The sequence below is a fragment of the Bos javanicus genome, chromosome 15 (assembly GCF_032452875.1).
Source record: "Bos javanicus breed banteng chromosome 15, ARS-OSU_banteng_1.0, whole genome shotgun sequence".
Lineage (NCBI taxonomy): Eukaryota > Metazoa > Chordata > Mammalia > Artiodactyla > Bovidae > Bos > Bos javanicus.
In genome coordinates this window covers 47,139,350-47,211,438 of record NC_083882.1, presented here as the reverse complement: position 1 = coordinate 47,211,438, position 72,089 = coordinate 47,139,350, and the positions used below count along the sequence as shown (strand labels likewise).

At 39.3% G+C, this 72,089-nt stretch overlaps 4 protein-coding genes and 2 pseudogenes across 4 annotated transcripts; 3 read left to right on the top strand and 3 right to left on the bottom strand.

Moving 5' to 3' along the window:
* Nucleotides 1–7,060: 7,060 nt before the first annotated feature.
* Nucleotides 7,061–8,008, top strand: LOC133261232 (olfactory receptor 56A3-like). Its single transcript, XM_061439742.1, has one exon. The coding sequence runs from the start codon at nucleotides 7,061–7,063 to the stop codon at nucleotides 8,006–8,008; it is 948 nt and encodes a 315-aa protein (XP_061295726.1).
* Nucleotides 8,009–21,664: 13,656 nt separating this feature from the next.
* On the top strand, nucleotides 21,665–22,663 carry LOC133261231 (olfactory receptor 56A3-like; annotated as a pseudogene).
* A 15,408-nt stretch (nucleotides 22,664–38,071) lies between these two features.
* LOC133261230 (olfactory receptor 56A3-like) lies at nucleotides 38,072–39,012 on the top strand (annotated as a pseudogene).
* Nucleotides 39,013–45,224: 6,212 nt separating this feature from the next.
* On the bottom strand, nucleotides 45,225–47,152 carry LOC133260953 (olfactory receptor 56A4-like). The gene is made up of 2 exons (XM_061439578.1): nucleotides 46,904–47,152; nucleotides 45,225–45,920 (listed from the first exon to the last, which is right to left on the bottom strand). The coding sequence occupies exons 1-2, from the start codon at nucleotides 47,150–47,152 to the stop codon at nucleotides 45,225–45,227; spliced, it is 945 nt and encodes a 314-aa protein (XP_061295562.1).
* A 10,597-nt stretch (nucleotides 47,153–57,749) lies between these two features.
* Nucleotides 57,750–58,813, bottom strand: LOC133261229 (olfactory receptor 56A4). The gene has a single exon (XM_061439740.1). The coding sequence runs from the start codon at nucleotides 58,689–58,691 to the stop codon at nucleotides 57,750–57,752; it is 942 nt and encodes a 313-aa protein (XP_061295724.1). The 5' UTR covers nucleotides 58,692–58,813.
* An 8,018-nt stretch (nucleotides 58,814–66,831) lies between these two features.
* LOC133261228 (olfactory receptor 56A4-like) lies at nucleotides 66,832–67,845 on the bottom strand. Its single transcript, XM_061439739.1, has one exon. It carries the CDS (start codon nucleotides 67,771–67,773, stop codon nucleotides 66,832–66,834), a length of 942 nt encoding a protein of 313 aa, XP_061295723.1. The 5' UTR covers nucleotides 67,774–67,845.
* Between the last annotated feature and the right edge of the window lie 4,244 nt (nucleotides 67,846–72,089).

Sequence of the window (72,089 nt, the reverse complement as noted above, 5' to 3'; positions counted from 1 at the left end):
AAATCAACTATACTTGGAAAGAACAAAAATTTTAAAATAATATGTCTATATGTCATAAGTGAAAAAACATTCCTACCTACACATTCTTTCTAGGTCCATAAAGAGAGGTGTACAGGATGTAGATAGTAGCAGGATATTTGGTAAATTAATTGCTCATCATGTGAGTGTTGTTTATTTACATCAAAAAGGATAATGAGTACAATGGGAATTGAACCACAATGAAAAATAATGAAGTCAACTCACACAGAGCAACAGATGCTTTAAATTTTATATTGGAGCATAGTTGATTGGCAATGTTCTGTTAGTTTCATGTGTACAGCAAAGTGATTCAGTTATCTGAATTCAGTTATCATATACATGTATCTATTCTTTTTCAAATTCCTTCCTATTTAGATTATTACAGAACTGAGAAGGAAATGTTACTGTCATATTAACCCTCTGAAAAACACAAGGTATTTTCTCAGTAATATGCTCTTCAAATTTGTCTTGCAATTTTATAAATAACATGATAAACATCATCATAAGGTAACATCTATCCATTTAGAAGCATAATTTTGGATGTCCTTATCTATTAAGCATGTGCAGGACTCCCATGAGAACTTCTGAGTGAGTTTATAGGGTCAATGGAATACATCAAATATGAATATGCAAATACATATAAACAGACAGGGATGTAGGTAAGACCCATATGCAGGAGACAGACTAACTGCCAACAGAGCACATGCCAATGTGGGGCTAGATTCCCAGAGGTCTTTTCTCCAACAGAGAAAGCAAATAATTTCTTCTACCATCTCCCGACTTTCCTGTCTCAGAATGACCTTAAGTCCCAAAGGGAGCAGCTATGGAGGAGTTCCCAGAGGGCAGAATCTCTGAGGGCCCAAAAGGTATACCTAGCTCGGGTATTTGGGAACTATACAAGGCTCCGATATCAAATGGAGTCAGACCCCATGCTTACATCTTCAGTGAGTCTGCGTGAAGAAAGATATACCAGCATTAACCAGAAGATAGGAAAGACCTATCTCTTCATTGGAGGTCTGTGCTCCTTTCCATTCCCAGGATGGTACTGCTGAAGTAATCTGCAAACAGGTAGTAGACACTGCTTCCTGTGTCAGGAGAGTAGGGGCAGGTGAAAGCTCTGCTCTGGGACCTTGTTCTCTCTTTTGCCCTTCTCTTCTATGATTTTTTTTTTTTTTTTTTTGCTTGGTGATGATAGAGATGCAGAGGAGGTGAAGTTTGTCCATGGGACACTAATGGGTGGTGGGGAGCTTGAAAGTACATCATCTGGACCACACTTATGAAAATTGGGAGTATGGACACTGGGCACAAAGTATTCATGCAAAAGTACTGGAATAATGCGATAGGAATTAAATTTATTCTGTATAACTTAAGATGGTGAAAACAGAGATCACAATTGAGAGTCAGGGGGGTATCAGAAAGTAGCTCCTCAGATGTCAGTTCAATCTAAATAATATCTAAAACTACAGCTGCCAAAACAAGAAAACGATGCCCAAAGATCAAAGAGGTATCTGCCACTGGATATCAGCAATAATGTCTGTAACTACATTTCAGAGACACATCTTACAGGTCTGTCTGGGTTCTGTGGAGTTACATGAATGTTAACAACCTTAACACTTCATGAAACAGGGCTCCCATAGTGTTATCTGTGGCCTCTCCTACAGCTTGGGGAAAAGTTTGGGTGGCTTCATATCCACTTTAGACTTGGACATTCTACTTTACCTGCTTCTTTCTACCCCTGGCTGGAACCAGTAACCATTAGCTCCAGGTTCTCAGCTCTAGTGCTCTTATTGGCAAGTTCTAATGGCAAACTCTCAAAGAGAACAAGAGCAGAAATTAATGCTTCTTTATATTTAAGGCTGAGTGGGTTTTTCAATATTTCTTGAATAACATATGCATTGAAGAACGCATAGGAACAAATATTCCAGAGAAAATAAAGGTCAGAGAGTGGAAAAAAGAGACAAATTAATCTTACTTCTTTATTAGAAATTTCATCCTACTTCTAGAAATAATAATTCCAAATCTCTTGAGGAAAAAAAATAAATCATGCATCTTTCTTCAGGTTCCCCATGGACACTCATGTCTGAATCACCAGTTGTTGCAGTTAGCTGTACCCTCTTAAGGCTATTTCAACATTTTTATGCTTCTGTGCATGGATTTCTTGATTCTTTTAAGGGAACACTTTGAAATCTCTACCTAAAAAAAACTTCCTGAAGATAGTGAGATTTGGGGCTGTGACTTGTAAAACTTAAATGTAAAACTGTTTCAGAGGAAGAAAGGAGAAAGGATCAGTTGACAAAATCTGAAAGATGGAGGTGGTATTTAGAGGGATCATTTGGAACTGGGCAGCCTGGAGTTCTACATTGTGTGGTACAAGCAGAGTTAACAGGAGCTCAGTCATTGTGACAGTGGTATGCTTGTTAGATTTTTCTTTTTGCCTCAAACTTATAAGTGAGTGAGTGTATTCTAAGAGAAAGAGGCAGAGAAAGGCAGAGTTGATTGAATGTAGTGCCCAGAACATGTAGAAGGTCCTTTGGTTACAACTCAACCTGTACAGATATGAAAGTTGGACCATAAAGAAGGCTGAGGGCCAAAGAATTGATGCTTTTGAACTGTGTTGCTGGAGAAGACTCTTGAGAGTCCCTTAGACAACAAAGTGATCAGACCAGTCAATACTAAAGGAAATCAACTCTGAATATTCATTGAGAAAACTGATGCTGAAACTGAAGCTCCAATACTTTGGCCACCTGATGCAAAGAGCCAATTCATTGGAAAAGACTCTGATCCTGGGAAGGATTGAGGGCAGGAGGAGGAGGGGGCAACAGAGGATGAGATGGTTTGATGGCATCATTGACTCAATGAACATGAGTTTGAGCAAATTCTGAGAGATAGTGAAGGACAGGAAAGCCTAGCATGTTACAGTCCATGGCGTCACAAAGAGTCGGACACGACTGAGCTATTCAACAACAACAACACTGGAAGTTATGTTTATAAGGGCGTTCCTCTTAAGGACATCCTATACTTCCAGTATCTCTCTCTCCCTGTGGGCAACTCCATCAGGCAAAGCCTTGAAGTGCCAGACAAGATGAAGTAAGTAGAAGTGAAGAGTGTGTAGTTATGAATTTTTTTTTCAAAAAAGAGAATATGGCTATGGAAATTGTTTTAGAATCTTTATTGAATCCTTAGGCATTTTCCACTTAGAGGACAAACTCAGGAAACCAATAACAAGAGTCACAGTATTATACTAATTAAGAACGAAATGGGACTCCATGAGCAGTGGGAAGCAGGAGTTGCAATTGAAAGGAAAAAGAAGATGCCAGACAGCTGGGAAAGTGCCCTTAAGATTAGGGAGAGAGACTGAAAATATGAAAATAATATAGCCAATAAGATATGCATTTCTACCTCACTGTAGTGACACAGGACACAGCTGTATGCATATATTCGACAGCTTTGGATCTAACTTTTGTTTCATCTATATCTAAACCCTAGCAGTTAAGCTGCAGAAAAGACACATAATACTGCTGAAAACTTTGTCCTTTGAAAAGGTAAATTACTAAGATAGTCAACTTGACACACTTACTTCAGAGTATGGTTACTATTATATGACATATGTGTACACTTTATCCCCAAATTGTTAACATCACTCCTAATGTATTCTGTTAATAGCAAGAGAAAAAAAATTGGAAGATCATTTAATTTCTTCTATGTATCAGGGGGGAAGGCCATGCCTGGCAAACTCCGAGTGAACAGGACCATTTTTAAGGGGAAGCAGAGGACCAGGAAGAGCGAAGAGAGGAGTCCTGGGAAGGGACACCCCTCCGCCCTCCTCTGGAAACCAGCCCTGGTCACTAACAGGGACTCTGGGAGGAGCCAGCTTAGTAGGATTGGAATTGCATTTGGAGACTAGAATTCATAACTGGAAACAAAAACACTATCTGAACCACTATAGAAGCAAAGGTAGGTTTCTAATAGTATGAAAGTACTTTTCATTTCTGGCTTCACAGTGTGATTAAAATGTCCTTTCCCTTGCCACCCTGCCCCCACGCCAAATGTCCTTCCCCTGTATCCCTTCTGTTTTCAGAACTATTAATTGTATCATGAGTGAAGTTTGCTTATATTTCCATAATGTTGATAAGGCCTGTACATTATCATAGAATCCCTTATTAGGGCCAGAGGGAATCTAGAAAGTATTTGAATCTAAAGCATTAGATTAGGATTAGACAGGAATAGGACTAGCCTAATACTGTGAAGATGGTTATGATTTTGAGAATCAGTCCCCTCCTTTGTAATGTGGTGATAATAAAACATATCTACAGGAGGGTGAAGAATTAAATGAGATGAATCCCTAAATATTTGAGCACAGTTCCCAGCAAGTGGTAAGAGTTCAACAGCTAAACAATATGTACTATTATATTATGTTAGTGAACCAACCTAGTGAGAAAAAAAAGAGGGAATTTCATAAACTTCTGATAAAAACTTTCTAAACCCACATGATAACACTATATGAGACTGTGTAAACAGATTTAAACGCAACGTTCTGAAGGTCTCCAGAAAGTCCTGACTTACACATTGTTCCAAGTTACAGACTTCTTTTGACTCTCTGGTTCGATTCCTGGGTCAGGAAGATCTGCTGGAGAAGGGGTGGGCTATCCACTCCAGTATTCTTGGGCTTCCCTTGTGGCTCAGCTGGTAAAGAATCTGCCTGCAATGTGGGAGACCTGGGTTCAATCCCTGGGTTGGGAAGATATCCTGAAGAAGGGAAAGGCTACCCACTCCAATATTCTGGCCTGGAGAATACCATGGACTATACAGTCCATGGGCTCGCAAAGAGTTGGACATGACAGAGTGACTTTCACTTTCACAATTCAAGGAGAGGAGAAGCTTAAAATCATTTATCTGTAATGTAAATGAAGGTACACATCACTTTACTCAATTCTTTCTCCAACCTAGTCCCCATGCCCATTAGTCTGCCCTTTCCTACTCTCTCCTGATAGTTTGCACAAGACCCTGTCTTTGCTTATAGCACTTATTATCTGTTGTCCCCAGAATGGCTTTAGTTTTCCCTGCTTCAGAGTAGGGATGGTTTCTAATTCAATTCTGTGACCTTAGTATCACACTAGTTACCCTAGTATTTCCATGCCAAGGAGAAACTAAATGATGAGACAACAATGGCAACTTTGAACTAGCCTGGAGGAAAGAGGGAATGTATATCTGGATTATTGTATCAAAAAAAGGGAAATCAGAGATGGAAAGAATCTAAAGGTGAATCTTGCCATCCTCACACTAATGCAATCAGAAGAATCAAGTTTCATCCTGTTTACTATTAAGTATCAGTCCAGCAGAACTGGGTGGAATTGCTCATTCTCCCTTTAACGTTGTTTCTTCCAGGAGTTAGGAATCCACCTAATATGAAGACCTAAGAAATAGAGTGAACAAAAGGCAATTTTAGGAACAATCCATAGGTACCAAATTAAAACGACTTTTTACAAAAATGTAAATTCACTAACGTTATTTTCAGTGTATAATTTTTTTTTAATAAATACATCTGAAAGTTCAGATTACGGTGGCTGGAGGTCTACAGTCATTTATCTGAGTCCCTAGTTTGTCCCCTGCTACTTATTTGAATATGTTGTTCCAGTTAAATTGTAGATATTATAGTCTATGTGAAAAGCAAAAAAGGGAATGTTAGTTTCTCAGTCATGTCTGATTCTTTGAGATCCCTGGACTGTAGCCCAGGAGCCCAAGGCTCCTTTTCCATGGAATTCTCCAGGCAAGAATACTGGAGTGGGTAGACAGTCCCTTCACCAGAGGATCTTCTGGACCCAGGAATCAAAGCTGGGTCTCCCTTATTGCAGCAGATTCTTTATTTTTTGAGCTACCTGGGAAACCCATAGTATATGTAATCATTTTTAAGTAATGAAGAAGAAATATGAATGCAAATTTAAATACTTGTTATAAAGTAGCTTTCTAAGTAATTTTCCCCTTCTCTTTAGTTTCTGTAAAAATTTAGCAATTCTATTAAAAATAGAGAGCAAAGGGGTTTCCCTGGTAGCTTAGTGGTAAAGAATCTGCCTGCCAATGCAGGAGACGTGGGCTTGATCCTTGATTCAGGAGGATCCTACATGCCATGGAACAACTGAGCCTGTGTGCCACAACTATTCTGTTTGTGCTCTAGAGCTCAGGAACCACAACTACTGAGACCACATGCCACTACTACTGAAGCTGACGTTCCCTAGAGCCCGTGCTCCATGATAAGAGAAGCCACCACAATGAGAAACCCATGCCCCGCAACGAGAGTAGTCCCTGCTGGCTGCAACTAGAGAAAAGCCCATGCAGCAACAAGAACCAACACAGCCAAAAAGAAATAAAGAAAATAGTTTTTAGAAGAATGAAGTAAGTCAGAAAGTGAAAAATCAATATCATATATTAATTCATACACATGGAATATGGGAAAACGGTACAGATGAACCATTTCCAGGACGGGAATAGAGACAAGATGTAGAGAACAGACTTTGAAATAAGAGTGGTGTGGGGGAGAGGAATTGGTAATTTGGGACTGACATACCCTAACATGTGTGAAATAGATAGCTAGTGGGAACCCACAATATCGCACAGGGATCTCAGCACAGTGCTCTGTAATGATTTGGAAGAGTGGTATGGGTGGGTAGAGTCGAAGGAGGGCTCAAAATGGAGGGCATATATGTTTACATAGGGATGATTAATTCTCTTGTACAGTAGAAACTAACACAATAGTGTGAAACAACTATACCCCAATAAAAATTAAAAATTAAACACTGAACAAATCAAACATTTACAAAGAAATCATATCATCTCATTCTTCTGTATTGGTTAAAGTAATGTGACTCTTCCCAGCAGGGCACAAAAGATGCACATGTAAATTCACTAGGCTTGGATAAATTGCCAGGATCCACAAGTCCCTTAAATAAAGCAATTTCTTCTGTCGCAATATATCTTGAATTAGTAACTAATTTTATCCTAAAATTATAGCTCACCAAAAGGAAGCTGCAGAACTATATGACAAAATATGACAGCACACCAAAATGGCAGCATCTCCACTGAGTTTTCAGACTTCCTTCTGAACTGTTTTGTCAGGTCCCCCAGCTGGCAGCACTGGCTGTCCCTGCCCCTTAGCTTCCTCTTGCTCCTGGCCCTTGGTGCCAACATCACCCTCCTGATCACCATCTGGCTGGAGACCTCTCTGCATGAGCCCATGTACTACCTGCTCAGCCTGCTCTCCTCACTGGACACAGTGGTCTGTCTCACTGTCATCCCCAAGGTCCTGGCCATCTTTTGGTTTGACCTCAGGTCCATCAGCTTCTTTGCCTGCTTCTTTCAGATGTTCATCATGAATAGTTTCTTTGCCATGGAGTCCTGCACATTCATGGTCATGGCCTACGACCGCTATGTGGCCATCTGCCATCCATTGAGGTACCCATCCATCATCACTAATCAATTTATAACCAAGGCAGCCATTTTCATTTTGTCCAGAAGTGTCTTTTTGACACTGCCCATCCCCATTCTCTCAGGACGTCTGCATTACTGTGGGAGAAACGTCATTGAGAACTGCATCTGTGCCAATATGTCTGTCTCCAGGCTCTCCTGTAATGATATTACCATCAATCGTCTCTACCAATTTGCTGGAGGCTGGACTCTGCTGGGATCTGACCTCCTCCTCATCTTCCTCTCCTACACCTTCATACTGAGGGCTGTGCTGAGACTCAAGTCACAGGGAGCTGTGGCCAAGGCCCTAAGCACATGTGGCTCCCACTTCATCCTGATCCTCTTCTTCAGCACCATCCTTCTGGTTTTTGTCTTAACGCTTGTGGTAGAAAAGAAAATGTCCTCTGATGTGCCTGTCTTGCTCAATGTCCTCCACCATGTCATCCCCGCAGCCCTCAACCCCATTGTCTATGGGGTGCGAACCCAGGAGATCAAGCAAGTAATCCAGAAGTTACTGAAGAAAGGATGGTGACAAGAACAACTGGATCTCTTCTTTCCTAAAATCGGATGGTATTTGAATGGATTACTCAATCAATAATTGAATCAATGAGTGGACTGAAGTTCAACATTGATGAATTTTAATCTCAAACTGTGTAAACTGTTTTTGTGTTCCCTTTAATAAAGCTTCAGTTTTATTTAGAGTTCCTCTTTCTCTCACACTTCAAAAGGAATTTCCTTTAAAAAAATTAAAAAGAAAAAAAAAAGGAATCTCCTTGACCCATTTGTCTCCTTTTCCCACACTTCTTATCCTATTTTGTCCAAAATACTAAGATTCCTTATGCAAGTTTTAAAGTGAGAGATTTATGTTCCTGAACAGGTAATATATCATACACTTCTTATCTTGGGGATACAACTGTGTCTATTTGGTGGGCTGTGTTGTGTAATTTGTAATGTGTTCTTATTCTTATTTCCACTGAAGGGAGTATATTGGAGACTAAGATAGTGGTAGTAGTGTCAGTCACACAGTCGTTGTGACACTATGGACTGTAGCCCACCAGCCTCCTCTGTCCATGGGATTCTCCAGGCAAGAATCTCTTAGAGTGGGTTGCCACTCCCTTCTTTAGGGCAATCCTCCCACCCACAGATTGAAACTGCTTCTCCTGAATTTCAGGCAGATACTTTACTAGCTGAGCCACCAGGGAAGCCCAAAGATTACAGGAATTGAAACTTCAATTCTGAATGCTGGAAAGTTACTAATATTCTGTAATTGTCTTTTTCTCTAAACTTTCAATGATATCACAGGCATTATCCAACTCACTGTCTCTCTGTCTCTCTTTTCTTCTCTTCACTTCTTTTCTCTATCCATGTGCATTAGAAAAAGGCAGGTTTTTTCCCTGAATGCTCATGTGTGTAACAAGTATCATAAAGCTTTAGTAGATTTAAGGGACTATCGGATGTATGACCCAAAGTGTCTGTGCATTGGACACATATCTTTTGGATCCAGGGTTCCATGGTGAATGATATGCAAACACATGGTATGCTAATGAGTTAAAGAATTTAAGCAACGTAATATACGATTCAGTAACAATCCTCAAATACACAATAGACTATATGAACGTTATTTCTTGTTAATTTTAGTTTCTAAGTACACTTGGGTTCTGCAGATTCCATTAGCTATTAAAGTACAAAAGTAAATAGAACGCTCGAATTGCTTTCAGGCTTCCCTGGTGGCTCAGTCAGTAAAGAAACTGCCTGCAAAGAAGGAGATGTAGGTTCAATCTCTGGGTCAGGAAGATTGCCTGGAGAAGGAAATGGCAACCCACCCCAGTATTCTTGCCTGGGAAATCCCATGGACAGAGGAGCCTGGCAGGCTGCAGTCCTTGGGGTTGCAAGAGTTGGACACAACTGAGCCACTAAACCACTGCCACCACTGCTTTCAGGAGCCCAAAGTTGGTTTAGAAAGTGTGTGTGTTAGTCATCCAGTCATGTCCAACTCTTTGCAACCCCATGGACTGAAGGCCACCAGGCTCCTCTGCCCATGGGATTCTCCAGGCAAGAATACTGGAGTGGGTTGCTATGGTCTTTTCCAAAAGTTGGATTAAGAAGAATATAAATAATGAGAGGGTAACAGGCAGGAAGGCTGGGGTCCCCAAGTGGAGGAAATAGACTGCAAATGTCAGACTTTTTTCCCTCTCTCTTAAGAGGCAGGAGGAAACAAACTACAAAAGTCACATTTTTTTTCTTCTCTATACAAAATAAAAAGGAGGTTTCTTTTAAAACTCTGTCTTACCATGACATCTGGTTCTGCCTGAACCGAACTTTTCTCAAACCTTGAGTTAACCAATGTGTTTTTCTTATGTAAATGTTTTTCTTAAACTATTTTAATGAACTGTGTATTTACTTTAGAATCTGCCTTTCTTCAAGTCGGTTCCACCTAAGACTGAGGACTGATAATGGCTCAACAAACCAGTATGTTTTACTCATGGAAATGTTCTCTTAAGCTGTGTTAAAGAAACTTGTATTTGCTTGGAAACCTGCCTTTCTTCAAGATTCATGTCAATTGTTTTATGGCCTGGGATGACTCACCTTATGCCAATGCTACCCCAAAATGCATGTTGTGGGTGAGGGGCCTAGTGAAACTCTCGCATTTTGAGACATTCCCTTTCTCTAATTAGCAGCTTGCTAATAGGTGTATAACTTCTTGCTATAAACTAGTAAGGGGCCACTCTTTCTGCCCCCTTCTGATGTCTATGTCAGAAGCTTTCTCTATCTCTTTTTTTTTTTTTTTTAATAATTTAATACATTTTTTTTTCTAATTTTATTTTATTTTTAAACTTAACATAATTGTATTAGTTTTGCCAAATATCAAAATGAATCTATCTCTTTTATACTTTAATAAAAGTCTACTACACAAAAGCTCTAAACAATCAAGCCTCGTCATGGCCCTGGGTGGAATTTCTCTCCTCCAGAGGCCAAGAATCCTGGTTCTTGTTCATGGCTCATCAACCTTTCAATGATAATTTCAAAAATATATTATTCTCATATGAAGAAGTTGAAGAATTAAATAATGTGTCTCTACGGGCACTAAGATGCTGAGAAACATAGGAAAGCACCAGATGGAGTTAGAAGGTATGAGTTGCAAGCCTTGCACAACCACACACACATACAAATTAGTTTCCTGGAAACAAGTGAGTTGGTGTTATTGTTTCATGTTCCTCTGTTACCTGAAAATAGTGAACAATTTGTGTAGAAGATCCCTTCTACACGTAAGATCTGTGCCTCAGTGGCAACATACAAGTGTGTTATTTTCACTGTGAAAGGAAAAATCTACCAAAAGTTCAGTACTATTCTCAACGTCTGGTTCTTTCAGTCTTTACTGAAAGCATCTGGAACACATCTCTTGCCTTACTTAAGCTTTCATCCTGCAAAGATCTATCCATTTCTTTTTCTTCTTCCACTCACGGTGAAAAAGAATAAATATATTACTATTTGATTTCTCTATTCCTGTATAACACTATGAACTACTATTTGAAAAATAAGCATGTACTCACATAAAGAGAAATAAGTAAAAGTGTATATTAATATTTTATTGAGAAAATGCACTTCTCAAAAGTAAAAAGCAATCTATTCAGATTGCTTGGTTCACACCATAAATAACGGTTTTCTTTATTACTTGAAGAGTCTCCCAAAAAGCTTATTCACTTAAAGATTTCAATATAAAAAAATTGTCTTGGCTTAAAACTGCATAAAATTGTATAACTGGATACCAATGTAAAGGTCTTAAAAATATAGGTATAAGAGCCATCTAACATAAATATAATGTAAGTTTTTATCTTTTATGAATGCAACTGTTATAAACAAGCAGGTCAAGAGTTTGTGTGAATATATGTTGTAAATTTTCCTTGGTAAATGTTAGAAGTAGATTGCAAGATTGTAGAGTATGGGTATGCTTAAATTTCTAGCAGAATATCACGGTTTGAACAGTGCTTACCCTATTTTACTTTCCTTCCAGCAGTAAGAATTCCAGTTCTTTCTTCCTCCACATCCATGCCAACACTTGGTGTCATCTTTTTAAATGTCAGCCATTCTTATAGCTGTGCAGTGGCATCTCATTATAATTTTAATTTGCATTGCTTCAATTGGCCATTTAAATGGCTCTTTTTGAAAAAAAAATTATTCATTCTTTTATTTTTGTAACTGAGTTACTTATTTTATAGTTAAGTGATAGCATTATATATTCTAGAAAACAGTACTTTGCAGAAATATGCATCATGAAAACTTCTCACAATCTGCGTCTTGCTTGCATTCTCATTTTTCCATTTTCATTTTTTAAAGAGAAGTTATTTTACATTTTGATGAAATAGAACATCATTATTAAGTCCTTTGAGGCATACTCATTTTGTCCTAATTAAGAAATACTGACCTGTCTTAAGCTTATAAATATTTTTTCCAACAACTTCTAATAACTTTTAATTTTTGATTTTAAGTATAAGTCTATAGTCTAAGGTTTGTTTGTGGTATTGGATAATCACTAGAGGTTGTTGTTACTGTTGTTTTGCAAGTAGAAATACAGTTGGAAGTTTCCAGCAGCATTTGCTGAAAACACTACCATTTCTCCCATTGAATTACTTTGGGTCCTTAGTCAAACCGCAACATTTGTTCATGTATAGGTCTATTTCTGGACCCTCTATTCTTTCCCATGACACCAGTCCATTACACATTATACTTACTTACACAGAAAACACAATGTCTTGATTACTTTATCACATTTTATGTAATGAAATGAGATAATGTGAGTGCTCCAAAGTTGTTCCTTCTTAAAATTGCCTTTATATCCCTTTCATTTTCATATAAATTTTAGAAGCAGTTTGTCAATTTCTCCAGAAAAGATTGCTGGGATTTTAATTAGGATGACATTGAATCTACAGATCAGTTCAATGAGAATTAATGTCCTGAAAGGCTTCCCTGGTGGATCTGCCTGCTAATGCGAGAGACATGGTTCTATCCCTGGATTGGGAAGATCCCCTGGAGAAGGAAATGGCAACCCACTCTAGTATTCTTGCCTGGAGAATCCCATGGACACAGGACCCTGGAAGGCCACAGTCCATGGGATTACAAGTGTCAGACATGACTTAGCTGCTAAACTACCACCACCAACATCCTGATAATATTACCCCTTCTGCTGCTGCTGCTAAGTTGCTTCAGTCATGTCTGACTCTGTGCGACCCCATAGACGGCAGCCCATCAGGCTCCCCCGTCCCTGGGATTCTCCAGGCAAGAACACTGGAGTGGATTGCCATTTCCTTCTCCAATGCATGAAAGGGAAAAGTGAAAGTCAAGTCGCTCAGTCATGTCCAAGCTTAGCGACCTCATGGACTGCAGCCTACCAGGCTCCTCCGTCCATTGGATTTTCCAGGCAAGAGTACTGGAGTGGGGTGCCATTGCCTTCTCCAATTACCCCTTCAAACATGTGCAAATAGCACATATTTACATTTTTTACATTTTCTTAATTTATCTCAACAATACTTCTCATTCCCATGTATAGATCTTTCACATATTTTTAAAAAGTATTTCTACATACTTTAATACTATTTTCAACATTTTCCAGTTCATTTTCCAATGGCTTATTTCTAATATATGAAAATATTGATTTTTATCTGTTGATCTTATATTCTGAGATATTGACAAATTAGTTTGTGCAGTTTTAAAAATTGAATTTGTAAGACTTTCCACATACTTGATATGGTTTTCTTTAAATAAAGACAATTTTGCTCCTTCATTCTTCCCAAACTGTGTTTTTTTATTCCTTTAATTTATTGCACTGCTTAGGAAATCCAGTACAATGTTAACTGAAAATGCTGAGTGAGAGTGGACATCCTTATCTTTTTTCTTACACTGAGAAAAACGTCATTAAGTACTATCTCATCTCTTCAGCATCAATTTGAAAAAGTTTCCTTCTTATCCTTTTTTCTTTAGTATTATTATGAATGATACTGAATTTTGTTAAATATTTTTCTGACTTGATTGAGATAGTTATATATTTTTCAGTCTATATTGTTGATATAAATAACAAGGTCAATTTATATTTTATTATTAAGTCAACCTATAACAGATGAATGGATAAAGAACATGTGGTGTATATATATCTGTGTGTGTGTGTGTGCGTGTGTGTGTATGTATATATATATATATATGTGTGTATGTGTGTGTATTTATATATGGCAACAACACTGGATGAACTTGTAGGGCATTATGCTTGGAGAAATAAGTCAGACTGAGCAAGATAAATATTGTGGCTATCAAGTCTATGTGAAATCTCAAAAATAAAACAAGCTAGTAAATATAACAAACAAACTCATTTATAGATAACAAACTATAAATAGAGTAAAACTTTTATTTTAAAAGTTGATAATTCCTATGTGAATCACCTAAAACCTACAACAACCATAAAAAATTTTTAAATAAGTTTTTAAGCCATAACTAAAAAAAAATTCTTGCTCTATTTTTTCTAGACCCTCAAAGAAATGTGTGAAAGTGCAAGTCACTCAGTCCTGTCCAACTCTTTGCGACCCCCTGGACTATACAGTCCATGGAATTCACTACGCCAAAATTCTAGAATGGGTAGCCTTTCCCTTCTCCAGGGGATTTTCCCAAACCCAGGGATCAAACCCAGGTCTCCCACAATGCAGGCAGATTCTTTACCAGCTGAGCCACAAGGGAAGCCTTGAAGAAAAGAAATGTGTGCAAGGATATAAACAGTAGTAGTATTTGTGTGTGTGTGTTCAGGCACTATTTTGTGTCCAACTCTGCAACCCCATGGACTGTAGCCCACCAGGCCCCTCTATTCATGGGGTTTTCAGGGCAAGAATATTGGAGCTGTTTTCCATATCCTTCTCCTGGGGCTCTCCTGAACAAGGGATTGAACCCATTATGTCCCATCTGAGTCTCTTACATTGACAGGCAGATTCTTTTACTACTTGGTAACAATTATTACCAAAAAAGCTGAAGTTGAACCATTCTATGAAGACCTACAACACCTTCTAGAACTAACACCAGAGAAATATGTTCTTTTCATTATAGGGGACTAGAATTCAAAAATAGGAAGTCAAGAGATGCCTGGAATAACAGGCAAGTTTGACCTTCGAGTATAAAATGAAGCAGAGCAAAGGCTAACAGAGTTTTGCCAAGAGAATGCGCTGGTCATAGCAAACACCCTCTTCCAACAACACAAGAGAAGACTCTACACATGGACATCACCAGACGGTCAATATTGATATCAGATTGTTTATATTCTTTGCAACTGAAGATGGAGAAGTTCTATATAGTCAGCAAAAGCAAAACCAGGAGCTGACTGTGGCACAGATCATTAACTTTTTATTGAAAATTTCAGACGTAAATTGAAGAAAGTAGGAAAAATCATTAGACCATTCAGGTACGATCTGAATCAAATACCTTATGATTATACAGTGGAAGTGACAAATAGATTCAAGGATTAGATCTGATAGACAGAATGCCTGAAGAACTATGAATGGAGGTTCATGACATTGTACAGGAGGCAGTAATCAAGACCATCCCCAAGAAAAAGAAATGCAAAAAGACAAAATGATTGCCTGAGGAGACATTACAAATAACAGAGAAAAGAAGAGACGCTAAAGGCAAAGGAGGAAAGGAAATATATACCCATCTGAATACAGAGTTCCAAAGAATAGCAAGGAGAGATAAGAAAGCCTTCCTCAGTGATCAATGCAAAGAAATAGAGGAAAACAATAGAATGGGAAAGACTAGAGATCTCTTCAAGAAAATTAGAGATACCAAGAGAGTATTTCATGCAAATATGGTCCCAATAAAGGACAGAAATGGTGTGGACCAACAGAAGCAGAAGATATTAGGAAGAGCTGGCAAAAATACCCAGAAGAACTATACAAAAAAGACCTTCATGACAGATAACCATGATGGTGTGATCATTCACCTAGAGCCAGACATCCTGGAGTGCAAAGTTCTGTGGGCCTTAGGAAGCATGACTACAAACAAAGCTAGTGGAGGTGATGGAATTCCAACTGACCTATTTCATATCTTAAAAGATATTGCTGCTAAAGTGGTACACTCAATATGCCAGCAAATTTGGAAAACTCGGCAGTGGCCACAGGACTGGGAAAGGTCAGTTTTCATTCCAATCCCAAAGAAAGACAATGCCAAAGAATGCTCAAACTACCACACAATTGCACCATTTCACACGCTAAAAAGTAATGCTCGAAATGCTCCAAGCTAGGCTTCAAAAGTACATGAACCAAGAACTTCCAGATGTTCAAGCTGGGTTTAGAAAAGGCAGAAAACCAGAGATTAAATTGCCAACATCCATTGGTTCATAGAAAAATCTAGGGAATTCCAGAAAAACATCTACTTCTGCTTCATTGACTACACTAAATCCTTTGACTGTGTGGATATCAACAAACTGGAAAATTCTTCAAGAGGTGGGATTACCAGACCACCTTACCTACCTCCTGAGAAATCTGCATGCAGGTCAAGAAGCAACAGTTAGAACCAAACATGGAACAATGGACGGGTTCCAAATTGGGAAAGGAGTACATCAAGGCTGTACATTGTCACCCTGCTTGTTTAACTTACGTGCAGAGTACATCATGCGAAATGCCAGGCTGGATGAAGCACAAGCTGAAATCAAGATTGCTAGGAGAAATATCAATAACCTCAGATACGCAGATGACACCATCCTTATGGCAGAAAGTGAAGAGGAACTAAAGAGCCTCTTGATGAAAGTGAAAGAGGAGAGTTAAAAAGCTGGCTTAAAACAGCATTCACAAAACTAAGATCGTGGCATCTGGTCCCATCACTTCATGGCAAATAGATGGGGAAGCAATGGAAACCATGAGAGACTTTATTTTGGGGGACTCCAAAATCACTGCAGATGGTGATTGCAGCCATGAAATTAAAAGACACTTGCTCCTTGAAAGAAAAGTTATGACCAACCTAGACAGCATATTAAAAAGCAGAGACATTACTTTGCTGACAAAGGTCCATCTAGTCAAAGCTATGATTTTTCCAGTAGTCATGTATGGATGTGAGAGTTGGACTATAAAGAAAGCTGAGTGCTGAAGAATTGATGCTTTTGAACTGTGGTGTTGGAGAAGACTCTTGAGAGTCCCTTGGACTGCGAGGAGATCAAACTAGTCCAACCTAAAGGAAATCGTTCCTGAATATTCATTGGAAAGACTGATGCTGAAACTGAATCTCCAATACTTTGGCCACCTGATGTGAAGAACTGACTCATTTGAAAAGACCTTGATGCTGGGAAAGACTGAAAGCAGAAGGAGAAGGGGACAACAGCGGATGAGATGGTTGGATGGCATCACCAACTCGATGGCCATAAGTTTGAGTAAGCTCCAGGAGTTGGTGATGGACAGGGAAGCCTGGCATGTTGCAGTCCAAGGGGTCGCAAAGTGTCAAACATGATGAAGCAACTGATTTGAATAATTATTACAGATCACATGGGTGTGAACCAAAGGGGATAATGGGGCACAATGGAAACTGAGCCCCACTCAAAAAATAATGAAGTCAACTCACCTGAAGCAACATATGACATATTTTTAAGATTTAGTATGAGGAAAATTAAAACTAACATCATATTTATAACACAATGACTTTCATGAAAATTCAATATCCAACTGTCTTCCTTACACAAATATATAGCTAAATAAGCATACTGGAAATTAATTAGTAGCACATATTTTAAATACTAGAGATTTCACTTTTTGGAAGGGAAGAGAACTAGGAAGAATGTTGAGATATGAAAAAAAAAGTGAAATAAAAATGAAACAAAAGAAGGACCTGAAGAAAAATGGATGTTGCTTGTATAACTTGAAAAGTATGAATAATTGATATGAGGTTAAAAATGAATAAAAAATAAAGGAACAAATCATCTTTCCTACCATATAAACCCATTTTAAAAAATTTGAAGCAGCAAAAATTACTGTTGCTTTTCTTTCTGAAAAATACATTATGTTTTCTCAATAATATTTTCTTCACTTCCTCTTGCACTTTTATCATTATTATGCCATGATAAAAGTGATGATATATTAACATCAATTCATTCAATAACACAATTTTGGATGTCACTATCTATTAAGCATGTTCAGGAATTCCATGAGAGTTTCTGAGTGAGTTTATAGGATCGATAGAAGACAGCAAAAGTGTATATACAAACACAAATTGACATGTAAGGGTGTATGTAAGACACTCATATTTAGGAGACTGACTAACTGCCAATAGAGACATGGCCGTGTAGGACTGGATTCCCAGAGGTCCTTTCTTTTACAGAGAAAGAAAATAATTACTTCTCTCATCTGCCTGCCTTCCTTTCCCAGAATGGCCTGAAGGGCCAAAGAGAGCAGGGATGGAGGAGTTCCCAGAAGGCAGAGTCCCTAAAGCTCCAGAGGTATACCAACCCCAGGTACTTGGGAACTATCCAAGGCTTCAGTATCAGTGGAACCAGAACCCATGCTTAACATCATCCGTGAGTCTGAGTGAAGAAAGATATACCAGCATTAACCAGAAGACAGGAAAGACTCATCTCTTCATTGGGGGTCTGTGTTCGTTTCCATTCCTGGGATAGTGCTGCTGAAGTAGTCTGAAAACCGGTAGTTGATACTGCCTCCTGTGTCAGGTGAGTAAGTGCAAGTGAAAGCTCTGCTCTGGAACCTTGTTCTCTCCTTTGCCCTTCTTTCCTATGATTTTTTTGCTTGGTGATGACAGAGATGCAGAGGAGGTGAAGTTTGTCCATAGGAGACGGGTGGTGGGGAGCTTGAAAGTACATCATCTGGACCCCACTTATGAAAATTTCAAACATTTCAACAAGGAGTATGGACACTGGGCACAAAGTATTCATGCAAAAGTACTGGAATCATGGGATAGGAATTAAATTTATTCTATATAACTTAAGAAGGTGAGAACAGAGATCACAGTTGGGGGTCAGAGGGTGTCAGAAAGTAGCTCCTCAGATGTCAGTTCAATCTAAGTAATATCTAAAAACTGCAGCTTCCAAAACCAGAAAATGATGCCCAAAGATCAAAGAAGTATCTGCCACTGGATATCATCAATAATGTCTGTAACTGCATTTCAAGGAGATGTCTTAAAGGTCTGTCTGAGTTCTGTGGAGTTAGGTGAACCCTAACAACCTTAACACTTAAATATATAAAATAATATGGCAAGTAAGATATGCATTTCTACCTCGCTGTGATGACACAGGACACAGCTGTATACATATATTCAATGGCTTTGGGCCTGACGTTTGTTTCTTTCACATCCAAACCCTAGCGGTTAAACTAAGGAAAAGACATATGACACCACTGAAAGAATTTTTCCATTTGAAGACATAAAGTATTAAGATAGTCAACTTGACCCACTTTCTTCAGAGTATGGTTACTATTATATGACATGATATGTGTACAATTCATCCCCAAATTGTCAATATCACTACTAATGTATTGTTATTAGCAAGAGGAAAAAAATTGGAAGATCATTTAATCTCATCTAAGTATCAGGTGGAAAGGCCATGCCTGGCATGTCCCAGCTAGACAGGACCCTTTGTCTGGGGAAGCAGAGGACCAAGAGGAGTGAAGAGAGAAGACTGGGAGAGACACCCCTCCTCCTTCCTCTGAGACTCAGCCCTGGTCACTAACAGGGAGTCTCTGGTGAGGAGAATTTGGGAGCTGAGGAGGACTGAAACTGCATTCGGGGGTTAGAATTCATAACTGGAAACAAGAACACGACTTGAAACAGTACAGAATCAAAAGTTGGTTTCTATTGACATGAAAATACTGTTTAGTTCTGGGTTCACAGTTTGAAAGCTGTGAACCCCATCCCAAAGCTATTTCTTGTCTATCAGTTCTGTTTTCAGAACTACTGATTGTATCATCGGTGATTTTTGATTACTCTTTTATAGTATTGATGAGGTAAGTACATTATCATGGAATTGTTTTTTAGGGTCAGAGAGAAACTGGAAGTTGAATCTAACACACTTGATTAGAATTAGATAGGAATAGTATTAGCCTAATACTGGGTAGATGGTTAAGATTTTGAGAATCATTTCCCTTGTTTGTAATGTGATGATAATAAAACATATTTCACAAAAGAGTGAAAGAGAAAATGAGATGAAGTCCTAGATATTGGAGCACCATTCTCAGCAAGTGACAAGAGTTCAACAACTAAACAGTACGAAAATTTACATTATGTTAGCAAGCCTAGTGACAAATCAAGAGAGAATTTAAAAAACTCCTGGCAAAAAGTTTGTAAATCCACATGATAACTCTTTATATGAGACTCTATTTATGAAGACAGATTTGACTACAATGGACTGCATGATTTGAAGGCCACCAGAAAGTCCTAACCTATACATTTTGCCAAGTTACAGACTTCTTTTGATTCTCTGTCACAATTCAGGTGGAGGAGAACCTTAGAATTCTTCATCTGCAATGTAAATGAGGGTGGGTGCTAAACTGTTTCAGTTTTATCCAACTCTTTGTGACCCCATGGACTGTAGCCCACCAGGCTCCTCTGTTCATGGGGATTCTCCAGGCAAGAACACTGGATTGGGTTGCTATGCCCTCCTCCAGAAGATCTTCCCAACCCAGGGATCAAACCCAGGTATCCTGCAGTGCAGGTGGATTCTTTACCATCTGAGCCACCAGGGAAGCCCAAGAATACTGAAGTAACCTATATCTCTTCTCCAAGCAGCCCTCCCCTACTCTCTCATAATAGTTTATGCAAGACCATGTCATTGCTCATAGCACTTATTAGTATTACTGTTGTCCCAGAATGGTTTTAGTTCTCCCTACTTCAGAATAGAGATGGTTTCTAACTCAATTTGGTGACCCTAGTATCTAATAGCATGCCAAGGAGAAACTTTAAATGATGAGACAACAATGGCAACATTGAACTAGCCTGGAGGAAAGAGGGAATGTGTGCCTGGATTACTGCACTGAAGATGAAAAATGGAAACAGAAAGGAGATGGAAGGATTTTAAAGGTAGATCTCATCACCCTTACACTAATGCAATCAGAAGAATCAAGTTTCCTCCTGCTTGCTATTAGGTATTAGTCCAGCAGAGTTGGGTGGAATTGCTCTTCTCCTTTTAAAGTTGTTTCTTCCAGAATTTAGGAATCCTACTAATATGAAAACCTAAGAAATAGAGTAAACAAAAAGAAATTTTTACGAATAACCCAAATCAAAATGACTTTTTAGAAAAATGTAAATTCACAAACATTATTTGCAGTGCCTAATTTTTAAAATCTATAATTAAAGCATAATAAATACAGCTGAAAAGTCAAGTTATGGTAGCTAGTGGTCTACAGTCATTTATCTGAGTCTCTAAGTTGTGTCAGGTTCTGCTGTTTATTAGCATGTACTGTTCAAATTAAATTGTAGATACTGTAGTTCAGGTATTCATTTTTAAATAGTGAAGAAACATGAGTATGAATTTAGAGACTCATCTGTTATAAAGAAGCTTCCTAAGTAGTTTTCTCCTCTTAATTTCTATAAAGATTTAACAGCTCTATTAAAAATACAGAATGAAGTGAGTCAGAAAAAGAAAAACAAATATCATATACTAATACATATATGTGAAACTTGGTGAAACAGTAGAGCTGAACCTATTTGCATGGAACGGATAAAGATCTAGTCAGAGAGAACAGATATGTGGATACAAGAGTGCTATGGGTGGATGAACTGGGAGATTGGGATTGCAATATATACTCTACCACGTGTAAAATAGCTAGCTAGTGGGAACCTGCAGTATAGTACAGGGAGCTCAGCTCAGTGCTCTGTGATGACTTAGGTAAGACGGCAGTAGGGGTGGTGAGAGGGAAGGAGATTCAAGAGGGAGAAGATATATGTGTACATACAGCTGATTCATTTTATTGTACAGAAGAAACTAACAAAATATTATAAGCAAATATATACTCTATTAAAATATTATAAATAAACCTTGAACAAATTAAACACTACAAAGAAATCATAGCACCTCAGCCTTCTGAATTGTTTAAAGTAATGTGAATATCACATAAGATATGCACAAAAATTCACTTAGTGATGGATAATCTGCCAGGATGCATAAGTCACTTAAGTAAAGCAATTTGTTCTGTCTCTACGTATCTTGAACCAGTAGCTAATTTTTATTCCAATTTTACAGATCACTAAAAGGAAGGTGCAGGAATATTTGACAAAATATGACAGCACACCAAAATGGCAGCACCTCCACTGAGTTTTCAGACTTCTATCTGAACTGTTTTGTCAGGTCCCCCAGCTGGCAGCACTGGCTGTCCCTGCCCCTTAGCCTCCTCTTCCTCCTGGCCATGGGTGCCAACACCATCCTCCTGATCCCACCATCCGGCTGGAGGCCTCTCTGCACGAGCCCATGTACTACCTGCTCATCCTCCTCTCCCTGCTAGACATGGCGCTCTGCCTCACCGTCATCCCCAAGGTCCTGGCCATCTTTTGGTTTGACCTCAGGTCCATCAGCTTCTTTGCTTGCTTCCTTCAGATGTTCACCATGAATAGTATCTTTGCCATGGAGTCCTGCACATTCATGGTCACGGCCTATGACCGCTATGTGGCCATTTGCCATCCTCTACGATACCTGTCCATCATTACTGACCAATTTGTAGTCAAAGCAGCCATTTTTATTTTGGCCAGAAGCATCTTTTTGACAATACCCATCCCCATTCTTTCAGGATGTCTCCATTATTGTCTGGAAAATGTCATTGAGAACTGCCTCTGTGCCAATATGTCTGTCTCCAAGCTCTCCTGTGGTGATATTATCATCAATCGTCTCTACCAATTTGCTTGTGGATGGACTCTGCTGGGATTTGACCTCATCCTCATCTTCCTCTCCTACACCCTCATACTAAGGGCTGTTCTGAAACTCAAGTCAGAGGGAGCTGTGGCCAAGGCCTTAAGCACATGTGGCTCCCACTTCATCCTGATCCTCTTCTTTAGCACTGTCCTTCTGGTTTTTGTCTTCACTCTTGTGGTAGAAAAAAAAGTGTCCTCTGACGTGCCAGTCTTGCTCAATATCCTCCACCACGTCATCCCTCCAGCCCTCAACCCCATTGTCTATGGGGTGCGAACCCAGGAGATCAAGCAAGGAATCCAGAGATTACTGAAGAAAGGTTGGTAACTAGGACAAGTGGATCTTTGCATTCCTAAAATAGGATGGCTTTGAGTCAATAGTGGATGAGTGGATTGAAGTTTGGATCTATGAATTTTAATCTCAAACTGTACAAATTGTCTTTGTTTTCTCTTTTAATAAAGCTTTAGTTTCTTTTAGAGTTTCTCTTTCTCTCACTCCTCAAAAATGAATCTTCATGATCATTTCTCCCCTTTCCCACACTTTTTATCCAAATGTGCAAAATAATAAATGTCCTTAAGCAGATTCTAAAGGGAGAGATTTATGTTCCTGAATAAAGTGAAAGTGTTAGTCACTCAGTCATGTCCCACTCTTTGCAGCTACATGGACTATAGCCTGCCAAGCTCCTCTGTCCGTGGGATTCTCCAGGCAAAAATACTGGAGTGGGTAGCCATTCCCTCCTTCAGGGGATCTACCTGACCCAGGGATTGAACCCAGGTCTCTGGCATTGCATGCAGATTCTTTACCTGAGCCACCAGGGAAGTCCTGAAAAAAAAACTTTTAATATGCCATATATTTCATATTCTTGTGTAAACAATTGTGGGTATTTTGTGGGCTATATTATATAATTTGTAATGTGTTCTTATTCTTATTTCCACTAAATATTACATATTAGAGACAAAGACATAGGAGCTGAAACTTTAACCCTGAATAGTGGAAGGTTACTATTGGTCTCTGTGTGCTTATTCAGTCACTTCAGTCATCCAACTCTTTCCAACCCCATGGACTGTAGCCCACAGGCTTTTCTGTCCATGGAGTTATCCTGGCAAGAATACTGGAGTAGGTTGCCACTTCCTACTCTAACTGGTATGTATATGGGTCTTTTTCTCTCCGTCTCCAACCATATCACAAGCTTCCTTCTCACTGCCTTACTGTCTCTCCTCTTCTCTTCTCCAGGAGTGTGCATTGCAAAAGGGCACAGTTTGTTTGTTTTTTTCTGAATGCTCTTGTGTGTAACAATTATCATAAAGTTTTAGCAGATTTAAGAGACTACTAAATTTTTTCCCCAAAGTGTCTGCGCTTTGGACATGCATCTCTTGAATCCAAAAGATATGCAAAGACAGCTATGTGAATGATATGCAAACACAGCTATGTGAATGAGTTAAAGAATTGTTAAGTAATATAATATATGATTCAGTAATAGTACTTGCAGATATAACAAATTATATAGAAATTATTTCTTATTAATTTTACAGTTTCTAAACACATTTGTGTCCTGGGAATTCTGTTAACTATTAAGATACAAAAATAAATCAAACATTAGTATTGCTTTTGGGAGTTCAAAGTTGGACTAGGAAGAATGCAAATAATAATTCCAGAAATATATTCTTCTCAAATGAAAAGGCTGAGAAATGGAATCATGTGCTTCTATGGGCATTAAGGTGCTGGACAATATAGGAAAGCATCAGACAGAGTTAGAAGGTCTGAGTTGTAAGCTTTGCACAACAACACACACACAAAAATTAATTTTCTGGGAACAAGTGAGTTGGTCTCACTGTGTTTCATGTTACTCTATTACTTGAAAATAGTGAATAATTTGTTTAGAAGATCCTTTCTACATATAAGATTTGTGCCTCAGTGACAACATGCAAGTGTGTGATATCATTTTTACCATGGAAGGAAAATCTCGCAAAGTTTAGCACTATCCCCAAAGTCTGATTCTTTCAATCACCACTGAAAGCATCAGAATACATCTCTTGACCTACTTAAACTTTCATCCTACAAACATCTATTGATTTCTTTTTCTTCTTACTCTCATAATGAAAAAGAAAAAAATTACTATTTGATTTCTTTGCTCCTCTTTAGCACTAGGAGCAAATATTTTAAAAACAAGCATGCACTTACATAAGAAGCAATAAGTATAAGCATATATCAGTATTTTATTGGTGAAAATGGATTCTCAAAAGTAGAAAGCAATCTGTAAAGATACTACTTGGTTCATACTATAGATAACCTTTTTCATTATTACTTGAAGATCTCCTACAAAACCCATTCACTAAAAGATTTCAATATTAAAAAATGTCATGGTTTAAAAAAAAATGTCATGGTTTAAAATTGTATAACTGGCTACCAAGGTGAAAGTTTTACAAATATAGATATAATATCATCTAACTTAAATATAAGATTTTACCTATTATGAATGAAACTGTTATGAACATGTAAGTCAAGACTTTTGTGTGGATATATGTTTTATGTCTCCTTAGTGTTACAAATACATTGCAAAGATTGTATATGATTAAGGGTATGATTAAATTTCTAGCAGATTGCCAAACTGCTTTGAATATCTTTGTTCCATTTTACTTTCCCACCAACTGTGAGAAACCAGTTCTTACTTCCTCCACATCCATGCCAACACTTGGTGTTGTCAGTCTCTTTAAAATTTAACCCTTCTAGTAGTTGTGCAGTAGCATCTCTTTGTTGTTGTTCAGTAGCCCCATCCTGTCTGACTCTTTGAGACCCCATGGACTGCAGCACATGAGGCTTCCCTGTCCTTCACCACCTCCTGGAGTTTGCTCAAAAATCTACTTTTTGTGTTGTTCTAGTTGGCTGTTTAAATGGTTTGTTTTGAAAACAGTCTATTGAAGTCTTTTATTTTTAAATTGGGTTATTTATTTTATACATACATAATAGCATTATAAATTCTAGAAAAGAATACTAGAATATTCATATTTTTATACAATATAAATTCTAGAAATATCCATCATGAAAATTTCTCACAACCTATGGTTTGCTTGCTTTCTCATTTCCCCATGTTTTATTTTTTAAAGAGCTGTTGTTTTAAATTTTGATGAAATATAACATCATTATTAGGTCTTTCAGAGAAGGCAATGGCAACCTACTCCAGTACTCTTGCCTGGAAAATCCCATGGACGGAGGAGCCTGGTGGGCTGCAGTCCATGGGGTCGCTCAGAGTCAGACCCGATTGAGCAGCTTCACTTTCACTTTTCACTTTCATGCATTGGAGAAGGAAATGGCAACCCACTCCAGTGTTCTTGCCTGAAGAATCCCAGGGATGGGGGTGCCTGGTGGGCTACACAGAGTTGGACACAACTGAAGCGACTTAGCAGCAGCAGCAGCATTAAGTCTTTTGATGCACTTTTTGTCTAATTAAGAAATATGACCAGTCTTGGGGCTTCCCAGTGGTAAGGAATCCATCCATCAATGCAGGAGATGCAAGATCCCGAGGTCAGAAGATCTCCTGGAGAAGGAAATGACAACAGCTCCGATATTCTTGCCTGGGAAATTCCATGGACAGAGGAACCTGGCAGCAGGCTACAGTCCACAGAGTCGCAAAGAGTCAGACATGACTGAGCACGCACACGCGACCTATCTTAAGTTTATAAAGACTTCTCCAACGGTTTCTAATAATTTTTACTTTAAGATTTTAGGTGTAAGTCTATAGCCTAAGGTTTGTATGTGGTATTGGATAATGACTTCTGCTTTTTTTTTTCTTCAAATGGAAATATTTTGTTCCAGCAGCGTTTGCTGAAAAGACTATAATTTCTCCCCTTGAATTACCTTAGGCTCTTAGTCAAAAGGCAATATTCATTAATGAATAGGTCTATTTCTGGACCCGCAATTCTTTTCCATTATTCCAGTCTATGTATACTTACGTGGAAAGCATAATGTCTTGATTACTTTGCCACATTTTATGTAATGAAATGAGATAGTGTGAGTGCTCCGAAGTTGTTCCTTGCTAAAATTGTCCTTACTCTTTTATGTCCTTTTTATTTTCATACAAATTTTAGAAAAAACTTTCAAATTTCTACAAAAATGCTGCTATGATTTTTGTTTAGGATTACATTGAATCTACAGATCAGTTTGATCTGATAGATAGAGTGCCTGATGAACTATGGAATGAGGTTTGTGACATTGTACAGGAGACAGGGATCAAGACCATTCCCATAGAAAAGAAATGCAAAAAGGCAAAATGGCTGTCTGGGGAGGCCTTACAAATAGCTGTGAAAAGAAGAGAAGCGAAAAGCAAAGGAGAAAAGGAAAGATATAAACATCTGAATGCAGAGTTCCAAAGAATAGCAAGAAGAGATAAGAAAGCCTTCTTCAGCAATCAATGCAAAGAAATAGAGGAAAACAACAGAATGGGAAAGACTAGGGATCTCTTCAGGAAAATCAGAGCTACCAAAGGAACATTTCATGCAAAGAAGAGCTCGATAAAGGACAGAAATGGTATGGACCTAACAGAAGCAGAAGATATTAAGAAGAGATGGCAAGAATACACACAAGAACTGTACAAAAGAGAGCTTCACGACCCAGATAATCACAATGGTGTGATCACTGATCTAGAGCCACACATCCTGGAATGTGAAGTCAAGTGGGCCTTAGAAAGCATCAGTATGAACAAAGCTAGTGGAGCTGATGGAATTCCAGTGGAGCTATTCCAAATCCTGAAAGATGATACTGTGAAAGTGCTACACTCAATATGCCAGCAAATTTGGAAAACTCAGCAGTGGCCACAGGACTAGAAAAAGTCAGTTTTCATTCCAATCCCAAAGAAAGGCGATGCCAAAGAATGCTCAAACTACCACACAATTGCACTCATCTCACATGCTAGTAAAGTAATGCTCAAGATTCTCCAAGCCAGGCTTCAGCAATATGTGAACCGTGAACTTCCTGATGTTCAAGCTGGCTTTAGAAAAGGCAGAAGAACCAGAGATCAAATTGCCAACATCCGCTGGATCGTGGAAAAAGCAAGAGAGTTCCAGAAAAACATCTGGAATCCCAGGGCTGATCTCCTTCAGAATGGACTGGTTGGATCTCCTTGCAGTCCAAGGGACTCTCAAGAGTCTTCTCCAACACCATAGTTCAAAAGCATCAATTCTTTGGCACTCAGCTTTCTTTATAGTCCAACTCTCACATCCATACATGACCACAGGAAAAACCATAGCCTTGACTAGATGGACCTTCATTGACAATGTAATCTCTCTGCTTTTTAATATGCTGTCTAGGTTGGTCATAACTTTCCTTCCAAGGAGTAAGCATCTTTTAATTTCATGGCTGCAATCACCATCTGCAATGATTTTGGAGCCCAGAAAAATAAAATCAGCCACTGTTTCCAATGTTGCCCTATCTATTTGCCATGAAGTGATGGGACCAGATGCCGTGATCTTTATTTTCTGAACGTTGAGCTTTAAGCCAACTTTTTCACTCTCCACTTTCACCTTTGTCAAGAGGCTCTTTAGTTCTTCACTTTCTGCCATAAAGGTGGTGTCATCTGCATATCTGAGGTTATTGATATTTCTCCCAGTAATCTTGATTCCAGCCTGTGCTTCTTCCAGCCCAGTGTTTCTCATGATATACTCTGCATATAAGTTAAATAAGCAGGGTGACAATATACAGGCTTGACGTACTCCTTTCCCTATTTGGAACCAGTCTGTTGTTCTATGTCCAGTTTTAACTGTTGCTTCCTGACCTGCATACAGATTTCTCAAGAGGCAGGTCAGGTGGTTATCCCATCTCTTTCAGAATATTCCACAGTTTATTGTGACCCACACAGTCAAAGGCTTTGGCATAGTCAGTAAGGCAGAAACAGATGTTTTTTTCTGGAACTCTCTTGCTTTTTCCATGATCCAGCAGATGTTGGCAATTTGATCTCTGGTTCCTCTGCCCTTTCTAAAACCATCTCGAACATCTAGAAGTTCACGGTTCACGTATTGCTGAAGCCTGGCTTGGAGAATTTTGAGCATTACTTTACTAGGGTGTGAGATGAGTGCATTTGTGCAGTAGTTTGAGCATTCTTTGGCATTGCCTTTCTTTGGGATTGGAATGAAAACTGACCTTTTCCAGTCCAGTGGCCATTGCTGAGTTTTCCAAATTTGCTGACATATTGAGTGCAGCACTTTCACAGCACTTTCACAGGCAGCTGCATGGCGCAGGAGCAGTGGAGAGGAGATACCCCATTGAGCCACCCGGGAAGCCCTAAATAAACATACCTGAGATTAATTATTAAGACATATTTTAAGTAAAATGGAGATTTCACTTTTCAGAAGGGAAAATAAATAGGATGTTGAGATATGCAGAAGAAAGTGAAATAAAAATAAAACAAAAGAAGTACCTTAAGGAAATGGATGATGCTTGCTTCCATAATTTGAAAAGCAGGAATAATATAGGTGAGGTTAAAAATGAAAATAAAAATAAAAGAGCAAATCATGCTTCCTAATAACCAGTTGTATACAAATACCATTTAAGAATATTTTATGCACCAAAGATTATTGTTGTATTTTCTCTCTGAAAAATACATTGTTTTTTCTAGATACTATTTTCTTAATTTTCTTTTGCATTTTTATTAGTATTATGCCATGATAAATTTACATCAATCCATTCAATAGCATGATTTTGGAAGTCCTTGTATATTAAACATATTTCAGGAATTCCATAAGAACTTCTGAGTGAGTTTATAGAATCTATGGAAAGTGCCAGAATTGTATATGCAAAATGGCATGAACATGTAAGGATGAATGTTAAGACCCATAGCCTGGAAACTATCTACAGAGCACATATCAATGGAAGTTTGGATTCCAATTCCCAGAGGTCCTCTCTTTTACAGAGAAAGAAAACCATCGCTTCTCCTATCTTCCTGCCTTCATGTTCCAAAATGGCCTTTTTGTCCAAAGGGAGCAGCTATGGAGAAGCTCCCAGAGGGCAGAGTCCCTGAGCTCTAGAGTTATAGATAGCCCAGGTACTTGGGAAATATTCAAGGTTCCAATATCAGTGGAACCAGACTGTATTTTCACATCTGTAAGTGAGTCTGGGTGAATAGTGCTGAGAGGCAACTATTCCAAGATTAAAACCAGAAGAAAGGAGAGACCTACTTCTTCAGTTCAGATATGTGTTCTTTTCCATTCCTGAGTCAGTACTGCTGAAGTAATCTGAAAATAGGGTATTGGATAAACATCTTGCCTCAGGTGAGTAGGCACAGGTGAAAGCCTGTCATTTAGGAACTTGTTCTATCCTTTGCTCTCCTTTTATCTCCTCTGGTATTTTGTTTGGTGGTTACAGAGATGCAGAAAAACTGGAGTTTGTGAATGGAAGATTAATGAGTGGTGTGGGGAAGAGCTAGAAAGTGCATCATTAGAGCCCAACTATGAAAAATTGGAGATTTAAGCGAAAATATGGAGACTGGAGGCAAAGTGTTTGCCACAAATACTGGAATCATGGTGTAGGAATTAAATCCATTGTATATAACTTGACACATTGAAGACAGAGTCCACAACTGGGGAATGAGTTGGGGGTTGTCAAAAACAAGTTCAGATTTTCATCAATCTAAATAATTTTTAAAAGCTATGGGCTTATGTTTAGATCTTTAATCCATTTTGAGTTTATTTTTGTGTATGGTGTTAGAAAGTGTTCTAGTTTCATTCTTTTACAAGTGGTTGACCAGTTTTCCCAGCATCACTTGTTAAAGAGATTGTCTTTAATCCATTGTATATTCTTGCCTCTTTTGTCAAAGATAAGGTGTACATAGGTGCATGGGTTTATCTCTGGGCTTTCTCTTTTGTTCCATTGATCTATATTTCTGTCTTTGTGCCAGTATCGTACTGTCTTGATGACTGTGGCTTTGTAGTAGAGCCTGAAATCAGGCAGGTTGATTCCTCCAGTTCCATTCTTCTTTCTCAAGATAGCTTTGGCTATTCAAGATTTTTTGTCTTTCCATACAAATTGTGAAATTATTTGCTCTAGCTCTGTGAAAAATACCATTGGTAGCTTGAAAGGGATTGCACTGAATCTACAGATTGCTTTGGGTAGTATACTCATTTTCACTACATTGATTCTTCCGATCCATGAACATGGTATATTTCTCCATCTATTAGTGTCCTCTTTGATTTCTTTCATCAGTGTTTTATAGTTTTCTATATATACGTCTTTAGTTTCTTTAGGTAGATATATTCCTAAGTATTTTATTCTTTCCGTTGCAATGGTGAATGGAATTGTTTCCTTAATTTCTCTTTCTATTTTCTCATTATTAGTGTATAGGAATGCAAGGGATTTCAGTGTGTTGATTTATTTTCTTTTATTTTATTTTTAAACTTTACAATATTGTATTGGTTTTGCCAAATATTGAAATGAATCTGCCACAGGTATACATGTGTTCCCCACCCTGAACCCTCCTCCCTCCTCCCTCCCCATACCAGCCCTCTGGGTCATCCCAGTGCACTAGCCCCAAGCATCCAGTATCGTGCATCGAACCTGGACTGGTGACTTGTTTCATATATGATATTATACATGTCTCAATGCCATTCTCCCAAATCATCCCACCCTCTCCCTCTCCCACAGAGTCCATAAGACTGTTTTATACATCAGTGTCTCTTTTGCTGTCTCGTACACAGGGTTATTGTTACCATCTTTCTAAATTCCATATATATGCGTTAGTATACTGTATTGGTGTTTTTCTTTCTGGCTTACTTCACTCTGTATAATAGGCTCCAGTTTCATCCATCTCATTAGAACTGATTCAAATGTATTCCTTTTAATGGCTGAGTAATACTCCATTGTGTATATGTACCACTGCTTTCTTATCCATTCATCTGCTGATGGGCATCTAGGTTGCTTCCATGTCCTGGCTATTATAAACAGTGCTGCGATGAACATTGGGGTACATGTGTCTCTTTCCCTTCTGGTTTCCTCAGTGTGCATGCCCAGCAGTGGGATTGCTGGATCATAAGGCAGTTCTATTTCCAGTTTTTTAAGGAATCTCCACACTGTTCTCCATAGTGGCTGTACTAGTTTGCATTCCCACCAACAGTGTAAGAGGGTTCCCTTTTCTCCACACCCTCTCCAGCATTTATTGCTTGTAGATTTTTGGATCGCAGCCATTCTGACTGGTGTGAAATGGTACCTCATAGTGGTTTTGATTTGCATTTCTCTGATAATGAGTGATATTGAGCATCTTTTCATGTGTTTGTTAGCCATCTGTCTGTCTTCTTTGGAGAAATGTTTATTTAGTTTTTTGGCCCATTTTTTGATTGGGTCATTTATTTTTCTGGAGTTGAGCTGTAGGAGTTGCTTGTATATTTTTGAGATTAGTTGTTTGTCAGTTGCTTCATTTGCTATTATTTTCTCCCATTCTGAAGGCTGTCTTTTCACCTTGCTTATAGTTTCCTTTGTTGTGCAGAAGCTTTTAAGTTTAATTAGGTCACATTTGTTTATTTTTGCTTTTATTTCCAATATTCTTGGAGGTGGGTCATAGAGGATCCTGCTGTGATGTATGTCAGAGAGTGTTTTGCCTATGTTCTCCTCTAGGAGTTTTATAGTTTCTGGTCTTCTGTTTAGATCTTTAATCCATTTTGAGTTTATTTTTGTGTATGGTATTAGAAAGTGCTCTAGTTTCATTCTTTTACAAGTGGTTGACCAGTTTTCCCAGCACCACTTGTTAAAGAGATTGTCTTTAATCCATTGTATATTCTTGCTTCCTTCGTCAAAGATAAGGTGTCCATATGTGCATGGCTTTATCTCTGGGCTTTCTATTTTCTTCCATTGATCTATATTTCTGTCTAGCTCTGTGAAGAATACTGTTGGTAGCTTGATAGGGATTGCATTGAATCTATAAATTGCTTTGGGTAGTATACTCATTTTCACTATATTGATTCTTCCAATCCATGAACATGGTATATTTCTCCATCTATTCGTGTCCTCTTTGATTTCTTTCACCAGTGTTTTACAGTTTTCTATATATAGGTCTTTAGTTTCTTTAGGTAGATATATTCCTAAGTATTTTATTCTTTCTGTTGCAATGGTGAATGGAATTGTTTCCTTAATTTCTCTTTCTATTTTCTCATTATTAGTGTATAGGAATGCAAGGGATTTCTGTGTGTTGATTTTATATCCTGCAACTTTACTATGTTCATTGATTAGTTCTAGTAATTTTCTGGTGGAGTCTTTAGGGTTTTTTATGTAGAGGATCATGTCATCTGCAAACAGTGAGAGTTTTACTTCTTCTTTTCCAATTTGGATTCCTTTTATTTCTTTTTCTGCTCTGATTGCTGTGGCCAAAACTTCCAAAACTATGTTGAACAGTAATGGTGAAAGTGGGCACCCTTGTCTTGTTCCTGACTTTAGAGGAAATGCTTTCAATTTTTCACCATTGAGGATAATGTTTGCTGTGGGTTTGTCATATATAGCTTTTATTATGTTGAGGTATGTTCCTTCTATTCCTGCTTTCTGGAGAGTTTTGTTTTTTTTTTAATCATAAATGGATGTTGAATTTTATCAAAGGCTTTCTCTGCATCTTTTGAGATAATCATATGGTTTTTATTTTTCAATTTGTTAATGTGGTGTATTACATTGATTGATTTGCAAATATTGAAGAATCCTTGCATCCCTGGGATAAAGCCCTCTTGGTCATGGTGTATGATCTTTTTAATGTGTTGTTGGATTCTGATTGCTAGAATTTTGTTAAGGATTTTTGCATCTATGTTCATCAGTGATATTGGCCTGTAGTTTTCTTTTTTGTGGCATCTTTGTCAGGTTTTGGTATTAGGATGATGGCGGCTTCACAGAATGAGTTTGGAAGTTTACCTTCCTCTGCAATTTTCTGGAAGAGTTTGAGTAGGATAGGTGTCAGCTCTTCTCTAAATTTTTGGTAGAATTCAGCTATGAAGCCGTCTGGACCTGGGCTTTTATTTGCTGGAAGATTTCTGATTACAGTTTCAATTTCCGTGCTTGTGATGGGTCTGTTAAGATTTTCTATTTCTTCCTGGTCCAGTTTTGGAAAGTTGTACTTTTCTAAGAATTTGTCCATTTCTTCCACATTGTCCATTTTATTGGCATATAATTGCTGATAGTAGTCTTTTATGATCCTTTGTATTTCTGTGTTGTCTGTTGTGATCTCTCCATTTTCATTTCTAATTTTATTGATTTGATTTTTCTCCCTTTGTTTCTTGATGAGTCTGGCTAATGGTTTGTCGATTTTATTTATCCTTTCAAAGAACCAGCTTTTGGCTTTGTTGATTTTGGGTATGGTCTCCTTTGTTTCTTTTGCATTTATTTCTGCCCTAATTTTTAAGATTTCTTTCCTTCTACTAACCCTGGGGTTCTTCATTTCTTCCTTTTCTAGTTGCTTTAGGTGTAGAGTTAGGTTATTTATTTGACTTTTTTCTTGTTTCTTGAGGTGTGCCTGTATTGCTATGAACTTTCCCCTTAGCATTGCTTTTACAATGTCCCATAGGTTTTGGGTTGTTGTGTTTTCATTTTCATTTGTTTCTATGCATATTTTGATTTCTTTTTTGATTTCTTCTGTGATTTGTTGGTTATTCAGCAGCGTGTTGTTCAGCCTCCATATGTCGGAATTTTTAATAGTTTTTCTCCTGTAACTGAGATCTAATCTTACTGCATTGTGGTCAGAAAAGATGCTTGGAATGATTTCAATTTTTTTGAATTTACCAAGGCTAGATTTATGGCCCAGGATGTGATCTATCCTGGAGAAGGTTCCATGTGCGCTTGAGAAAAAGGTGAAATTCATTGTTTTGGGATGAAATGTCCCATAGATATCAATTAGGTCTAACTGGTCTATTGTATCATTTAATGTTTGTGTTTCCTTGTTAATTTTCTTTTTAGTTGACCTATTCATAGGTGTGAGTGGGGTATTAAAGTCTCTAAATTAACTAATGTCTTGGAATAGCTAACAAATAGGACCTAGTAGAACAATTCAGCTGTTTTCAGTCTGAAGTCTGGAAATCTAGAAACCTGACAAGAGAGAATCTGTGCATAAATACTTGATTAATCAGAGGGGAGAAAGATACTCTACATAGTGACAGACCAGAAAACAAGGGTGTGTATGAGAAGGAGTAGAGGGAGAATAACATACCTCAGTTCAATCCAAAGAATTTCTAGGGACCTCCCTGGTGATACAGTGGTTAAGACTCCATGCTTTTCCTGCAGGGGTATAGTTTCAATCCCTAATCGGGGAACTAAAATGAGGGAACTAAGATCCTGCTGCTTGAGGGTTGAGTGGTAAAAAAGAATTTATAAAAGCTAAAATGCTAATACTAGAAAATCTAGTAACTTCTTTTCTGTCTCTAGATCCAGCCCATAAGTTTAAAAGACAGGCTGATGGTAGTATTTCACATTTATCCAAATAATATGGAATTGGGCAATCCTTTTCATCCCTTGCAAATTTCAAAGTCTGTGCTTCCAGTGTGCTGTGACATAGTTCCATCCTGGAATCTACACTTGAGTTAGTTTCCTGCATTGGTCTCCAGCTTCAGCTGGCTTCCTCAGCCTGACCCTGATGGAGACAAGAAATTATTAGCTCTGGGGTCTCAATCCTATTCTTGCCATAGGCTATCTCTGAATGCAGAGGAAAAATTGAAGAAGAAAGGGAAAATGTATATGCATATTTAAGTAATCCAAGTACTTTAGTCCTATAGTTGAGTAGATAGATACTCAGTGCTTATTGAATAAAGTATTGGTTGAAGGGAAAGAAGAGAAAGAATGAGAGGGGAAAAAAGGCAATAAATCTTTTAAAAGAAAGAATAGAAAATAAATGGGCAATTCCTCATTTCTGCTCTCTAGAAATTCTATTGTAGTGCTAGAAATAATCTTTCCAAAACTATCCAGGAATTTTTAAAATACTGCATTTCTTATAGGTTTCCTTATGGGTCCTTGTTCCCTGTGTCTGAGATGTTTTCATGTGACTGGATCCTCCAGAAATCAGGCAGGAGTATTTAATGTGGTTTAACTACGATGAGATTTGGGATTGTGCTAAGAATAAAAAGCAAAGAGCTAAAACACAAAATTCAGTACAAAATGACAAGTCCTGTTTGAAGGAAAGTGTGTCAGAATTTGACGTGGAAATTTGCATGTGTTGTGACAAAATTAACTGGTATAAATGCAACTCTTGCTTTGTGTACTGTCTCAGAGGCACAGATGCGACCATTTTAAAACCACTTTGAAATTTACCAAGACCGTGTAAGCATTGCTATTCTTAAAAACTGAAAAAGAACTGAGATTTAATGTAAACTCCCAATGGATCTTGAAATTACTTTTGCCCCAGAGAGAGGGACAGTTCCTGGCAGACCCTACTAAGACAGACCTCCCTTGATGTTAAATCAGAACATAAAAAGGAATGAAGAGAAGAGTGGGGGAAGAGGAGGATAAAGTCCAGTATCTTTGCTAACCCAGAAATTTCCCAGGGCCAATTGGTAGGAAGGTTGAAGCCTAACAGAAAACAAAGTGAACAGGATTGGAAGTGTGGGATCAAGGACATGCATAGGTGGAAACTAATATGTGTTTTTAACAGTCACATCAAATTAGGTATTTTTGATTGAAAAATCTTTTCATCTTTGGGTTCATACTCCTATTAAAAATCCATTCCTGTCTACTGAGCTCTCATTCCAAAATTAATTACTACTGTATTCAACTTTAAAAAATTGTATTCCTAGAGGAATAGTTGCTCTCTTTTGACGACGTTGAGGAACCAAATACATTATCATAGCATTATAGGCGGAGAAGGCAATGGCAACCCACTCCAGTACTCTTGCCTGGAAAATCTCATGGAGGGAGGAAACTCATGGGCTGCAGTCCATGGAGTCGTGAAGAGTCGGACATGACTGAGCAACTTCACTTTCACTTTTCACTTTCATGCATTGGAGAAGAAATGGCAGCCCACTCCAGTGTTCCTGCCTGGAGAATCCCAGGGATGGCAGAGCCTGGTGGGCTGCAGTCGATGGGGTCACACAGAGTCGGACATGACTGAAGCAACTTAGTGGCAGCAGCAGCGGCAGCATTATAGAGCTCATTATAATAGGAATCCTGACTGTCCAACCAATGTTCTTTAACTAATTAGATGTAGTACAGCTAAGAACTGGGTTGAAAATCAAGTGGAAATTTGCATCTAGATGGCACTGAAACATGTATAATATGATATAAAAAAATGAATTGCCAGTCCGGGTTCAATGCAGGATACAGGATGCTTGGGGCTGGTGCACTGGGATGACCCAGAGGGATGGTACAGGGAGGGAGGTGGGACGGGGGTTCAGGATGGGGAACACGTGTACACCGCAGCGGATTCATGTTGATATATGGCAAAACCAATACAATACTGTAAAGTAATTAGCCTCCAATTAAAATAAATTAAGTTAGAAAAAGAAAAAAGAAAAAAAAGTTTTCCTGTGTGGTCTTGGTATTTTCTCAACCTTTCTGCCTCTCCTTCCCCCTCATTTGTAAAGTTACATAAGACATACCTCCTGGGTCATTTTAATAATTGAGAAATGCTCCTAATATAGAGAGAAGGGTTTGATCCTGGGCTTTACAGTTTGGCTCAGTGGTAGAGAATCCCACCTGCCAATACAAGAGACTCGGGAGACACAGGATCCCCTGGAGGAGGAAATGGCAACCCTCTCCAGTATTCTCGTCTGGAGAATCTCATGGACAGAGGAGCATGGCAGACTACAATTCACCAGATCACAAAGAGTCGGACACTTCTGAGCACACACACACACACGCAAGCTCCTAATGTATTTTAGCACAATGTCTAGTAAGTATTCAAAATCCACTTGATTCACCGCAAACAATATTTGCATTTTACCAGCTGGTTAAACAGATGTAAAACAGTGAAGTTGATATATTGATGAAACAATTTATACCCATAGGATGACACTGAAGCAGAATATCTTTGTAGACAGATAGAGGGACTATACACAACATGACTTTAAAGACTCCAGAAATGCTAATATCAGACATTTTGTAAGCATTTCTCACTGCAACAAGCAGCTCATTTTTTGCAGCTTCCTTTGAACTTGCCTTTAAAATTCAGCAGGAGAGTAGTCCTGGGAACACTTTACTTTCATGTAAGTTTAGTCCTCATCTACTCTCAAAATATTCTGCACATTACTCTGTTATTATCTTATCATTTTGTCTTATAACTGACAATCTCAAGGGAATTTTCACCTGAGAACAAGACTTAATCTTTTTGTTCCCTCTCTATAAAGAGCTTTAAAAAAAAAAAAAAAAAAGCTAAATTAGAAGAAAGGAGTGGCAACACTGGCTGGTGTATGGTATGAATTTAGGAGAGATTATCTGGTCAACTGGGCAGAGATTCAGAGAGGAATCACTAAAGACCTCCACACTTCTAAAATCAGAGGACCTGATCTGTAAAAATCCTCAGTTGCAAGAAAACATCTTATAGCTAACTGTTCATAACTCATTCTACTTTATAAGATATTTTCATTGAAAAAAATAGAACTATTTCATAAGTGAGGAGACACAAAAATTGCAGAAGATTGAAATGAATTTATTTTCTGAGTGCAACATGAAAATTTTTCATTTAAAGCAAAATAATCTGCTAGAAACCTTAAGTTTGCCCCTGAACTTTTCTCCCATTGTTAGTACAATCGTAACTTTTTTAGATCATAAAAGGAAGTCTGTAGAAACAAAATCCACAAGATGACATCTCACAGAAATGGCTCCACTAGGGTTTCATACTTCCTCCTGAATTGCTTTGTCAAGTCTCCCAACTGGCAGCTCTGGCTGTCCATGCCCCTCAGCACCCTTTTTCTTCTGGCCATGGGGGCCAATGCCACCCTCCTGATCACCATCCGGCTGGAGGCCTCTCTAAATGAGCCCGTGTACTACCTGCTCAGCCTCCTCTCCCTGCTGGACATGGTGCTCTGCCTCACCGTCATCCCCAAGGTCCCGGCTATCTTCTGGTTTGACCTCAGGTCCATCAGCTTTGTTGCCAGTTTTTTTCAGATGTATATCATGAATTGCTTTCTTACCATGGAGTCCTGCACATTCATGGTTATGGCCTACGACCGCTATGTGGCCACCTGCCATCCACTGAGATACCCATCCATCATCACTGAGCAATTTATAGCCAAGGTGGCCATTTTTATCTTAGCCAGAAATGCACTTCTAACTATGTCTGTTTCCATCCTCTCTGCTCGACTCCATTATTATGGGAGAAATGTCATTGAGAACTGCATCTGTGCCAATATGTCCGTCTCCAGACTCTCCTGTGATGATGTCACTATCAATCGTCTCCTCCAATTTGCTGGAGACTGGACTCTGCTGGGATCTGACCTCATCCTCATCTTCCTCTCCAACACCCTCATACTAAGGGCTGTTCTGAGACTCAAGGCAGAAGGATCTGTTGTAAAGACCTTAAGCACATGTGGCTCCCACTTTATCCTGATCCTCTTCTTCAGCACCATTCTCCTGGTCTTTGTCCTCACCCATGTGGCAAAGAAGAAATCATCCCCTGATTGCCAGTGTTGCTCAATGTCCTCCATCATGTTATCCCTGCAGCCCTCAACCCCATTGTCTATGGGGTGCAAACCCAAGAGATCAAGCAAGGAATCCAGACGTTACTGAAGAAAGGATGGTAATTAGGACAACTGGATCTCTGCATTCCTAAAATAGGAATGAGTTAATAAATCAACTAATAAATTAGTTGATGGGAAATTTGGTTGAAATCCATAGCTCACAGACATAAGTTCAATAGAGAATAAATTTAATTCTGAAACAATTTTCTTGACTTTATTCACTTTTTCAAACTTCAGTGCTTCCCCCCAAAAGTCTGGCATTTCTGGGACTTTTTAATTTTTTTTTTCAAATCTTTGCTATTGTTTTATCTAGAATGTGAGAACTCTGGAGGATGAATTCTATACTGGAGAAATAAATCCCAGTTAATATTGAACTTACTATTTCAGTACATGTAATCTTTTATTATTTATTTTTTAATGTATTTATTTTAATTGGAGGATAACTACAATATTGTGATAGTTTTTGCCATACATCAATATGTATCAGCCGTAGGTATACATGTGTCCCCTCCACCCTGAAAACCCCTCCCTCCTCCCTCCCCACCCTACTCCTCTAGGTTGTCACAGAGCACTGGCTTTGGGTACCCTGCTTCATGTACATGTAATTTTTAATATGTAATTGTGGACATAAATATCCTTGCATGTAGCATATTATTATTACTATTTTTGTTATTATTAGCTCAGCTGCATAATGCAATTGTGAAAAGTTCACATTATTTTAAATGTCAGTCCTGAATGATGAAAAGTAGCTGGACTCCATAAATAAATCTCTCTCACTTACCTCTAGATTGGCCAATAAATTTCTTCTCCACCTACTCTTTATCAAGAAAACTTGTGTCTTATTATCAGATCCAACCCTTGAAAGGAAAGATCTCTTGCAAGAATTGCTCACATTTGAGGAAATGGAACTTACTAGGTTTAGGAGAAGGGGTATCACATAACTCTTCTTCCTCAATGTCTTCACCCCATTGTCTGCACTTCAAGCTTCACCTTTGAAATTCACAATGACTCAGTTTGTGGTATGTATTTAGGGTACATACATAGTTAGGCTGTGTTTTAGGATACTAATATATCACCATATCATAAGTTGTTCCAGTAATGACACTAAAATATACTAGGCTCATTATTAACTGAAGAAATATTTTCTAATTAACTGCTATAGTACAGTAACTTTGTTACAGCCCAAGGGTACAAAGATGCACAGGACAAATTTGCAGTCATCGAGGAACTCATGTGCTGTTCAAATGGAATTAAAGCAATCTGGATCCTATAATGTTGAAGGAATGTTGTCTTTTACATAGAAGGAAGTAGAAAGGAGATGCAAATAAGTACAGTAAGCTACTTGAAGAAAGAGCCTGTGCCTGTCTTAGCAGTTCTGCATTCTAGACCTTACACAATGAGATAGGCTAAGACATGGTCCCTTTCCTGCAGTGCTTCCACATGCACCTGGACAAATATCTTCTTGAGCAACAGAATACAAAGAAACTATAAGGGACTAGAAATGCAGACACAGTTGGGACCACCATGAACAGTAAGATACAAAAGAAAGCACAACTAATATTTCTCAGGTGTCAGGAGCAAAAGCAAGGCACTGGGCGTGATCCTTGCAAACAGCACCATCAAGGGGGTGAGCAGATCACCCAAACCAACACTCTGGCCTGACCCCTGGAATTACCTCTATTCTCACTTCGTTTAAGGGACTAGTTTGCCCCTATCAGGGAGCTGAGCAAGGAAACCTGTTACTCCTTTTCACTCCCTCATGCTGCAGCACGAGTTCCAGTAAAGTTTTGTTTTGCATAAATTTCTTGTCTTACCTCTTATCAATTTCCATTGATTAGAGTGTAGGAACCCAGGTCAGTAGCACAGCCACAAATAACGTGTGTGATTGGAAACCAATCAGCAGCCTCACTGAGTTTCAGTGTCCTCATCTGTTACATAAAGACAGTGAACTGGTTATTTCAAAATACATTTCTAGTTCTAGTCTATGAAACCATGCCCTGCTTTAAGACAGGCATCACTCATCTTATCCAGTCTCTTTTCTTCACTTTTTCCCTTCAAGCTACTGGCATGGACCTTCATACACACCCTCAGGACAGTTGAAAGGAAATGGGAAATTAAAACATCGTATCAAGGGTAACTTCCAAATACCACCACGTATGATTTTGTTCAAATCATAAGGTCAAATGATCAGGCCAAAACCCAAGATCATTTATATATTCACATCATTTACAGGTCCCAGCCTACATTCATCTGCTCAGAGAAGCTTATGACTTTCTCTATTGGAAGGACTCCATGTATGTTTACTTCTTGGTCTAAAAGCCAGGAGACCCTAAGAAACAAAGAGTATTTTCCTCTGAAAGCCCAAGTCATACTATGTAAATCTTTATCTTTTCTTTAGGAGTGACATGTTCCCAAGATTACCAACACAGGAAAATATCAATTTGATTCAGGGAAAGTCCTACTCAATCCAAAATTATGGGTTTCTGCTTTCTGATCCCAAAATAAAAATGCTTAAATTCCACTATCAGTACTGTTCCCAAAGTCTGGACCATTTAGCTTGAGGTAAAATATTAGATGAATTGCTGATCAATTTAAGGTATAGTTTTCCATACTTTGTCAATTTCTTGACTCCTCCATCCAGTGATGCAAAGAAATGAATCTTGAATTTTTTCTTTGGTTTCATGACTTTTGAACTTCTATTAGTAACTATTTGAAAATGAAAATGTGTTTGTATCAGCCTAAGTTGGGCTTCCCAGGTAGCTCAGTAGTAAAGAACTGGCCTGCCAATGCAGGAGGAACAAGAGAAATGGGTTCAATCCCTGTTTTGGGAAGATTCCCTGGAGAAGGAAATGGCAACTCACTATAGTATTTTTGCCTGGAAAATTCCATAGACAAAGGAGCCTAGTGGGCTACAGTCCATAGGGTCACAAAGAGCTGGACATGACTGAGCATAACAAACAATAATAAACAATAATTTCAGGTGCTATTAGGTTCAAATTCCATTTTTACAATACACTATTATATAAACGAGTATGACTAACTAAAGTCTCACTCTTACAAACTTTACTATTTCAGAAGAAGGTTTCAATTCAACATGTTTTTAACTATCAATGAGAAGAGTTCTCAAAAGAAAAAGGGGATCTACTTCTAAAGCAAATTTAATTAACAGCTATTATGAAATAAATAATGCTTGCAAAGTCTAACTGATTTTTTCCCAACATCTTCCCACTGATGGTCTAAAAATTTATGAGATTTTATGACTCACATCAACTTAAAGTAAACACAGACTTTCCAATAAAATTGAAGACTGAAACTTAGATGAAATGGATTCACAGAACTGAAGAATTTACCACAGGCTATATCTACCAAAACAGAGTTTTAAATTTTTTTTGTTTTATTTAAAACTCTGCTTTATTTTGCCTACTTACAGATTATTTTAATGTGGGGAAAGAAATTCTGTATAGCTTAAGAAATGTATGCCCACTTTCTATGTGAAAAACACAACAGAGTAAGAATGGCTATATCCCATTCAAAATACATAATATGAATTAAGATTCTTTTTCCAATCACTGATGTGAAACTCAGGGAAGTGGATAGGAAAAGTTAGCTAATTAGACAAAGAAAAGTTTACTCTCAAAAAATGCCCATAATAATAAATGATGTTTCTGTCATTTGTTTTTACTTTACCACAAATAGAAAAGGAAGCCAGGGAATCAGGCTTCTTTGTGCTAAAATAATGAGAGAAGATAGAATATTAGAAAATACAGTGAAAAGACTAAAATGGAGGAAGTCTTTTGTATTAGCATTATGTATATCAGACATGCCCAAATCCTGCAGTGACAGCCCTGAGGCTGAAGATAAGCTGTAAATAGATCCAGGAAATAGTTATTCCTAATTAGTTTTTATTGGTGAATAAGATAGCCGAGCCTGGTGGGCTGCTGTCTATGCCGTCACACAGAGTCGGACACGACTGAAGTGACTTAGCAGCAGCAACATCAGGATAAGCAATGGAGAAGGAAATGGCAACCCAGTCCAGTGTTCTTGCCTGGAGAATCCCAGGGACCAGGGAGCCTCCTGGGCTTCCTTCTATGGGGTCGCACAGAGTTGGACACAACTGAAGGAACTTAGCAACAGCAAGCAATGGTTGTTTATGTTTAAAGGCAATTCTCATAAAGGAAACATGCATTTTTATCTCGTTTAAATCTTGCTTCATCAGATTTTCATAATCTTATACATGGGTATCTGAAATTGGCTGATTTTAATTTTTGAAAAACTTTTTTAAAGAACTTGTAAGAGAAATAGAATGTTTTATAATCTAATGTTTGGAAAAAAACACAAATAGGAAATGAGGTCCTTTGAACCTTAGAACAAATATCCAGGTAATGTTAAAATGAAGGCTATATTGGCAATTTTAACATTACTAAGAATTTAAAAGTCTTCCCCTATACTGATATATGTATCAAATGGATATCTTAGAGCATCAGTCCCTAACCTTTTTGGCACCAGGAACTAGTTTTGTGGAAGACAATTTTTCCATGGACTAAGGGATGGGAGATGGTTTCAGAATGATTTAGGTACATTATATTTATTTTGCACTTTACTTGTATTATATTTATATCAGCTCCACCTCAGATGATCAGCCATTGGATCCCGGAGGTTGGGGACCCCTGTCTTAGAGGACATGCCAACTGACACTGGAGATTGATCTAAGTATATGTTTCAGAATGTTTCCAGGACATGACAGTGACCATACACACCAAATTTTGAGACCAATTGTTCCTTTATCTATTTATTCAACACATGAAATATTGTCAGATATATCAGGATCTAGGATTTGAGGATAGGGTCATGAGCAAAAGAGACTTAAATCTAAATATATTTACAGGGAAATTAAAGAAATAAATAAATTCAGAAAATGATAAGTGCTATAAAGAAAAAAGGTAATACAACGTGTTAGCATGTTCTAAGAGAAGTATGCTACTTTGGATGTAATTATTAAGGAAGTACTCCCTGTATAGGTGGTTTTTTAATTGAGATTATGAATGTTGAAAAGTTCATCATTTGAACATAAGGAGAATACTGTTCCAGTCAGTTGGAGCAATTAGTACAGAGTACTAAGCAAAGAAAAAGCAGACGTCTAAGAAGTAGTGGAAGTCCTAGGGAGGGATACCGGAGAAGGCAATGGCACCCCACTCCAGTACTCTTGCCTGGAAAATCCCATGGATGGAGGAGCCTGGTAGGCTGTAGTCCATGGGGTCGCGAAGAGTCAGACACGACTAAGCGACTTCCCTTTCACTTTTCAGTTTCATGCACTGGAGAAGGAAATGGCAACCCACTCCAGTGTTCTTGCCTGGAGAATCCCAGGGATGGGGGAGCCTGGTGGGCTGCCGTCTATGGGGTTGCACAGAATCTGACACAACTGAAGCGACTTAGCAGCAGCAGCAGCAGCGAGGGATACAGCCACAGGGAGGATAAGGCAGAGGTAACAGGGAAGATCTGATGGCAAATAGCAGAACCTCTGGTTCCAAACAAACAAAGGAAGATTGGCTATGAGAAGGTGACTATCATTGTAGGCCTGTCAGAATACTGGAGATCTTTTCAAAAGTAGAGTCATTTGGAGGAATTTGTATGGAAATATAGTTCAGTGTTTAAAGCCAAACTTCTGATAGCATATGTAAAAAAAAAAAGCTCTGCCATTGATGACAATTCTACTTTTCCCATTGTTCTTGCAAAAAAAACTTTGGTGCCACCCTTTGCTCCTCTCAATCTTTTATAACCTCCATAAGAACTCTCAGCAAATCTTGTGACCCATAACTTCAATTTTCACTCACCACCTTAGTTCAAATCATTATCATTTCCTACCTGGATTATTGAAGTAAAGTCCTCATTGGTTTTTCCAGTCCTACCCATACTCCTCATGTTCTATTTGAAGCATAGTTCCATCCCTGCTCTGGTAATTACATGTGAAGGCATTTGGAATGTAAAGACTGAGTAGTATGTAAAGGCACTAAATACTTATTTAATGAATGAGTAATTGAGACATCACAATGGCAAAGGGTCAGAATGAAGAAAATAATGGATACCAAAACATATATTCAATGAGGGTTTCAGGACAGGGTTACTGAGAGTAAATATTGTGATAGTGGTTGAGGAAGGTTTAAATAAAAGATAAGGGTAGAAGCACAGATGTTACATGGTGTTCCTTGTGGTATTCAGTTGAAACCATCACTGACACACTCAAATTTCCATAATCCTTGATCTTTGACTCACATCTCTCAGCACTGGTACTTGAATAGCTTGATAATCCCTTGCTTGATTTCCTGGGTTCGTACTCCATAAACAATGGGGTTCAGTGCTGGTGGGATGAGATGGTGCAAGACATTGAGAAGAATGGGTACCTCTGGGGACAATTTTTTCCCTGCCTTATTTGTGAAGATGAAGACTAGCAGCAATGTATAGAAGAAAAGTATAAGAATGAGATGGGAACCACAAGTACTCAAGGCCTTGGTGGATGCATCTCCTGACTGCAAATGCATAACAGCACTCAAGATGAAGCAGTAGGATACCAAGATAAGGACCAGATCAGAACCCAGTAGGCACCAAACACTCACAAATTGGTAGAGCTTATTTACGTGAATATCTCCACAGGAGAGCTTTGCTACAGAAATGTTGGCACAGATACAGTTTTCCACTACATTGCTGGCACAGTAATTGAGTCTCGCAGCCAGAATTGGTGTAGGCAACGTAGCCAGCAAATTGCGGAAGATGATGAAGATGGCCGCATTGATGACAAACTGTTCCGTGATGATGGATGGATAGCGCAGTGGGTGGCAGATGGCCACGTAGCGGTCATAAGCCATGACCAGAAAGGTGGAGGATTCCATGGGAAGGAATGTATTCATGATGAACATCTGCAGGAAGCAGCCCATAAAGCTGATGGGCTTCAGGTCAAACCAGAAGATGAACAGGACCTGCCAGAATTATTATTTTCAAAAGCAGTGCATTCACTCCCACCCTAGGGTACCTAACCCTTGGATAATCCTTTGATGGCTTCAACCACTCATATCCCCAAACCACAGTCTCATAATCCTAACAGGGACAGTGTCCTAATTTCAAATACCTTCTATGTGCATTCCAACTTCCAGAGCCCGATTTATACACTTTTCAACTATAGATCACACCTTTTTGTTTAAAAAAATTTATTTCTAGTCCGTCTTCTCTTGATCTCTAGAGTTCTTACCCAAACTTCATATGAACACATCTGCTCATCTAAATGTATCACAAGGACATCAAGTCCAATAAGCCCAATACTTATATTTGGACACCCTCCAACCTCTCCTAATAGATAAGAAACATCTTCCAGTTATGCCTCCTACCTCGGTATATGACATAAATATACATCTATTTACATTTTTTAAGTTTTTTTTTTTACTGTTGATCAGTTTTAAAAGCTTTATTGAACAATAAGTATTGTTACAATATTGCTTCTGTTTTATGTTTTGGTTTCTTGGCCTTAAGGCACGTGGGATGTTAGCTCCCCCAACAGGTATCGAACCCATACCACCTGCACCGGGAGGTGAAGTCTTAAGCACTGGACTGCCAGGGAAGTCCCTAGTTATGTTTTAGAAAGAAAAGTCTTGAGCCCTTGAATATAAGGGTGGGGTGATTCAGAGTCAAGGAGAATCTCCTTAGAAGTAAAGATAAAGTCAAAACTTGGAATATCACTGACTCAGACATTGAGAGAGGGCTTCTCAGTTTGAAAAAAAAAATGTGAAACCTTAAAAATCATAGGCATTGAGAATGAGAGAAGACATATCTGGAAGCTGTAATAGACCTAGTATGATACTGTTGGCAACTGATTGAAAATTTTACAGGAGTATTTACATCTGGAAAGCAAGGTAGTGTTAGAGAAAGATGATTGAATACCCGGGAGTAAATCCAGGGAGGGTCTGACCTTAGGGATGACTGTGAGGCAGAGGATGACATCCAGCACAGAAAGGATGGCAAGCAGGTAGTACATGGGCTTGTGCAGAGATGCCTCCTGCCAGATGGCAAGTAATAACAGAAAGTTGGCCCCAAGGGCCAAAACCAGGAGAGGAGCCAGGACTAGAGACAGCCAGTGCTGGGTATCCTGCATTCCTGGAAAGCAGATCATCAGGAATTCAGTCACCTGGGTCCCTGTGTGGTTGAGAGATGACACCATGGCTGGCAGGTAAGCCTGAAACTGACTGAAAGAAAAGAGATATGAATTCAGAGTTTGATTGTTACATTAGTAATCCCCTGACTGATTTATCTGCCTTCATTCTAGGCCATCAAGTTTCTCCATAATTCTATTGACATAAAATCTGTCAAAAATTTAAATTGGATAAAATCACTCTTGTTAAAACATTTTCCTTAGCATTCATAACTTTATGAAGCAAGAATAACTCCCTTCACATGAGTATGCTCCAACTCCACACACATAGACACAGCCCCTTATAGAGCATGCTTTGTTTTGTCTCACCTCTGTTTTAGCATGTATCATATCCTTCTCCTAGAATTAACTCTCTTGCCCTTAAATAAATAGCTTCTGTTTGCCCCATTCTATCTGTGCCATGAGTTACACCTCTTAGAAATTTAAGAAAAAATATGTTTTTTCTTGTTACTCTTTTTACATACATATATAATTAAATGCTTCTTCCACATCTCCTTGTTCTCTGTGACCCTTAAACATCCTGAGCATGCTACTATTGAACTGTTAATAAAACTTTCTTTTATTCCTTCACATTTCCTATTTGTCTTCCAAAAACTCTGTGTTCCATCTTCCAGCAGTGGAATCTTATCTCTTTATTATAGCACAAAGAAAAATACAATATATCTGGTAACACAATAAGCACTCAATAAGTACTATTCAGATAGGAGACTGATAGATTGCTGAAAGCATCATAACACCTTGCATTCATTTAACTCATTAATACTATCTCTACATCTTGCTCTAACATTAACCACTGGCACTGTTGCTTAACACTCATTAAAAATCTGAACAAAACAAAATGGGTAAATATTTTAGTGCTGAGAGGAAAACGAGAACAATAAATACAAAAGACAGCTGTACAGTGTCTTATTTGCATGAGTCTTTGGTAAGTAACTGCTTAAAACAAACAAACAAATTGTTTATCATTTCCTGAAAAAAAGAAGAAAAATTAAAGAAATGAGGTTCTAAGACAAGGGAAGAACTGAGGAATACTTAAACATACCCCAGAATAAAAGCTCACAGACAGAAGGGTCAATTCCTTTTGAGTATCCTCTTAACCATCCAGGATCCTGCTGGTAAAGTAGTTGCCAGGTTGGGCTTGCTCTCTCCTGAAGCAATAGATGAATTTCGGAGCACACACACACAAAATCTCCCTATCAAGGTTTGGAGATGTTTCTTTTTCTTGACCCTGTACTATGGGCATAACATCAGGACTTTTATCTAGACCAGCGGTTCCTCAATACTAGTGTGCATCAGAATCACCTGGAGAGTTTGTTGATGCACAGGTTGCCTGACACACAGAGGATAGTCTGCAGAGTTGCCAACTTTGTAGGTCCGTCTGCAGGGAAGCTCTGCTCAGCTTTAGACATCGAACTGATTGTTTCTCCCATTATCTTTAGACATTTAAGTACAATTCTGGCCAATCTCTAGTCTCCCGATTTGAAAATTATCTTCCTCCCATGGACTCTCTGGGAATTCTCTAGTTTTTTTTCATGGTTTTATCTCTCTTCCTAGACCTACAGTTCTTAGCCACCTCTCCTGGTGACTCATTAAGGTCATTAGGATCAGGGACAATTTATTTTTTAATTAATTTATTTATTTTAATTGGAGGCTAATTACTTTACAATATTTTGGTGGATTTTGCCATATACTGAGATGAATCAGCCATGGGTGTACATGTGTCCCCCATCCTGAACCCCCTCCTACCTGCCTCCCCATCCCATCCCTCAGGGTTGTGCCAGTGCACCAGATTTGAGTGCCCTGTTTCATGCATCAAACTTGGACTGGTGATATATTTCACATATGGCAATATACATGTTTCAATTCTATTCTCTCAAATCATCCCACCCTTGCCTTCTCCCACAGAGTCCAAAAGTCTGTTCTTTATATCTGTGTCCCTTTTGCTGTCTTGCATATAGGATCATCATTACCATCTTTCAAAATTCCATATATGTGCATTAATATACTGAACTGGTGTTTTTCTTTCTGACTTACTTCACTCTGTATAATCGGCTCCAGTTTCATCCACCTCATTAGAACTAATTCAAACGAGTTCTTTTTAATAGCTGAGTAATATTCCATTGTATACATGTACCACACTTGCTTATCCATTCTTCTGCCAATGGACATCTACGTTGTTTCCATGTCTTAGCTTTTGTAAACAGTTCTGCAATGAACATTGGCATACATGTGTCTCTTTCAATTCTGGTTTCCTCGATGCGTATGCTCAGCAGTGGGATTGATGGGTCATATGGCAGTTCTATTTCCAGTCTTTTTATGAATCTCCACACTGTTCTCCATAGTGGCTGTACTAGTTTTCATTCCCACCAACAGTGTAAGAGGGTCTCCTTTTCTCCACACCCTGTCCAGCATTTATTGTTTGTAGAATTTTGATAGCATCATTCTGACTGGCTTGAGATGTTACCTCATTGTGGTTTTGATTTTCATTTCTCTGATAATGAGTAATGTTGAGCAACTTTTCATGTGTTTGTTAGTCATTTGTATGTCTTCTTTGGAGAAATGTCTGTTTAGTTATTTGGTCCATTTTTTAAATGGGTCGTTTATTTTTCTGGTATTGAGCTGCTTGTATATTTTTGAGATTAATTCTTTGTCAGTTGCTTCATTTGCTATTATTTTCTCCCATTCTGAAGGCTGTCTTTTCACCTTGCTTATAGTTTCCTTCATTGTGCAAAACTTTTTAAGTTTAATTAGGTCCCATTTGTTTATTTTTGCTTTTATTTCCACTACTCTGGGAGGTGGGTCATAGAAAATCCTGCTGTGATTTAAGTCAGAGAGTGTTTTGCCTATGTTTTCCTCTAGGAGTTTTATAGTTTCTGGTCTTACACGTAGATCTTTAATTCATTTTGAGTTTATTTTTGTATTTGTTGCTAGAAAGTGTTTTAGTTTCATTCTTTTACAGGTGGTTGACCAGTTTTCCCAGCACCACTTGTTAATGATATTGTCTTTTCTCCATTGTATATTCTTGCCTCCTTTATCAAAGATAAGGTGTCCATAGGTGTACATATTTATCTCTGAGATTTCTATTTTGTTCCATTGATCTATACTTCTGTCTTTGTGCCAGTACCATATGGTCTTGATGACTGTAGCTTTGTAGTATAGCCTGAAGTCAGGTAGGTTGATTCCTCCAGTTCCATTCTTCTTTCTCAAGATTGCTTTGGCTATTCAAGGGTTTTCGTGTTTCCACACAAATTGTGAAATTATTTGTTCTAGTTCTGTGAAAAATACTGTTGGTAGCTTGATAGGGATTGCATTGAATCTATGGATTGCTTTGGGTAGTATACTCATTTTCACTATATTGATTCTTCCCATCCATTAACATGGTATATTTCTCCATCTATTTGTGTCATCTTTGATTTCTTTCATAGTGTTTTATAGTTTTTTATATATAGGCATTTTGTTTCTTTAGATAGATTTATCCCTAAGGACAGAAAATTAGCAAGGAAACACAAACTTTGAATGATACAATGGACCAGTTAGACCTAATTGATATCTATCTTTTTTCTTCATGGCAGTTGGCACAAATTCAGACACTTACAATATGCCTGTAATAAGTCAGGGACTACTCTCTAGTCAGACTCCCAGGCCAAACTTCCATGAGCTCAGTTGACCCACACTTTAATATGCTCATGCTCTTCTGATATCAGTGATCTTCAGGGTCTTCACATACTAACAGCTGCAGCTATAATAACATTCTCTGAAGTAAACAGTAAGTACAGTTGAGGACCAAACTGCAAGTATCACTTATGCTTGGCTTTCCAATGTACTGTTTCCAAAAATTCTTACAGAGAAAGTCTGTGCCAAATAATAGTAACAGTTTAATAACCCAGCTGCTTTCAGACAATGTGTGATGCCTCCACTTGGCCTCCTACTCTGGCTTTGCCCAGATGAAGATGCTGTGTCTATAACAGTCACTGTTGTGCAGCTGGAAACATGAAGAGTTGGTTTAAGAATACTGCTCCCTTGGGTTCCTGCCTCCCTGCAAATACACATACACTTTCAGTATAAAAAGAGAGAATTTTGCATTTAAACTCAGATGAAATGAGAAATCAGTGACCAGCTTACATTTTCTCTTGAGATGTCTGAGAGTTATATAAACTGAGATATTATTGGTGATGGAAAGAAGTATCACTCAGAGACTTGGAAGATGTATTTAAGAGATCCTTTAAAAAAACACAAATGTCATTAGATAAGAAATGACTTCCTCTTACACATTAGCTGCATTCTATAAAAACTATTTTTTTAATGAGTACTTTATGATGATTTATTTTACTATTGAGTGAAAGTATTAGTGGCTCAGTCATGTCCAACTCTTGGCAACCCCATGGACTGCCAGGCTCCTCTGTCCATGTAATTCTCCAAGCAAGAATACTGGAGTGGGTAGCCATGCCCTCTTCCAGGGAATCTTCCCAGAGACCTAACCCAGGTCTTCTGCATTGAAAGCAGATTGTTTACCATCTGAGCCATGAGGGAAACCATTAATTTTTAGTTATTAAATTTTATAAATATCTTTTTAAATTTATTTATGTTTTAATTTAAGGATAATTTCTTTACAGAATTTTATTGTTTTCTGTCAAACCTCAACATGAATCAGCCATAGGTATACATATATCCCCTCCCTCTTGAAACTAGAAATATCTTTACACAGGAAAATATATGTCACTTAAGTGAAAACAAATATATGGATAAATAGAAACTTTCTATTCTCTAGTTTCACAAAATTTCACCCCAAAAATGAAACAGCAATAGTAAGGTGAATAATTGTAGGGATGTGTAGTAAATCTGTAAGCACACATAGAAGGACATATTCTGAAAATAATGAGCTGGGAGCTACTGGAATAGTGGTCATATAGGAGAGCACTTGAGAAGCTTTGTACTTGGGTTAGAATTAGTTTTGGGAATTGTGAAACAGAGAAGAGAGAGCAGTTGAAAGCTATTGTTTTGATGAAAGACAATACCATGTAAGTAAATTATTTAATAATTGTTTAAAGAATGACTAACTTCATCATGGGCTTCCCAGGAGGCTCAGTGGTAAAAGAACACCCCTGCCAATGCAGGAGACACAGCAAATGTGGGTTTGATCCCTGGGTGGGAAGTATCCCCGGGAGTAGGAAATGGCAACCCACTCCAGTATTCTTGCCTATAAAATTTCATGGACAGAGAAGCCTTGCAGGCTATAGTCCACAGAGTTGCAATGAGTTGGACATCACTGAGCACACAACTTCATCATAGACCAGCTATACTAGAGGATACCCTCAAATGATTCGTAAAATAACATATACTGCTGCTGCTGCTAAGTCACTTCAGTCATGTCTGACTCTGTGCGACCTCATAGATGGCAGCCGACCAGGCTCCCCTGTCCCTGGGATTCTCCAGGCAAGAATACTGGAGTGGGTTGCCATTTCCTTCTCCAATGCATTCATGCATGCTAAGTCACTTCAGTCGTGTCCAACTCTGTGCGACCCTATGGAAAGCAGCCCACCAGGCTCGCTTGTCCATGGGATTCTCCAGGCAAGAATACTGGAGTGCCCCAAAAGGGGTATGGTCACAAAAAGGAGCGAATTAATCCTAGGAATACTGACCAAAATCTGAGTCTCCACTATTTTTAGGGTGATCATGGAAGGAATTGCAAAGAGTAAAATCCACTTATCTTTGTTCAATTAATCCACTAATTTGTAAGTCTGAATTCTATGGGAAGACAAAGTAGCACCAGGACAGGATATAAGAATTGACACAACAAGGCTGAAAGTAGAATGAGAAAGTCAATTTAACTGTATATTTAAGATAAGCAGATCTAATCACACTAGGACCACAGCCTTGTCTAATTCAATGAAACTAAGCCATGCCCTGTGGGGCCACCCAAGACGGGTGGGTCATGGTGGAGAGGTCTGACAGACTGTGGTCCACTGGAGAAGGGAATGGCAAACCACTTCATTATTCTTGCCTTGAGAACCCAATGAACAGTATGAAAAGGCAAAATGATAAGATACTGAAAGAGGAACTCCCCATGTCAGTAGGTGCCCAAGATGCTACTGTAGATCAGTGGAGAAATAACTCCAGAAAGAATGAAGGGATGGAGCCAAAACAAAAACAATACCCAGTTGTGGGTTTGACTGGTGATAGAAGTAAGGTCTGATGCTGTAAAGAGCAATGTTGCATAGGAACCTGGAATGTTAGGTCCATGAATCAAGGCAAATTGGAAGGGGTCAAACAGGAGATGGCAAGAGTGAACGTCGACATTCTAGGAAACAGCTAACTAAAATGGACTGGAATGGGTGAATTTAACTCAGTTGACCATTATATCTACTACTGCGGGCAGGAATCTCTCAGAAGAAATGGAGTAGCCATCATGGTCAACAAAAGAGTTCGAAATGCAGTACTTGGATGCAATCTCAAAAACGACAGAATGATCTCTGTTGGTTTCCAGGCAAACCATTCAATATCACAGTAATCCAAGTCTATGCCCCAACCAGTAACGCTGAAGAAGCTGAAGTTGAATGGTTCTATGAAGACTTACAAGACCTTTTAGAGCTAACACCCAAAAAAGATGTCCTTTTCATTATAGCGGACTGGAATGCAAAAGTAGGAAGTCAAGAAACACCTGGAGTAACAGGCAAATTTGGCCATGGAATACGGAATGAAGCAGGGCAAAGGCAAATAGAGTTTTGCCAAGAGAACACACTGGTCATAGCAAACACCCTCTTCCAACAACACAAGAGAAGACTCTACACATGGACATCACCAGATGGTCAACATCAAAATCAGATTGATTATATTCTTTGCAGCCAAAGATGGAGAAGCTCTATACAGTCAGCAAAAACAAGACCAGGAGCTGACTGTGGCTCAGATCATGAACTCCTTATTGCCAAACTCAGACTTAAATTGAAGAAAGTAAGGAAAACCACTAGACCATTCAGGTATGACCTAAACCAAATCCCTTATGATTATACAGTGGAAGTGAGAAATAGATTTAAGGGACTAGATCTGATAGATAGAGTGCCTGATGAACTATGGAATGAGGTTCATGACATTGTAATGGAGACAGGGATCAAGACCATCCCCATGGAAAAGACATGCAAAAAAGCAAAATGGCTGTCTGGGGAGGCCTTACAAATAGCTGTGAAAAGAAGAGAAGGGAAAAGCAAAGGAGAAAAGGAAAGATATAAGCATCTGAATGCAGAGTTCCAAAGAATAGCAAGAAGAGATAAGAAAGCCTTCCTCAGTGATCAATGCAAAGAAATAGAGGAAAACAAAAGAATGGGAAAGACTAGAGATCTCTTCAAGGAAGTCAGAGATACCAAGGGAACATTTCATGCAAAGATGGGCTCAATAAAGGACAGAAATGGTATGGACCTAACAGAAGCAGAAGATATTAAGAAGAGGTGGCAAGAATACACAGAAGAACTGTACAAAAAGATCTTCACAACCAAGATAATCACAATGGTGTGATCACTGACCTAGAGCCAGACATCCTGGAATGTGAAGTCAAGTGGGCCTTAGAAAGCATCACTACGAACAAAGCTAGTGGAGGTGATAGAATTCCAGTTGAGCTATTTCAAATCCTGAAAGGTGATGCTCTGAAAGTGCTGCACTCAATATGCCAGCAAATTTGGAAAACTCAGCAGTGGACACAGGACTGGAAAAGGTCAGTTTTCATTCCAATCCCAAAGAAAGGCGATGCCAAAGAATGTTCAAACTACTGCCCAATTGCACTCATCTCACACCCTAGTAAAGTAATGCTCAAAATTCTCCAAGCCAGGCTTCAGTAATATGTGAACCGTGAACTTCCAGATGTCAAGCTGGTTTTAGAAAAGGCAGAAGAACCAGAGATCAAATTGTCAACATCTGTTGGATCATGGAAAAAGCAAGGGAGTTCCAGAAAAACATCTATTTCTGCTTTATTGACTATGCCAAAGCCTTTGACTGTGTGGATCACAATAAACTGTGGAAAATTCTGAAAGAGATGGGCATACCAGACCACCCGACCTGCCTCTTGAGAAATTTGTATGCAGGTCAGGAAGCAACAGTTAGAACTAGACATGGAACAACAGACTGGTTCCAAATAGGAAAAGGAGTACATCAAGGCTATAATTTGTCACCCTGCTTATTTAACTTCTATGCAGAGTGCATCATGAGAAACGCTGGACAGGAAGAAGCACAAGCTGGAATCAGGATTGCCGGGAGAAATATCAATCACCTCAGATATGCAGATGACACCACCCTTATGGCAGAAAGTGAAGAGGAACTCAAAAGCCTCTTGATGAAGGTGAAAGAGGAGAGTGGAAAAAGTTGGCTTAAAGCTCAACATTCAGAAAATGAAGATCATGGCATCTGGTCCCATCACTTCATGGCAAATAGATGGGGAAACAGTGGAAACAGTGTCAGACTTTATTTATGGGGGCTCCAAAATCACTGCAGATGGTGACTGCAGCCATGAAATTAAAAGACGCTTACTCCTTGAAAGGAAAGTTATGACCAACCTAGATAGCATATTGAAAAGCAGAGACATTACTTTGCCAACAAAGGTCTGTCTAGTCAAGGCTATGGTTTTTCCAGTGGTCAGGTATGGATGTGAGAGTTGGACTGTGAAGAAAGCTGAGCACCGAAGAATTGATGCTTTTGAACTGTGGTGTTAGAGAAGACTCTTGAGATTCCCTTGGACTGCAAGGAGATCCAGTCAGTCCATTCTGAAGGAGATCAGCCCTGGGATTTCTTTGGAAGGAATGATGCTAAAGCTGAAACTCCAGTACTTTGGTCACCTTATGTGAAGAGTTGACTCATTGGAAAAGACTCTGATGCTGGGAGGGATTGGGGGCAGGAGGAAAAGGGGACAACAGAAGATGAGATGGCTGGATGGCATCACCGACTCAATGGACATGAGTTTGAGTGAACTCCGGGAGTTGGTGATGGACAGGGAGGCCTGGAGTGCTGTGATTCATGGGGTCGCAGAGTCGGACACGACTGAGTGACTGAACTGACTGACTGAAGATAAGCAGGAGAGAATGGGAATGCACATGGTACCTGAAATATGATAGAAAAGTCAAGTAGGACAAGATGAAGTCAGAAGTTGACAAGTACATCTGAAAAAAGAATACACATTTTCACTTAAAATGTGCCCATACACACACTAACACACACACAAGTCATTGTTAACTTTTTTGATTCATTAAAAAGAAGGAAAGAACTATGAGACATTCATGCTCCAGAGAAGTGACATTAGATAAGTAACGAGATCTGGCAGAGCTAAGGGAGATAGCCCTATTCACTCAACTATAAGAATCGAAGTTTTGGAGCCAACTTCTACATCACCATGAGAGATATATCCATGGCACAAAACCAGTTTGAACTGTGTCAGGTGGAACTAAGTGATCTAACATATAGCAAATTATTAAGCAATTAAACTGAGAGCCACTGAAAATGATTATAGTAAAATTTATTTCTCTTTTTTCTTATAACTAACATACAATATTATATTAGTTTTAGGTATACAACATAGTGATTTGTTATTTTTACACATTACAAAATAATCACCATGGTAAGTCTAGGTATCATATGTCACCATGCAGAGTTATTACAATATTATTGGCTATATTTCCTACACTGTGCATTACATTTATTTTATAGATGAAATTTTTTATTTCTTAATGCCCTTTATCTATCTCACCTGTTCCTTCCCTCACACACACACACATACACACACACACACACACACACACACACACACAACACACAATGCTCATCCCTTCTGACAGTAACCAAAAATCAGGTGTTGGCAAGGATGTGGAGAAAAGGGGACCCTTGCGCACTATTGGTGGGAATGTAAATTGCTGCAGCTACAATGTACAAAAGTTGACAAGTCCCTGTCAAAAAAACTAAAAATAGAACTACCATATGATCCAGAAATTCCACTTCTGGGTATTTATCCAAAGAAAAGGAAGACACTAATTCAAAAAGATAGATGCACACTTATGTACATTGCAGCATTATTTACAATAGCCCAGATATGGAAGCAGCCTGAGTGTCCATCTATACATAAATGGATAAAGAAAATGTGATTATGTATAAAAAACTATTATGCAGGCATTTTTTAAAAGAACAAAATTTTGCCATTTGCAACAAGTTAGACCTAGAGGACATGCTAAGTCAAAGAAGTCAGACAGAGAAGGGACAAATACTACATGATTTCACTTATATGTGAAATCTAAAAGGCAAGACCAACAAACAAAACATAACAGAAGCAAACTCATAGAAACAGGTTTTCTTTATTTGAAAAATAATATCACTCTAGTTAAGCTCTTGTAACTATGGCTTGACAAGTCCCTCTTACATAGATAAGGCCAGGGGAAACATCCAGGTAACTCCAGAATGCAAAAGACTAAATTTCCAGTAAGTGAAACAGAAAGCAGGAACCAAGTTATGGATATCTTCATAATCAACTCTAACACTGGAGAAAGCAAAATCCAAACTTATTCCTGCAGTTGTGCTTCAGGAAAATCATTGCCTGTTAGCAATTTCTGTTCCCAGGGTTAGGCCTCTCGCATTTTACCTCTTATAACCTCCTGAGCAGTTTCTGGATTCCCTGCTTGATCTCCTTGGTTCTCACACCATAAACAATGGGGTTCAGAGCTGGAGGGATGAGGTGGTGCAGGATGTTGAGCAGGATGGGGACATCTGGGGGAATCTTCTTCCTGGCCAGGTTAGTGATGACTAGGACCAGCAGGACTGTGCTGAAGAAGAGGATGAGGATAAAGTGGGAACCACAGGTGCTCAGGGCCTTGGCAGCAGCTCCCTCAGCTTTAATCCTTAGCACAGCTTTCAGGATAAAAGAGTAGGAGAGAATGATAAGGAAGAGGTCAGAGCCCAGTAGGGTCCAGCCTGCCACAAACTGGTAGAGCCGATTGAAGGTGATGTCATCACAGGAGAGTTTGGACACAGACAGGTTAGTGCAGATGCAGTTCTTGATGATGTTCTCTGCACAGTATCTCAGTCGGGAAGAAAGTATGGGGATAGGCATAGTAAGAAGGCCATTCCGGGCCACAACAAAGATGGCAGCCCTAGCTACAAATTGGTCAGTGATAATGGACGGGTACCTTAATGGGTGGCAGATGGCCACATAGCGGTCATAGGCCATGACCATGAATGTGCAGGACTCCATGGTCAGGAAGCAATTCATGATGAACATCTGGAAGAAGCAGCCTGAGAAACTGATGGCTTTATTGTCAAACCAGAAGATGGCCAGGACCTTGGGGATGACAGTGAGGCAGAGCACCATGTCCAGCAGGGAGAGGAGGCTGAGCAGGTAGTACATGGGCTCATGCAGAGAGGCCTCCAGCCGGATGGTGACCAGGAGGGTGGCATTGGCCCCCATGGCCAGGAGGAAGAGGAGAGTGAGGGGCAGGGACAGCCAATGCTGCCAGCTCTGGTAGTTAGGGAAGCAGATGAGGAGGAATTCGGAGACTGGAGCAGTGGTGTAGTTGCTGGGTAATCCCATGTAATCCTGATCACAGCTGAGCCTTTGGAAAACCTGAAAGACAAGAGTAAACCCATTCCGACAACATGACTATCTATGGGAAAGTAACTTATTTTCCAAAGAACCAGTGAAAAATTATAATAGTGGAGTGAGTATTTTATAAGTATAAACACATCACATTTTTTTAGCACATCACTTTTTAGATATAAACCCATTTATTCTATTAAAATTCTACAAATAAAATGATAGTAAAATGACCATATTTCCACTTTAGCTTGAATAATTCCCATTTATACCCTTTCTCACTGTTCACATTTTCCCAACTTCTGAATCTTAAATCTGAATTTACAGCTGAAGCTCTTTTTTTTTTTTTCTTCTTCTTCTTCAATGTTTTATTTGTTTTAAAAAAAAAACCTGAGTGGCCTCAAAACCAGCCATTTAAAGAGAAATAGCATTTGTTTCTTTCTTTTTTTTTTTTTCTGTTCTTGTTTCTTTTTTTTTTTCTAATTTTATTTTATTTTTAAACTTTACATAATTGTATTAGTTTTGCCAAATATCAAAATGAATCCGCCACAGGTATACATGTGTTCCCCATCCTGACCCCTCCTCCCTCCTCCCTCCCCATACCATCCCTCTGGGTCGTCCCAGTGCACTAGCCCCAAGCATCCAGTATCGTGCATCGAACCTGGACTGGCAACTCGTTTCTTACATGATATTTTACATGTTTCAATGCCATTCTCCCAAATCTTCCCACCCTCTCCCTCTCCCACAGAGTCCATAAGACTGTTCTATACGTCAGTGTCTCTTTTGCTGTCTCGTACACCAGGTTATTGTTACCATCTTTCTAAATTCCATATATATGCATTAGTATACTGTATTTATGTTTTTCCTTCTGGCTTACTTCACTCTGTATAATAGGCTCCAGTTTCATCCACCTCATTAGAACTGATTCAACTGTATTCTTTTTAATGGCTGAGTAATACTCCATTGTGTATATGTACCACAGCTTTCTTATCCATTCATCTGCTGATGGACATCTAGGTTGCTTCCATGTCCTGGCTATTATAAACAGTGCTGCGATGAAGCTCTTAGCCACTAAAATTTCTGCCTCTATTTACAAAAACACTTACATAGGCCTTGATGCTGGATCAGCATAGGCCCCATGAATCCTATTCTTGTCCTTCCAGCAAGAGAGGACAATACAGGCAAAGCAGAAATCAGGCCTATGTGCCTCACCAGAAAATACCAGCCTTTAGAATTATGACTATCATTTTACAGAAAATAGCACCTTAAAGAGTTCTAAAAAGAAAAATTTTGCAATAAGAATGTATGGAAAAGTCTCCTAATGCAAGCAGTTGAGAGAAGAAAAAGAAATTGTAGGCGTCAATGTATGTGCATGCTAAGTACTTTCAGTCGTATCTGACTCTTAGTTCTCCAGTCTCCTCTGTCCAAGGGATTCTCCAGGCAAGAATACTGGAGTGGGTCGCCATGCCCACCTCCAGGGGATTTTCCCAACCCAAAGATGGAACCCAGGTCTTCTGCATTGCAGGTGGATTCTTCACTGCTGAGCCACCAGGGAAGCCCCTTAGAGTCAACAGTTTGGGTTTAAAGGTACTATTATAAGAGTAAGTGATAGCAGCACATGCTGTATTTATCTGACCACACATGGATTCCCCATCATTCACAAACACAGATAAACAGATTTCCATGTGTTTCTGGCCTGGTACACTACAACCACTTATGAATAAATCTAAGATAATTATGAGATCACCTTATAAATGGTTGTTATACTAAAACTTAGAACATTGGTTGATGGGCCCCAGGACATTTTGTTGTTTTTTAGTTTGTTTCTTGGGCTGTACCACACAGCACACAGGTGTCCAGGAATGTATTTATGTAATTCCCTGTCCAGGGATGAAAGCTGCATGCCCTACAGTAAGCACAGAGCCTTAACCATTGAATGGTCAGGGAAGTCCCTGTTTTTAATACTCTGAGGAATTCCAAACTCAGCCAATTTTTATCAACAATGGCAGTGGTCCTAATGAGTTTTGGACCCTCCTCAGCTTCCCTCTCCTTTAAGAGAAAGCAGAAGCTTGTTCTTTCAAACTAAGAAGTAAATGTGAATATCTAATGGCAAATTTCAAAGCTGAAAGAAACAAATTTGCTCTTCTGTTTTGCCTCATATGTTATCACTTTCCAGACAACCTATAGCAGCACTTATAGAAATACAATGTGGGCCACATGCACAATTTTAAATTTCTAGTAGCCAGCTTGAAAAATTTAAAGGAAACATGTGAAGTTAATTTTAATAATATGTTATTTTACTCAAAATATCCAAAATATTATTACTTTAACATTTAATCAATATGCTGCTGCTACTGCTGCTGCTGCTAAGTCACTTCAGTCGTGTCCGACTCGGTGCAACCCCATAGATGGCAGCCCACCAGGCTCCCCCATCCCTGGGATTCTCCAGGCAAGAACACTGGAATGGGTTGCCATTTCCTTCTCCAATGCATGAAAGTGAAAAGAGAAAGTGAAGTCGCTCAGTCGTGTCCGACTCTTCATGACCCCATGGACTGCAACCTACCAGGCTCCCCCGTCCATGGGACTTTCCAGGCAAGAGTACTGGAGTGGGGTGCCATTGCCTTCTCCAGTAATCAATATAAGAAACTGTTAAAGAGCTGTTTTACATTATTTGTTTTTTGTATGAAATGTTTAAAATTAAGTGTGCATTTTACACTCACAGCATATCTCAATTCTGACTGGGCACTGGCTACTGGATTGGACATCAATGTCTAGAGTTTAGGGAAAACTGTATGTTTCTCTCTTTCTCTCTCTCTCTTTTTTTTTTTTTTTTTTTTTTTTGCTTGAACTATGGTTTGCTCTTGGTGTTGGTCACATGGCATTTATGGTTCCTGGATTATATATGGGAACTTCTTTCATTTGGTTCTATTTCTGGGTCAGCTCAAAATTATAGCTTTTATTTTCTTTTTCAGTACACCTCATCAAGTTTCCTTTAGAGATTTCCTAGCAAAGTGATCCTTCAGCTTCATGATGGGAACACCTCCTTTAGGACAGAGATAATCCACACCTCCAGAGCTCTCACCTTAGATAAAACAGACATACCAGAGACTAGGGCTTCCCAGCAACCCTAACCTCCCTGATTCAGACTAGATATCAACTTCCTCCCATCCTCCCTAAACCAGTGATGTTATTTCATCTTTTTAGAATCAATGTCACTATTCAGTAAAGAATGCCAAAATGTCCAGATATCTCTAAATCTGGTCCTAGGAACACCATTCTTTCATATAAGATATATTTGGAAGCTGGAACTAGGTTTTGTTAACAAAACATGGCAAAAGAGCTAAGGTTCAAAAGGTAGAATTGGACTTAAAACAGCTATAACTTCAGATATAAATCAAGATAGAAACTCTTTATTGTGTTCATCAAACTATACGAACTTACCAGATTCCAATTACCTTAAGGAAATAAATATATTTCTATAAACTCATCTGCTTTGTTTCCAGTTGGTTGTTGTGTTCTTTTCCCTGGATCAGTGAACTGAAAATATTGACTCTGCACACAGTGTCAAGTCCTCTGGAGAGCATGAAGGCTCGAGCAATAGAAAAGCTCTTCTGTCTTAGCTAGAGAAGTAGGAAAAAGCACTGGGGGACACAGCAGAATGAAATAGGAAGGCAAGGCAGGGGTAATCAAGGCAGCTGAGATTACTGGTACTTTCTCTTCTGGTGCTTCTAGAGCAATCTTCAAGAGCAGGGGCTGAATTACGGTTGAAAATATAAACTCTTGCTCTCTAGTTGCCACAGGAAATAATGAATGTATAAATTTAGTTCAAGAACACTTACTCAGACATCTCAGTGGATAATACACAGCTTACACTAGAAACACTTTGCTCCCATTTGAAAGCTGTGATGCACCACATTTTTGGAAAGTGGTAGACTGATTATGCAGAACCAGACCTGCTTTAGTTCTACTAGAAGAATTTCTTCTCTCTGTTTATACTGAATACCTGAAGTTCTACATGCCTCACCATTCCCATCTTAATGATCTTCCCAGATACAAACCAGACCTACCAGCTTGAGGAGACTGAACTGTGAGCTGCTGTTATTTATGACTGCTTGCTGCACCTTCTGGTCCAGCCCTCTGGAGGATCCAGAGGCTATTTTTATCTCCATGAACTCTACTCTGTCCCTTTTTTCCCACAGCCCACAGTGGGGCTAAGACCATTTTAGACATCTGAACCTAGAGCATAGGCACATTTCTTGTGAAGGGAAGGGGAGGAGGAGAAAAAGAAAGTGGTGAAGGAGGAATGGGATAAAAGGAGGGGGAGAACATGGACTGGAGAAAACACACACATAAAAACATTCAATGTGGGAGTTGTGACGAATAGGTAGAGAGTTGAACCAGGAAGACTTGTGGGGAAACTGGGGCAGTCTACATAAGGAGTATAAATGTTTGAAAAATAAATATTCAAGACTGAGGACAGAGAGAAATGTATTTCAGACATTAAGTGTACTCTTAGAAAAGTTACATTTAGATGAGGATTTAACTTTGTTGTCATTGTTCAGTCACTAAGTCATGTCCAACTCTTTGTGTCCCTATGGATTGCAGCACACCAAGTTTCCGTATCTTTCACTGTCTCCCAGAGTTTGCTCAAACTCATGTCCATTGAGTCGGAATATTATCTGTTAAAGAGGGTCATTTCCTCTTATGCACTCTGATTATGGTGAATGCATGCAAATGGGCATAAAGTGTAATGTGCTTCAGATGTATTACTTCCCCCTATTACCTACTGTACAGTGGCTTAAATGGAAGTTCAGTTCAGTTCAGTCACTCAGTCGTGTCTGACTCTTTGCGACCCCATGAATCGCAGCACACCAGGCCTCCCTGTCCATCACCAACTCCCAGAGTTCACTCAGACTCACGTCCATTGAGTCAGTGATGCCATCCAGCCATATCATACTCTGTTGTCCCCTTCTCCTCCTGCCCCCAATCCCTCCCAACATCAGAGTCTTTTCCAATGAGTTAACTCTTCGCATGAGGTGTCCAAAGTACTGGAGTTCCAGCTTTAGCATTATTCCCTCCAAAGAAATCCCAGGGCTGATCTCCTTCAGAATGGACTGGTTGGATCTCCTTGCAGTCCAAGGGATTCTCAAGAGTCTTCTCCAACACCACAGTTCAAAAACATCAATTCTTTGGCACTCAGCCTTCTTCACAGTCCAACCCTCACATCCATACCTGACCACAGAAAAAACCATAGCCTTGACTAGACGGACCTTTGTTGGCAAAGTAATGTCTCTGCTTTTGAATATGCTATCTAGGTTGGTCATAACTTTCCTCCCAAGGAGTAAGCATCTTTAATTTCATGGCTGCAGTCACCATCTGCAGTGATTTTGGAGCCCAAAAAAATAAAGTCTGACACTGTTTCCACTGTTTCCCCATCTATTTCCCATGAAGTGATGGGACCGGATGCCATGATCTTCGTTTTCTGAATGGAAGTAGGAAAGGACAAATGAAGTATTTAGTATTAATGATAGGACAATAAGGGCATTAAAATCTGACTCACTCAGTGGGTTGGAGAAGGCAATGGCAACCCACTCCAGTACTCTTGCCTGGAAAATCCCATGGAGGGAGGAGCCTGGTGGGCTGCAGTCCATGGGGTCGCTAAGAGTTGGACACGACTGAGCAACTTCACTTTCACTTTTCACTTTCATGCATTGGGGAAGGAAATGGCATCTCACTCCAGTGTTCTTGCCTGAAGAATCCCAGGGACGGGGAAGCCTGGTGGGCTGCTGTCTGTGGGGCTGCAAAGAGTTGGACACGACTGAAGCAACTTAGCAGCAGCAGCAGCAGCACTCACTGGGTGACTATAAGCTTCATCTGAATACATGCAGAAACAAAAGGGAAATGCCTTAGAAAGCTTCTGGGCACCAGCAAGAGGAGTGAGGGAGCTGGAGATGATGCTGAGATACAGTCTGTCTTTCCCACCTTACCTGAATTCCAGGACTATGTTTGCAACTGTGTATTTTAGGTGACGGAGTATAGCTGGACATGATACTATGTCTCGTACTGTGAACCTAACTCTACGTCTTCTGAAGAGAACCTTGGGTTGGATATCAGCTTCATCCCATCTGACAATGCTAGTACTGACCATAAGTAAAGCTTAGGGGTAGAGATAACCCTGCTATACTTTATTCTTCCAACTCTGCCACCTCTTTCTGAACAGAAACTGGGATCCCAGGGGCATCTGCTACTACCTGGTTAATGTATTGTCAGCATGCCAGAATCAAAAATCCTCACTCAGGAAGAGTCTAAACTAGGAAAGATAATCAATCAAAGAAAGGAGAAATCATGACAGACAGGATGGAGGCAGACAAAGGTGATAACAACAGTGAATGATACCATCACTCTTTTCTACTGAGAATATTTCAGAAGCAAAGAATAACATCTTAACAGCTTTTCTCAGAGGAAGCACCAAGTCATAGATGGTTCCGAGAGAAGTTGCAGGAGCTATTCTTCCCTAAGAAGGAAAATTAGAGTAAATTAAGGAGTCCATAGGATCTGAAGAAAACATGATATATAGCATTATGAGCTCTGTTTATCTCTTTGGTTATTTTATAGATAAACTGATAGTTATACTCTTTTGTACTGCTCTAGGCAGGGGTTGCAAAGCTGTCAAGTATCTACACACTGTGTAGCCATAAGTCAGTAAGATAATTTACTAAGATAGCTGCCTAGATCTGGTGAAAGCAGATTGCTGTTTCATGATTGGTGCATCAGAGCCTGTTTTGATCCCTTGACTATACCAGATGGGAAAGTGGAGAGAACTGGGGGCACCAAGTAACACTAGAAGCCAGAGAGCTTCAAAATGTATGAGTACTAGAGTGGTATCATAGCCACTTTTAACCAGAGACTATCTCTTGGAATTCAAGAAGATATGCTTGTAGGAAGCCTCATGGCGTATTCAGACTGAAATAGATATGAATATAGTATGCTCAATTCATAGTTTTAAGTGGCATTCAATGTTTTGGGATCCAGTGGTTTGAACCTTCATGTAAGTAAAATTTTCTCAAGAGAATAAACTAGTGGTAGAAATGACTGTAGGGACAGAGGAGCACTAAAATGGCATGGATATCTTCTACCCCAAGGTAAATGGGATGTATGATAATGATTTTCCTCCTATTCAGAGTGCAGCAGGAAACAGTGTGCTTAGGAAAATGGTAATAATTAACCACTCATTTAATGTCTATACAATTTAATGTATGTACATGCCAAGTGGGCCTCTCTGATGGCTCAGTGGTAAAGAATCACCTGCAGTGCAGGAGACAAGGTTCTATCCTTGGGTTGGGAAGATCTCCTGGAGAAGGAAATGGCAACCCACTCCAGTATTCTTGTCTGGGAAATCCCATGGACAGAGGAGTCTGGCGGGTTACAGTTTATAGGGTTGCAAAGAGTCAGATTTGACTTAGTGACTAAACAACGACAATAACATGCAGAGTACTAAACAAAATATTCATACTTACTCATTCTGCAAAATGGTGGTTAAAAAAAAATATGGAGACATTGCACAGATGGAAAATTTTATCAGGTCCGAAATGATCTGAGGAGCCGGAAGATGTCACCTCTGCCACAAGTGCCAGAGAAGAATGTCAGGGATGCTCAGGGCAAAGCGCTTGGCACTGAGAGTCAGAGTAATGTCTATAGTCTAGCCCAATCAACCCTTCACAATGCAGAAGTCATGTAGGGCTCTATCAGGTTGAAACTGGAGACAGGGAAGGCTTCCACATCCTTTCTAAATCAGGGGGCAGGCAGATCTTTTTAAGGTTATCATATATATTCTGTGTCTTTAGTGGTCAAACACTCCTAATCTAATCCTACACCATTGACTAAGGCTTGCCATGCCTCTCATTTAAGGATTCTTCCAAGAAAAATTCCCCAAAATATGTAACAAAGAAAGAATTCTTTTGAAGCAACAGGAAACAAAGATTAATGGAGGAATGTTTTCATTCTTATCTAAGATATTAAGGCAAAGAAAAATCAGAATTCATTTCAGAATTAAAAAGTGAAATTCCCTTTCCAGTATACAAATAATTCCTGACTTTCTTTAACAATTCCAGGAGTTGGATCTGATTCTTTTTACCCCTTATAACCTCCTGAGCAGTTTCTGGATTCCCTGCTTGATCTCCTTGGTTCTCACACCATAAACAATGGGGTTCAGAGCTGGGGGGATGAGGTGGTGCAGGATGTTGAGCAGGATGGGGACATCTGGGGGAATCCTCTTCCTGGCCAGGTTAGTGATGACTAGGACCAGCAGGACTGTGCTGAAGAAGAGGATGAGGATGAAGTGGGAACCACAGGTGCTCAGGGCCTTGGCAGCAGCTCCCTCAGCTTTAATCCTTAGCACAGCTTTCAGGATAAAAGAGTAGGAGAGAATGATAAGGATGAGGTCAGAGCCCAGTAGGGTCCAGCCTGCCACAAACTGGTAGAGCCGATTGAAGGTGATGTCATCACAGGAGAGTTTGGACACAGACAGGTTAGTGCAGATGCAGTTCTTGATGATGTTCTCTGCACAGTATCTCAGTCTGGCAGAAAGGATTGGAACAGGGAGAAAAAAGAGGCCATTCCGGGCCACCACAAAGATGGCAGCCCTAACTACAAATTGGCCAGTGATGATGGAGGGGTATCGTAGTGGGTGACAGATGGCCACATAGCGGTCATAGGCCATGACCATGAATGTGCAGGACTCCATGGCAAGGAAGCAATTCATGATGAACATTTGGAGGAAGCAGGCTGAGAAGCTGATGGACCTGAAGTCAAACCAGAAGATGGCCAGGACCTTGGGGATGACGGTGAGACAGAGTACAATGTCCAGCAAGGAGAGGAGGCTGAGTAGGTAGTACATGGGCTCATGCAGACAGGCCTCCAGCCGGATGGTGATCAGGAGGGTGGCGTTGGCCCCCATGGCCAGGACGAAGAGGAGACTGAGGGGCAGAGAGAGCCAGTGCTGCCAGCTCTGGTAGTTAGGGAAGCAGATGAGGAGGAATTCAGAGACTGGGGGAATGGAGTAGTTGCTGTATGATATCATGTAATGTTTTCTGATCACATTGAAAATTCAGTCCTTAAAATGTAAGACAGAATATATTACCACAGAAAGTATGCATTCTAGATATGCTCTTCACCTGTCCCAATGAAGTTTTCAAACCATCATCAATCATTGCTGACATTTAACTGAACAAACTTCATGCTATATTATGCTGAATGTTTATATTCATTAACTCATATCATCCTTTTAAAAGCACTTAAATATAATTAATATTGTTATTCTAAGTTTGCAGATAATGAAAGTGTACAGATAAAGGGGAGCAAGATAGTTTGATCAGAATTTAAAAGTTAGTATGTGAAGCCAGGACTGAGAACCAAGGAATCTGACTCTAGAGCTCTTTCACAATATTTAGCCTCAATAAGCACAGTTTAATTAAGGCTTTCCTTCCCTCAGAGTTTAGAAGGGACAGCCATACAGAGGGCTCTGTTCAGCTAACCACATGGAAGTCTTAGAAAAGCCCAGCCATTTCTGTACAATTGGACAGGGACTGACTTCAGGATTCTTTATCTTCATAAAAGATTAGAGGTAAATATTCCTTGACCCCACCCAAGGAGAATATGTTCTTCCAACCTCAAAGAGGATTTTACTTCAAGGCATAATGTTTATCATTCTCTTACTGGATTATTTGCTGCTATTTCTCTTTGTGAAATTTGAAGAGTGCTTTCTTTGGCTTGAGTCCTTTAGAAAAGACTGTGAATTTTCTATCCTAGTGACAGAGACAGTCAGTACTGAGGGATACCAGGAGGTTACCAAAAGTAAAATAGAAAACTAGTTAGTGAGTGAGTTTTAGGCATATTAACTTCAATAGGAATTCATATACCTTGTTAGCAAAATTATCTGTGATTTCTTGTGGCCGGACCCAATGATCCCAGCATTTGGAATCTGTTCTGTAAACTTATCTGCTTTGATTCCATTTTTTTCTTGGATTGGGTACTGTCTTATCCCCCTCACTGCTAAACAGAGATCAGGGTGAACCAAGTACTAAGAAGGCTGACAACAATGAATGCAACAGTCAAAGAACAGGAAAGAGCCAGAGAATCATGGCAGGATGAAGGCAGGAGCCCAGGCAGTCTATAATCAACAGAGTTACGGTTCTTAACGACGCTTATGAGTACTATCTGACAAGTATCATGTAGTAGCGTGAAGTGTGTGCAAGGAGGTATCAGACTTTTGCTGTCAGATAAGAATTGGAAAAAGAACTTTCACTTTTTATGTCTCAGACTTCCCAAATGCAGATTTTATCAATATAACCCATACACAAACACACACACAATTTCTACCCATTGTAGGGCTTTTAAGACAAACCAAGGATTCTGAGATTAAAACAGCAATAGGGAAAATTATGTATCAACTCTGTCCTGTATTCCGATTTGTGATTAAGAAAATTACCCTATGTGAATCAGAGAAATAAGAAGAATAGTAAACATATCCACCTTTCGTGAAAAGGCTTCTCCTTTCCAAAAACTTCAAGTTCTGAATCCTCAGAGTGGCTTGATCTATTTGAACAAATGAGAAAGAGTCAGTGCCTTCTCAGTACTTGGTCTTATCGTAAAGCATACAAATGTATAACATGGATTAAGGAAAAACAGTTATCTTCTGAGAGCTTAATTAATAGAGGAAAATTAACCTATCAATACTTACAATACAGTATAGTTGTGGCTCTAGTAAAGACGATCTTAGAAGCAACTGGAAAGAGACAAAAGTACAGATGAATGAAACAATGTGTTATGCTTGAAATGTGGACCTTAGATGGAAAGGAATTCCAATTCTGGCTTTTATACTCATTGTACCACCCTGACAGCTATTTAAACTCTTTGGTACCTAGTTTTCCCATTTATAAAACAGATAAATGATATTTAGCTTCAGTGTTTTGGGGGAGACAAAAAGGATCATTTCCTGAGATTCTCTTAGCCCAGGGATATGACAAGCTAAGAGCATCAGAACAGGAAACAAAAAGGGATAACATTCACCTGGAGAGAGCAGAGGGTCACTCTTATAGGTAATGGCAAGAGAAGAAATGTCTGCCTAGGTGGACTCAGTAATAAATAATGGTGGGGTTTTCTGGGCTGGTAGATCCCAATTTCTTTGGGGAGAGGAGATGGGAGAGAAGAGCGTCAGGAGACAAAGTTTACAGGCATGAAGGAGCATATGCAGCCATTCACAGCCCACCTGGCAATAGGCATTGTCAGGTACATCCTAAGGAATCAACAGAGAATTTGACACAGGGAAGTGCCGTGCTAAAGACAGGACAAAGGAGACTTGCACACAAGCCTTTAAGAGAATACTGAATAGTTCAAAGGAAAAATGATCAAGATCTGAACACAGGAATGTAGGTGGAGAAGAAAGGATGTATTAGAGGGATGAGGAGGACTCTTGAATTTGGTGTAAGAAAAGACGAGATGCAGGGAGACTAGAGTTAAGAACGTCACCAAAAGTCTTTTAAGTGACACGGGAAAGAAATGTCCCTTTCAGACCTCCAATAACACTGATATAGTATAGCAATATACTTTCAGCTCCATCTTATAGTCTCTTTTAAATTCCTTAATAGCTGGAACCATTTTTTTTCTCTATATATGTATTCTCCTCATTGAAAGTAAGGCTTCTTATTCTAAGAAGTGAGACTTGTTGGCCATCTAGGGTATAGATTTGATTGCCAATACTCCAATTCCATTAGTTTTTACTCACAGGCTGATATTTATAAAGGAGTGGCTGCTGTGATTCTTTGTTCCAGGTGCTAACAAAGAAAACATGTTCTCTGACCATGATATATTGAATCTGGAAAGGTCAGATAAGTCTTAAATAACCAAAAATATAATAGGATATCCAAGCCCAGAAATGGCTGCCTAGAAAAAGGAATGATCATCTTGGCTCACAGATGGATTTAGACTAGGTCGGAAAGAAAAATCCTGACCCAGCCAGGCACACAGCCTTGGTCTCCCAGCCATGATATGGGTGAAGGGCTTTGAGCCTAGAGTTGTTTGAAGCCCATATACCTTGTATGGCCACAGGATCTAAGTATCTTCAGAGGATCAACATCTGCACTAGGCCCTATTGAAAGCATTCCATCTCCTTTTTATTCCTGGACTCGCCTCCTTTCCTCATTGCCTCCTTCCTCACATTTTCCTGGCCCCAGCTTGGACTTACCACCTCCAGAAGTTTGCACTACTGCTGCTTCTGGTTGTTGGGGAAAGTACCTGAACTGGCCCTTCCAAAGGCTCTACAGGCCGATTTTATGGGCTCTAGCTTCACTGTGCCCCTTCCATCCTCATTGCTCACAGGGGTTGGTCCCCTTGTCAGACACCTGTACCCCAAGGCCCTGTGGTCTATTTCCCAATGGAGTGTATTAACTCAGCACTGTGAACAGAGTGAGAGAGAGAGAGAGAGAGATCAAAAGCTCTTGGGGAATCTGAATAAAGAAAAAGAAACCCCAAGAAAAGAAGTGTAAGAAAACTGAGGGATGAGAATCTTCTCAGAAAAAAAATTTCTATAGTTGCACCTGTGGGGAAAGGACAGAATAAATTACCCTTAGCAACTGTAAGTCCATGTAGGGAGGTGACAGAGGAACACCCCCAGTGATCAAAAGAGCAGGGATCTCAGAGGAGCATGGACCACAGGCAACCGTGGGGGCCAGGAAGCACTTTCCATGTGTCCCATCTCATGTGATGGGAGGATCAGTGATTTGGATCCAAGCAAGTAGCTGGGAGTGGCCTTCTTTACAAGTGGACTCATGTCCAGGGTTTCACCTTCATGACTGGTCTTTGTCTGAACTGTCACTATGGTTGTAGGAAATGCTACTGTTAACAATACACATCTTATACAGAGCAACACTTAGCATTGCTTTCTTGGGAAAACAAGAGGGATTGCCACCAGTACAGCCACCACTCTGAATTGAAAATCAGACCTAAAAATAGCCTCTCCTGTGAAGGTCTTCATATGCTTCTTAGGAAAGGGACACTCAGGCTAAATGTAGGATCTTTGGGACCTTGTGCACAGGAACCACAGAGAGGAGTTCAGGTGGAGACTGGTTCTAGGTCTCACACTCTCCTACACACAACTGCTGGAGAAGGAGATATCAGGGCAGGAAAAAAAAAAAAGAAGAAGAAGAAGCAGAGAAAAAGAGGAGAGGAAGATAGAAAAAAAAGGGAAGGGAGAGAAGGAAAGAGGAAGAGGGGAGATTATTAAGGAAACATCAGATCAGATCAGATCAGTCGCTCAGTCGTGTCCGACTCTTTGCGACTCCATGAATCACAGCACGCCAGGCCTCCCTGTCCATCACCAACTTCCGGAGTTCACTGAGA

What these genes read in the sequence shown, in the direction of transcription:
- LOC133261232 (XM_061439742.1), top strand. Translation starts at nt 7,061, where the DNA reads ATGACAGCACACCAAAATGGCAGCATCTCCACTGAGTTTTCAGACTTC.
- LOC133260953 (XM_061439578.1), bottom strand. Translation starts at nt 47,152, where the DNA reads ATGGTGTCATCTCTCAACCACACAGGGACCCAGGTGACTGAATTCCTG. An exon ending in GCCTCACAGTCATCCCTAAG is followed by an intron (nt 45,921 to 46,903) that starts GTCAGACCCTCC and finishes TAATTCTGGCAG; the next exon opens with GTCCTGTTCATCTTCTGGTT.
- LOC133261229 (XM_061439740.1), bottom strand. Translation starts at nt 58,691, where the DNA reads ATGGGATTACCCAGCAACTACACCACTGCTCCAGTCTCCGAATTCCTC.
- LOC133261228 (XM_061439739.1), bottom strand. Translation starts at nt 67,773, where the DNA reads ATGATATCATACAGCAACTACTCCATTCCCCCAGTCTCTGAATTCCTC.